The 72,089-nt window shown below is 39.4% G+C and overlaps 1 long non-coding RNA gene across 1 annotated transcript; it reads left to right on the plus strand.

The window, feature by feature from the left end:
- The first annotated feature begins 51,844 nt into the window (after positions 1-51,844).
- LOC126082276 (uncharacterized) lies at positions 51,845-59,764 on the plus strand. The gene is made up of 4 exons (XR_007518523.1): positions 51,845-52,138; positions 52,718-52,973; positions 54,286-54,828; positions 59,689-59,764. It is a non-coding gene; the product is annotated as an uncharacterized LOC126082276 (long non-coding RNA).
- Positions 59,765-72,089: the final 12,325 nt, after the last annotated feature.

Consider the following 72,089-nt stretch of genomic DNA (forward strand, 5'->3'; position numbering starts at 1 on the left):
TGAACCACCTTTTATCTTACAAGAGATAAAAGGAAAGGGAAGCAAGCAGAGAGTTGGGGACCTCATACCACCAAGAAAGCAGTGCTGGCAGCAGAGCACGTCCTTTGGACCCCGGGTTCCTGAGCAGAGAAGCTCCTAGTCTGGGGAAAGTTTGATAAGAAGGCTGACAGAGAGAGAAAGCCTTCTCTGGAGCTGACACCATGAATTTGGACTTTTAGTCTACTTTACTGTGAGGAAATAAACTTCTCTTTGTTGAAGCCATCCACTTGTGGTATTTCTGTTATAGCAGCACTAGATGACTAAGACAATAGAAGTAGGAATAGAAGGAAAATTTCTCAACATAATGAAGGGCATCTATATGAAAACAACAGCCAACATCATTCTCAACAGAGACAGGCTGAAAACATTCCCCCTGAGAACAGGAACAAGACAAGGATCCCCTTTATCACCACTCCTATTTAACATTGTCCTGAGAGTCTTACCTAGAGCAATAGCACAAGAAAAGGAAATAAACAGAATCCCAATTGGTAATGAAGAAGTAAAACTATCCGTATTCTCAGATGATATGATACTATACATAGAGAGCCCAAAAGACTCCACAAGAAAACTACTGGAACTAATAGAAAGATTCAGCAGAGCAGCAGGATAGAAGATAAACATACAAAAATCAGCTGGATTCCTATACACCAGTAAAGAGAGCTATTAAAAGGAAATCAGTAAAGCAATACCATTTATAATAGCCCCTAAAAAAATAAAATGCTTAGGAATAAATCTATCCAGGAATGTAAAAGTCATATACAAAGAAAACTACAAAACACTACTGCAAGAAACCAAAAGAGGCCTACATAAATGGAAAAACATACCATGCTCATGGATAGGTAGGCTCAACATAGTGAAAATGCCGATTCTACCCAAAGTAAGCTGTGAATACAATGCAATCCCAATCCAGATACCAATAGCATTCTTTAACTAGATGGAAAAACTAATCATTAACTATATATGAAAAGGGGAAAGACCCTGGATAATTAAAGCACTATTGAAGAAGAAGAATGTAGGAGGACTCGCACTACCTGATCTCAGAACCTACTATCCAGCTATGGTAGTCAAAACACCCTGATACTGGTATAACGACAGAAACATTGACCAATGGAACAGAATTCAGGACCTGGATATAAATCCATGCACCTACAGTCACCTGATCTTTGACAAAGGCTAAAAGCTTATTAAATGGGGAAAAGATAGACTTTTTAACAAATGGTGCTGGCAAAACTGGATGTCCATCTGGAAAACAAAATGAAACAGAATCCATACCTTATACCATACACAAAAACCAATTTGAAATGGATCAAAGACCTAAATATAAAACTAAAAACTATAAAGATCATAGAAGAAAAACTAAGGTCAATGCTAGAGGCCCTAATACATGGCATAAATAGGATACAAACCATAACTAACAATTCAAAAACACCAGGCTAGCTAGATAAGTGGGATTTTTTCAAAATTAAACACTTATGGTCATCAAAAGACTTCACCAAAAGAGTAAAAAGATAACCTACCAATGGGGAAAAAAGTTTTGGCTATGACATATCCAACAAAGATCTAATCTCTCATATTTATAGGAGCATCCAACACCTCTACAACTAAAAACAAATAAGCCAATTAAAAAACGGGCAAACCATATGAATAGACACTTCACCAAAGAAGATATTTGGGTGGCTAACAGACACATGAGGAAATGCTCGCAATCACTGACCATTCAAAAAAAAAAAAAAATAAATAACCAAAAAAAAAGAAATGCAAATCAAAACTACAATGAGATACCATCCCACCCCGACATTAATAGCACAAATCATTAAACTGGAAACAACAAATGATGGAGAGGCTGCGGGGAGATAGGAACTCTCATGCACTGCTGGTGGGAATGTAAAATTGTACAACCATTTTGGAAAATGATACGGCGCTTCCTTAAAAAGTAGAAATAGAAATATGATTCAGCAATCCCACTCCTAGGATATATCCTTCAGAAATAAGAGCCGTCAAGCAAATAGACATACTCACACCCATGTTCATTGTAGCATTATTCACAATAGCAAAAAGATAGAAACAACCTAAATGCCCATCAACAAATGAGTGCATAAACAAACTATAGTACATACACACAATGGAATACTATGCAACAGTAAAGAACAATGAGGAACCTGCAAAGCATCTCACAACATGTATGAGTCTGGAGGGCATTATGCTGAGTGAAATAAGTCAATCACAGAAGGACAAATACTGTATAAGACCACTATTATAAAAACTCATGAAAACACTATTATAAAAACTTACACACAGAAAGAAACAATCTTTGATGGTTACTAGGGAGAGGAGGAATGAGGAAGGAAAAACACTAAATAGTCAATAGATAAGCGGTAACTTTGGCGAAGGTAACACAGTACACAATACTGGGGAAGTCAGCACAACTTGACCAAGGCAAAGTCATAGAAGCTTCATAGATACATTCAAACTCCCTGAGGGCTCAAATTACTAGGTTTAGAGTTGGGGACCGTGGTCTTGGGGAGCATCTATCTCAACTGACATAACATAGTTTATAAAGAAAATGTTTTATGTACTACTTTGGTGAGTAGCGTCTGGGGTCTTAAAAGCCTGTGAGCAACCATCTAAGATATTCCAGTGGTCTCACCCCTTTGGAAGCAAGAGAGAATGAAGAAATCCAAAGACACAAGTGAAAGATTAGCCCAAAGGACTAATGGACCACAACTACCACAGCCTCCCCTAGACTGATTCCAGCGCAACTGGATGGTGCCCAGCTACCACCACTGACTGCTCTGACAGGGATCACAATAGAGGGTCCTGGACAGAGCTGGAGAAAAATGTAGAACAAAATTCAAACTCACAAAAAACATCAAGACTACTGGTCTGATAGAGACTGGAGAAACCGGAGAGTATGGCCACCGGACACCCTTTTAACTCAGTACTGAGGTCACTCCTGAGGTTCACCCTTCAGTCAAAGACTAGACAGGCCCATAAAACAAACAATAATACATGTAGCTCAACCATGTATACAAGACTAAATGGACACATCAGCCCAGGGGCAAGGACAGGAAGGTAAGAGGGGACAGTAGAACTGGACGGATGGAAACGGGGAACCTAAGGCAGAGAAGGGGAGAGTGTTGACACATCACGGGGTGGCAACCAATGTCACAAAATGATATGTGTATTCATTGTTTAATGAGAAACTAATTTGTCTGTAAACCTTCATCTAAAGCCCAAGTAAATAAAAACCATAATGAGATACCATCTTACCCCAACAATACTGGCACTAATCAAAAACACAGAAAATAACAAATGTTGAAGAGGTTGCAGGGAGATTGGAACTCTTATGCACTGCCAGTGGGAATGTAAAATGGTACAACCACTATGGAAAACAATATGATGTTTCCTTAAAAAGCTAGAAATAAAAATAACATATGATCCAGCATTCCCACCCCTAGAAATATATCCTAAGAAATTAGAGCTGTCACATGAATAGACATATGCACACACATGTTCATTGCAGCACTACTCACAATAGCAAAAAGATGGAAACAAGGTAAGTGCCTATCAACAGATGAATAGATAAATTATGGTACCTACATACAATGAAATACTACCCAAGGATAAATAATGAATCTGAGAAACATCTCACAACATGGATGATTTTGGAGGGCATTATGCTGAGTGAAATGTCAATCGCAAAAGGAAAAATACTGTAGGAGATCACTATTATAAAAACTCAAGAAAAGGTTTACCCACTGAAAAAAACATTTAATGGTTGTGAGGGTAGAGAGGGATGGGGAGAGGAAATCACTAACTAGATAGTAGACAGAGGTAACTTTGGTAAAGGAAGGACAACACACAATATAGGGGAAGTCAGCACTACTTGACCAAGGCAAAGTCTAGAAGTTTCCTAGACACAGCCAAATACCTTGAAGGACAGAGTTGCTGGGGCTGAGGGCTGGGGACCATTGTCTCAGGGGAAATCTAGTTCAGTTGGCATAACATAGTTCATAAAGAAAATGTTCTACATTTTACTTTTGTGAGTAGCATCTGGAGTCTTAAAAGCTTGTGAGCAGCCATCTAAGATACATCTGTTAGTCCCACCCCATCCCAACGAAATGAGAATGAAGAAAACCAAAGACACAAGGGAAATATTAGCCTAGTGGACTAGAAGACCACATGAACCACAACCTCCTCCAGGCTGATCCCAGACCTAGAGGGTACCCAGCTACTACCATGGACTACTCTCACAGGGATCACAATAGAGAGTTTGAGAAAGAGTGGGAGAAAGATGTACAACAAAATTCAAATGCAAAAAAAAGACCAGACTTACAGGTATCACAGAGACTGGAGGAACCCTTGAGACTATGGTCCTTGAACACTCTGCTAACTTGGAAGTGAAACCACTCCTGAAGCCCACTTTTCAGACAAAGGTTGGACAGGTCTATGAAACAAAAAATAACACACGTGAGGAACTTGCTTCTTAGTTCAATCAAATGTACGAGACCAAATGGGCAACTCCTGCCCAAAAGAGGGCAGGAAGGGACAGGGAAGCTTATAAAAATGGACACAGGGAACCTGGGGTGTAAAGGGGGAGAGTGCTATCACATTGTGGGGATTGCAACCAATGTCACAAAACTGTATAAGTATAAATTTTTGAATGAGAAATTAACTTGACCTGAAAACTTTCATCTAAAGCACAATGAAATTTAAAAAATAAAATAAAAGTAAAAAAAAAAAAGAAATACAAGAACTGTTTTATGCATAATAATAGTTTCGTTTTGTCGTTGTTGTTGTTGTTAGGCGCTGTTGAGTTGGTTCTGACTTATAGAGACCCTATGTACAAGAGAGGTAAACAGTACCTGGTCCTGCACCATGCTCACAATTGTTATTATGCTGGAGCCCATTGTTGCAACCACTGTTTCACTCCATCTCGTTTGAGGGTCTTCCTCTTTTCTGCTGACCCTGTACTCTACCAAGCATGATGTCCTTCTCCAGGGACTGATTCCTCCTGACAACATGTCTGAAGTATGTAAGATGCAGTCTCACCATCCTTTTTTCTAAAGAGCATTCTGGTTGTACTTCTTCCAATACAGATTTGTTTATTCTTTTGGCAGTCCATGGTGTATTCAATATTCTTCACCAACACCACAATTCAAAGGCATCAGTTCTTCTTCTGTCTTCCTTATTCATTGTCCAGCTTTTGCATTCATATGATGTGATTGAGAATACCATGGCTTGGGTCAAGTGCACCTTAGCCTTCAAGGTGACATCTTTGCTTTTCAACACTTTAAAGAGGTCTTTTACAGCAGATTTGCCCAGTGGAATGCATCTTTTAGTTTCTTGACTGCTGCTTCCATGGGTGTTGATTGTGGATCCAAGTAAAATGAAATGCTTGACAACTTCAATCTTTTCTCCGTTTATCATGATGCTGCTTATTGGTCCAGTTGTGAGGATTTTTGTTTTCTTTACATTGAGGTGCAATCCATACTGAAGGCTGTGGTCTTTGATCTTCATCAGTAAGTGCTTCAAGTCCTCTTCACTTTCAGCAAGCAAAGTTGTGTCATCTGCATAATGCAGGTTGTTAATGAGTCTTCCTCCAATCCTGATGCCCTGTTCTTCTTCATATAGTCCAGCTTCTTGAATTAGTTGTTCAGCATACAGATTGAATAAGTATGGTGAAAGGATATGACCCTGACACACACCATTCCTGACTTTAAACCATGCAGTATTTCCTTGTTCTGTCTGAACAACTGCCTCTTGGTCTATGTAGAAGTTCCTCATGAGCACAATTAAGTGTTCTGGAATTCACATTCTTTGCAATGTCATCCATAATTTGTTATGATCCACACAGTTGGCTGCACTTGCATAGTCAATAAAACACAGGTAAATATCCTTCTGGTATTCTCTGGTTTCAGCCAGGATCCATCTGACACCAGCAATGATATCCCTAGTTCCATGCCTTCTTCTGAAACCAGCCTGAATTTCTGGCAGTTCCCTGTTGATGTACTGCTGCAGTCACTTTTGAATGATCTGCAGCAAAGTTTTGTTTGTGTGTGATATTAATGATATGCTCAATAATTTCTGCATTTGGTTGGATCATCTTTTGTTTTAACCTTGTGGAATTTGAGAATCTTTTGGTACATTCAGAAGATGTCAGTTAAATAAGTGTTATCATCATTTAAACGGAAGTTGAAACTGTGAGTATAAATGTATTTCTTTGGAGAGGGTATATAGAGTGAAGGAAAGGAGATCATGGAGTATGGATGTCTGGGGAACACCCACTTTTAAGGGGTGAAATGAGGAAATAGATATGGTAGAGCAGAAAGATAAAGAATAGCCGTATAAGCAGGAGGAACACCAGGAAGAGTTGTGTCACATATGCCATGAGCAGAGAGTGTCTAGGAAGTAGTGATCACTGGGATCAAATATCATAGGTATCAGATAATGGTTGCTATATGTCTCTATTACTTAGGTGGGCTTTTTGCTAGCAAAGATCATGTTCAATCATGTTTTCTCAAGCAATAGCTTATCTTAAGTACACACTTAGAAAAGGAAGTAGACGGGAACCCTAGTCATGTGACACGGTGTCAGGAGAACAGGAACCATGGAAAATCCTGGCCTCACAGAGATTGGAGTACCGTTCAAAAAATAGAAGTTGACTCAGGATACAACACAACTCCTATTATCAGGACACCTTGTTGCTCTCAGTAAAAGGTGCTCCCAGGTCTCTATTCAGGCAGCCTGCCTGCAAGCTAACTCTTTGTTTCTCTATGGAGGTTTGCATTCTTTGATCCACTACTATATTACTATCTCTAAAATGAGAGACTCTAATTGGAATAGTTCATCCTCATGATTCTAATTAGGCAGGTCACCTCATAGTCTATAGTTTTGTAGACCTTGGATCACTTTTATTCCCCCACCCCTATGGTCCAGTCAGCTGTAACCAAGAGGCAACGTAATACGGTACTGTCTTAGTTATCTAGTGCTGCTATAACAGAAATAACACAGGTGGGTGGCTTTAATAAACAGAAACTTATTTTCTCACAGTTTAGGAGGCCAGAAGTCCAAATTCAAGGCACTGCCTCAGGGGAAGGCTTTCTCTGTGTATTGGCTTTGGGGGATGGTCCTTGTCCCTTGATTCCAAGGTGATCTTCATGTGGCTTGCATCTATCTTTCCCATCTCTGCTTTCTTAATCTTCTCCTTTATTATCTCAAAAGAAGTTGACTCAAGACACACGCTGCACTAATACAGTGCCATTAATATAACAAAGAAAACCCATTCTCAAATGTGATTATAACCACAGGTATGAACCCAAACCAGTCCCATTGCCTTTGAATGGGTTCTGACTCATGGCGACCCTATATGACAGAGTAGAACTGCCCCATAGGGTTTCAAAGGAGAGACTGGTGGATTTGTACTGCCAACCTTTTTGTTAGTGGCTGGACTCTTAACCGCTGTGCCAGCAGGGCTCCAACCACAGGTATAGGGGTTGGGATTTACAACACATATCTTGGGGGGACACAATTCAATCCATAACAGGTATTCAAAACATGACTTTGTTGTCATTGTTGTTAGTTGCTATAGAGTTGATTCTGAGTAATGGCAATCCCAAGTGTGCAGAATAGAACCACACTCTGTAGGGTTTTCAAGGCTGTGACCTTTTGGAAGCAGATCACCAGGCCTTACTTCTGAGTTACCTCTAGGTGGGTTTGATCTGCTAACCTTTCAGTTAGTAGTCCAGTGCTTAACCATTTGTGCCAACCAGGGACTTCAGAACATGACTACTTCTTCATAAAGAACCACCAAGGACTGCTTTCCTCAACAAGGGCTTCCTGTTTTTCTTTAGTAAAATACAATATGGCAATATGGAAGTGTGATGTGGATTGAGAGTAGTTTCAATGGAATAGTGGAGATGAAAGCCAGATTTTAGTGGATTAACAAGTAAAATGGGAAATGAGTTGGTGGAGATAGGGACCATCAACAACTCTTTGCGGGAAGAAAGGTAGGAGGTAGTAGTACTATAGCTAATAGGATAAATGCTTGCAAGACAAGATTTTCTTTTAAGATAGAAGGTACTTCAGCATATTTACATAGTAATATAAAAGATAGTGTAGAGGGAAAGAAAGAGTGCATATGTAAGGGAGAAGATGGTCAATAGACCGTGGCCCCTAGGAGCTGGAAGAGAGCCTGGCCGAGCATCACTGTTCACCTTATCCCTATTTATACTCAGCAGTGGACCCACCTATCTAAGGCAGCCTGATATTGTTGAATGTAGAAAAATGTTAAGAGAGTTATGGAGAAGGACAAAAGTAAAAGTGGTAAAGGAATGGAAAAATTCTGAGGAAGTGGGCGCTAGAAAGACAAATGGGTCTAAGAAAAAAGGAAGAGCAGGAAGGTCAGAGAAAGTTAAGAATCAGTAGGCAGGATTTGACGAAATGATCCTGAGGCATGGGTTATGATCTTCTCAGATGCTTTGTTGACTCTAAGCATTGTGTTTATTTCTCTGGCTACAAGGAGAAAGCCAAAAGCAGGCCTTGGTTGTGATTTCTCGTAACTCATGACCCCCAGACATTCTAGAGCTTCTTATTGTGCATCAATAAACATTTGCTGCTGTTGTATCACATTCGTGATGATTTTTACCATATATCCTGTCTGAATTTCTGGAACGACCCTTTTTAAAGATTTTAGTACTAGAAATAATCCCAGTGGATAAGTCAATTAGGTCTTAAAAATAGATCCTTTGTTACAAAGCTATTCCAATTTCTGTTCTGGTGTTGGGCTCTGTCACTGACAAATTGCCCCCAGGCTCCTCTCTTAACTGCTTAGGTTAAGACTGTCTCTACTACATACATATACCAGAAGCATTGGAAGCTTTTCATCTGAAAACAGATCCAAAAGCAAACATATTTCAAGTGGATTTCCTACTATGGGGATTTCAAAAACTAACACTGGTGAATAAAGGTAGAAACTAGTTTTACGTTTATACTCAGCAAAAGAAATTTCTACTCCTGTAGTTTTCCATTTCACGTATGCAACTCTACTAAACTGCTTCCTTCAAATATGAGTTGGAACGGGCAGATTTTGTATGCATTGGAGACCTTCATTTTCCACTTCGAGAAGAAAATAGGACTCTTGAAGATGACTCTTTCCGTTTTTCTCGCCTCTCCTCCCTCTCCTTCCTCTTTCTTCGCTTCTCCTCTCCTTTTTCTCCTTCTCCTTGTACTCTTTTTCTTTCTTCTCCGTTCTTTTAAGAGAAAGAGAGAGAAAAAGGAGAGAAAAGGAAAGACACGTTATTTGAAGATGAACTAAGAAGTGATAGTTATATTTAAAATTTCATTTTCTTTGAGTTTCAGATCTGGGGTTCAAAGAAGTATAGACTAAGACGAGGGCCGGGCAGCTGCCCTAATCCTGTGAAATTGCTCTCAAGCCTCTTGGTAAAGTGAAAGCCCATTTGTTTCTTGTTTTATAATCTTGTCACTAAGCAATAGTCTACATTTACCGTGCACCTAAAAAAAAGTTTTTTTTCTCTACTACATGACAAGTACAGAGGATAAAAAAAAAAAAGAAATGAATATACATTGGTCTCTTCCCTAAAAGACCTCACACTGCAGTGGGGATCATTGGGTGAGTAACTGCTTTATCAGTGCAACAATTCAGGTGAAGGAGAAGTTGGGAAAACAGAGAATGACAGTGAGCAGTGGATACAAAATTTCCCCTTCGTCTCATTTAGGCTCTTGACAAGTAGCTAGTGACATCCTTAACTTTATTCTATGCCTAGACAGAGTAAAACAGATTCCTTGCTCAAACAAATATTCCCTAAGGAAAGGGCTTTGCCTATAACCATGAAGCTGATTGATGTTTTTCAAACCCACAGTCTTTTCTAACAGGTCTCCTTGACATTTCAGCGCTGAAAAAAAGGGAAATGTGTGTGTGTGGAGCCCTGGTGATGCAGTGGTTAAGAGCTATGGCTGCTAACCAAAAGGTAGGCAGTTTGAATCCATCAGCTGCTCCTTGGAAACCGTATGGGGCAGTTCTACTCTGTCCTACAGGGTCACTATTAGTCAGAATCAACTTGAGGGCAACGGATTTAACGTGTGTGCGTGTGTGTGTGTGTGTGTGTGTGTGTTGAAGAGGCAAGGACAAAGGAAGGAAGGAAGGAGAGGAGGAGCACCAGGTAAGGATGTGGACGAAGCATTTGTATAGATGAAATATTTTTCTTAATTTTTATCCTAAAATAATGCCTGTAGGCGAGGCAGGAAGTAGGCAATACAGAGAACCCACGTGATATAATCTGGTGTGTATCAGTTGGGTAATGCTAGCTGCTATAGCATACAACTCCCACATCCCAAATAATAATCTGTTCCTTACCCTGTCACAGTCCCTTATCACCCTGGGGAGAGGGCATCACATCATATAGTCCTTCAGGAACCCAGGCTCCTTATCTCTTGTAATGCCACCGTCTTCAATATGTGGTCCCAAGGTTACTGATGTTAGTGATTGTGTGTGGGGGGGGAGGGCAGTGAGGAGGTTGTGGAAGTGGCATACAAAACTCTTGGACACATTCCTTGTACAAAATTCAGACTCATGGCCCAAGCATAAGGCTAAAGGAAAACTAAGGCCAAAAACCAACTACAAAGGTAACTGGGAAATGTAGTCTTCCTATATGCCCAGAAGGAAAATAAATTGTGTTTGGTGAACATATGGCATTGTCTGTGACATGTGGTATTACTTTCGTCAAGTTAAAATTGACAGTAATAAGAGTCCTAAAAAACATGTAAGTAAGATCTTCCCCTTGTTGAAACACTGACTGTTTTGCTTTCTGCATTCATTTAAAAGAGTTTGAATCTATATAGCTATTATTTGTATCTCTCTATGCTTCAGTGGAAAGTATTTTTAGGGTTTCAAATTTTCTGAGGAAATCTAACTTGAAGTGCATGGCATAGGTAAGATATCTCTTTCTTTTTGGCGTATTAGATATATTCACTGTATCAATAACATGTAAAAAAGAAAAAAAGAAAAACCTGACTCAAAAAAAAAAAAAAAAAACAACCAAAATTATTGTGGTAAAATATATATATATATATACCAAACCAAAAAACCAAACCTGTTGCTGTCAAGTCAATTCCAACTCATAGCAAGCTTATAGAACAGTGTAGAACTGTCCCATAGTATTTCCAAGGAGCAGCTGGTGGATTTGAACTACCAGCCTTTTGGTTAGCAGCCGAACTCTTAACTACTGCTCCACCAGGGCTTAAATGTATGTGTGTATAAACAAGAAATGGTTATTTAGCTATTTTTAAGTATACAATTCAGTGACGTTAATTACATTCACCATATTGTGCAATGATCACCACTATCCATTTCTAAATGTTTTCATTACCCTAAACAGAAACTTAATACCCCATAAGCAATAACTTCCCATTTCCCCCTCCCTCACCCCTGGTAACAACTAATAAACTTTTGTCTCTATGCATTTGCATATTCTAGATATTTCATATAAGTGGTAGCATACAATGTTTATGTTTTTGTGTCTGACTTTTTTACTGAGCAAAGTGTTTTCAGGTTTTATCCATATCATAGCATATTTCAGAACTTCATTGCTCTTTATGGCTGATACTATTCCATTGTATGAATATACCACATTTTATTTATCCATTCATCTGTTAATAGATACCTGGGTTGTTGCCACCTTTTGACTCTTGTGAATAATAGTGCAATGAACATTGGTGTACAAGTATCTTCTTGAGCCCTTGCTTTTAGGTCTTTTGGGTATATCCCTAGGAATGGAATTGCTGGTTCATTCTATGTTTAACTTTGTTGAGGAACAAAGCCTGACTTCTTTAAAATACTAACGCTCCATAGAAGTCAGGGAGACTGTAGGGTGAGTCTGATGTAGGTTCGCTTTGAAGGAGATGCCTCCTCCCAGTTGTGATTGTCAAAGTTGCCTCAGCTCCTTCAGTAGGTTAGGCAGGTGCCCCAGACTCCCTTATATGCAATCCTTACCCAAGCTGCCTACTGGTCAAAACATACAACCTTCCCCGTTAGAGGAGGCCTGTTCTTGGATCAAGGTTATGTAGGTACTTTCATTCCCAGGTGGAACCTCTGAAAGGCTACCATGGCATAGGAACCTACCCTTCAATTTTAGCAGCACTGTAGGATATAACTGAATGACTATATTAGGAAAAGTAAAGAGAAATAAATCGCCCAAATGTTTCAACATTATGTATAATTTTTTTCTTAATGTTTATTTTATTAAGTGTCTGAAGAAAATATTTTTAAGAAAAAGACTTAAGCTGAAAATGTAAAACCATAATAGAAAAATCAAACACTATATTTTGAAATCCTCAGGTTGCACAGCTAGTTTTCTCTTCAACTTTTAAATGGTAGTTTGGGAAGCATATCATCAAGGATTAATTTTAGCAAAAATAACAGCTGGCTTTGAAATTAATTTGAAAATGAATATAATCTATAACAGGTACATATACATGAGGTGAAGTAATTCCTGGCATCCTTCAACTGATATAGTATCTTAAAGTTTAGGGCAAAGGATTTAGTGTTCAGGAAAATTACACATAAGATTGTATTTTATGATTTTTTTTTTTTCCCTGGGAGTGTATGGACAAGCGTTGCAAACATGCTATACACCTGTAAGACTTAGCATTATGGTAAGTGACTAGGGAATATTCACTACTTTAGAAAGGAATCTGCACAACAAATCAGGCAGAGCACAGCTGGTGGAGAAATCAGATGGAGAGTCAGTAATTGTGGAAGGTATTTGAATTCGCTATAAACATTTTGCAAGCATTGGGTGAAGAAGCTAGACCTCTGGGCCTCACAACCAAAGCCTGGACTGGCTACAGGCTAGGGAAATGGTTTTCACAAAGTACACAGTTCAAGATAAAGAATTACCCGTTAAACAGTATTTGAGGAATGTTGGTCATTGTGACACTGGGGTCGTTTTTAAAATCACTCACAAGGCGTCAGTCTTCATAATAATTGGCTCTGGGTGCCTTGAGAGTTTGGCCTCTTGGGTGCCCTGTGTTTCCACTGTTAGCAGCAAGTGCACAGCTAGAGAAAGAAAGGATATGTCCTCTTCATTATTAAGTAAGTGCTGAGTAGGAAAGAGCCTTCACCTACCCCACAAGGCACAAAAGAACACTGTGGTGAGTGACTGGAAACCCTGGTGGCGTAGTGCTAAAGTGCTGTGGCTGCTAACCAAAAGGTCTGTAGTTCAGATCCACTGCGCGCTCCTTGGAAACTCTGTGGGGCAGTTCTACTCTGTCCTATAGGGTAGCTATGAGTTGAAATCAACTCCACAGGTTGGTTTTTTGGTTTTTGGTGAGTGACTGAGCGCTTGGTCAAGAAAATACCTACTTTGGAAAACTGGAATACAAGTTTGTCTTCCCATCTCTACAAATCCACTAGATATTTCTACCTTATTTTTCTTTTGGCACTTTTTAGTTCAAATTTTTGTGTCATGTGTAGCTTAAAAAGCAACAACAAATAGGAAAAAAAAAAACCTGAAAAACGAAACAAACAAACAAAACCCCAAACAACCAGATAAATTAAAAGGAATTCCCTTCCAACAAACAAAGGAGGAAGCTCAGTAAGTGTGTTGTTGTTGTTGTAGGCTGCAGTAAAAAGAAGTGGGGCGGGAAAGAGAAGCACAGGAAAGGTAAACACAAAAACACAGGTTCTGAAGCAAATTCAGGGAGCCCAGTCAAATGAAAACCCACAAGTGCAAATGGCAAAGGATGAAAGGTGATGGGGTGCGTGGGCGGAAGAGGCTGCCTGCTTGGAGCTATTCCACGCAGAGACATTCCATTAGCATCAGGCACCTGCTGCTTTCAGATGAGAACCTCAGAAAACAGGAGAGCAGCCTTCTGTGGAGCTGGAGGGAAGGAACAGCCAAGAGGCTGCACGGGTTAGAAGCAAGTGACAAACTGAGCTGCCCACATTTAGAGGCACAAGTGTTGTTTCTCTGCTTACCAGTTTCAGTCTGATTCTGATTTGGAGCCCCCAGGCCACTGTATAATCAACTGACACGTTAAAAGCTCTTAATTCCAATGAAAGGTTAGGGGGTGGAACCTTAGATCTGTTACCGAGAGGATCATTCCTCCTCAGCGGTGTGTCCAGGCCTGCAGTTTTGGGCCTGATGCTCTCCTCATCTCCCTGGTTAAGAGATTTAATTTGCAACTCTTTTGCCCTCTCTCAGGGACGTTTTTACCATCCAGTTCTCCTTCGGGCCTAAGCAAGGCTGACAAGAGGGAAAATGCCACAAGTACTTCAACTTCAGAGTCCCTGAGTGGCTCAAATGGTTAAGTGCTAGCCTTCTAACTGAAAGGTCAGCAGTTCAAACCCCCCAAAGAAACCTTGGATGTAATGTCTCGTGATCTGTTTCCAAAAGCTCACAACCTTGAAAAGCCTATGGAGTAGTTCTACTTTGCACACATGGTGTCACCATGAGTTGGAAGGCACTTGATGACAACGAACAGCAACTATAACTTCAACTTCACAAGAGCGACAACAATAAAATTTCTTGTGCCGTGGAGAACATCCAACCACAAAGGGGCACACTTGTTCTCTTGTGGACTGGCAGGCAGTGTTGCATGGGTACTGCTTACACACACGTTGCCCATTCTGTCACAGACTGGCAGCCGGGTCTTGAAAACCAACTCTGTCCTCTAGCCTTAAGCTGCACAATGACTTGGTCAAATTGCCACTTCGAAGTTCATGCTTGGCTCCCCATGTGGAATGTGCCCTCTGTCTACTCGCATCTCTTTGGAGCTTCAATCCAAACATTGCCTGTTCTGTTAAGACTCTGAAATAAAACTAAAGCAGTCTTTGGAGTATGAGAGAGCAGACAAATAAAAGTAGCCAGCAAGAATAGCTGGTAAGCACAATTTTATTTGGTTTGCAGAAGTGAATTTGTTTGTCAATTCATGAGCACTTTTAAACCTCAAGAAGCTAGATGAGTCTTGCCATAAAATGAGGGTGCCCCAGGATTTCTAAACTCCCAGGACATCATCACCCTCTTTATGACTCCTTGTTGGGGATCAAGCAGTGGATTGAGTGGGGGTACTGTAGAACCAGATGGCGTTTAGTTCCTGGTCTGAGACTCCATGGTGGACACCAGCATTTAGTATTGTTAAAAAAAAAAAAAAAAAACATGTAAAAGACCTTACCTCTCTCTCCAATAGCTGTACAGCTAAGGCGGAATGAAGAGGATAGGTGGAATGAAGAAAGGTGCCTGGAAAGTAAATATATCAGATATCCCTCCTATTACTCTTATTTTTGAAACTATGTCTGACTCATTAGATGGCAGGGGGGCGGGGGAAGGGGAAGCAACCCCAGGAATACAAGGTTGAATGGGAAAAAAAAAAAAAGATGCAAAAATATTTGATAGAATATTACTCAACCATAAAGACAAATGAAGTTGTTACATGCTACAACATGGATGAACCTTGCAAACATTATGCTGAGTGAAATAAATCAGCTACCTAAAGACAAATATTGTATATGATATATCTAGAATAGGCAAATGCATAATGACAGAAAGTAGATTAGAGGTTACTAGGGGCTAGGGGGAGAGGAGATAGAGTAATTAATTGCTCAATGGTTGCAGAGCTTCTGAAAAGGTTTTGGAAATAGATACCGGTGATTGTCACACAACATTGCACTAATGCACACTTAATTGTACACTTAAAATGGTTAAAATGGCAAAAACATAAGAAGAAAAAAGGACATGATACCAAAATTAAATATTTACGTTAACTTTTGAAGACTTCTACAACAGTGCTATGTATTGTTATAGGCATATTTTTATATAAACAAAATACATGGGAAGGATATACATCAGTATAATAATAATGGTAACCACCAGCACTACCACTGCCACCGCCACCGTAGTACCTAACTTTTATTAAGAACTTACCTCCTGCCAGACACTGTTCTATTAACCCACTAAGACCTCTGGAGTGAAAGGAGAGGAAAGAGATTGGGGCGGAGGGGACATGACTTTAGTTGTATTTGAAATGAAGACAGCAAAACGTTAAAAATCTTGGTGGAGTGTCAGTGATTTTCTGTATTGAGTATATTTATTCTCAATTTCCAATGATGGAGCATCTCCTGCCCCAGACCCTGAAATGCTGCAGGGCCTCATGGTTCAGTCCTCTTCCCTTTTCCCTACGTCCACTCCCCAGATGACGCCATCTGGTACTGAGACTTTTGGACAATCACGATTCTGAAGCCTTGTTAAGGATTGAATTGTGTCCTCAAAAAATATGTGTTATAAATGCTAACCCCTGTACTGGTTAGAATCCCATTGGAAATGAGCTTTCTTTGTTATGTTAATGAGACAGTATTGGTGTAGGGGATGTCTGAAATCAATCTCTTTTAAGATGTAAAAGATTAAACAAGCAAGCTGGCAGAGATAGGGGAAGATGGATGCCATGCCATATGAAGATCACCAAGGAGCCAATGAACAGTAGCTGAGAAGAGACAAGGACCTTCCCCACAGCCAGCAGAGAGAGAAAGCCTTCCCCTAAAACTAGCGCCCTGAATTTGAACTCCTAGACTGTGAGAGAATAAATTTCACTTTATACTTGTGGTATTTCTGTTATAGCAGCACTAGATCACTGAGACACATGGCTTCTTTAAAACCTAAATTCCTCTGCCCAGAACCTTCCCAAGGCTTCCCTGGCCTCAGGGCTAATTGGAAGATCCTTCTGGTGGTCCTCAGAGTGCTCATAGTATCCCTCTAATGCTTGTCCTTTCCCTGATCCCTCCGTGACAGTCACAGTGGCCTTCTTGCCATTATTCAACTGAGCGCCTGGTTTTTCCTCTTGCTCTCCCCTCTGTCTGGAATCCTTTCTATGCACATATTTTTATAGCTCTCTCTTTTCATCTCTTCATTTCTGTCTGCGCTCAAAGCTTCACTGTTCAGAGAGGGTTTCCTGACCACCCTACTTAAAATAGCAGCTCTGTCTCTTTCTTTTTTCTTGTCCCAATTCATTTTCCTAGTATAATGCCTAGCACATAAAAAAAAAAAAAAGGTGTTTAACTCACATTGTTTGAATTAAAGAATTAATAACAGTTACTGAGAGCCAGCTGAATGCAGGGGTTCAAACATGAATTCATTTATTTACTGCCCACAACAACCTGCTAAGGAAGAAAATGTTATCCTAACCGTACAGACAACTGGAGCACAGATAGTTTTCACAGACTCTCACTGGTATAGTTTTGGCAACTGGAACCCATTTAATTCTGATCTTTCTTCTATACCATGCTGTATCTCTCAAACAAGGAGATCAAGGGAAGGTAACATTCAGCGCTCTACTGTATGCTGCCAGGGATTGTGCTAGTCACATGCATGCAATTACTTTGATCTTCATAAATGCTCTGAGGAGGAAACCTTATTCCCATTTTAGAGAAAACAAAAACTTCTAAGAGGTTGAATGTTTAGCTCAAAGTTACCAAGTCTAATAGGTGTTAGAAGCTTAGCCCTGCCTCTTGTCATAGCCTGTACTTTCTTACCTACATCCACCCTGCCTGCCTCAAAGTTGCACTTGTGATTTCCGTAAAAGGACTCCTTCCCTGAAGGCTGGCAACAGCATAGACTAACCCAATCTTTGCTGTCTAGTGAGTGGTTCCAACTCTGCCTTCTCCCCTCTCCTCACTCCCTCCCTCTGCTGCTGGGACCTTTCCCCAGAACTTTCACCTTCTCCTCATTGCTTATGCCGGCTGGAGTCTCCGAGGAGCAATAGTTTTTGTTGGCCACCCAGAAGTTGGACGTAAGAAAACAGGTTAGGTCGAAGAGAGCGAGTGGGAGAACAGCCAGTGCTGGAAAACGGACGGTGCCCAACTTACAAATGGGTTTGTTTGCTAGAATTATTTCTGAAGGACTGTCCTCAGAAACTTGAAACACATTTTCCCATAGAAACAATACGATCAGTGATGGATAGGGTCTCGGTTGTCCATGAAGCCCTGTACAATATCAACGTCTGGCCACGATACTACTAGATAATGGTAGAGTTATTAAACCTCCTTAGCAAGTCAGCATCAGTCACACGGATTCTCTTGGAAAATGCAAGTTTGAGTTCCAACGGGAGACACCAAGAACACATCTCCTGTTCACATTATCCGCCTCTAGCTCCTATCTATGTGGGATTCTCCTCATTCCTTATCCCCTCCCCATCCCCAACCTGAATTCAACCAGGTCCCTTGTAGGCCTCAAGGGCAGCAAAGGTACTGGGAATTTTAAGGAGGGAGGACGAAAGGGTCTGACTCTGGCAGGTGAAGCAAAGGGGGCTTCCGGGGTTCCCGGAGCTCCCAGAGAAGGGCCCTCTGATAGGGCAATAGCTAGTGCTTACTGCATGTGTCCTGTAGTGACTCTGGTTTCAGGAGAAGGGTGCCTGTTGGGAGTCTGCCGTGGTGTGCTACTGTCACACAAGCAGGTAAAATGGTGAGAGAATCTGAGTCACCAATAGAAGGGACTGCATTTGCAGATGTGTGGCTGTCTCGGTGTGCATCCTGATATCTTCAGAAAGCACTGATGAAATAGGTGGCAGTACAGAGTTGTGGGAAGTACCCAGTAGAGGAATCAGCTAGCCCTAGTCCTTGCTCTACTCCTCCATTTGATAGGGACTACAGGCAACACACAGCCTCTCAGAACCTTAATTTCCTGTTATGTTAAATGGGGATGATGATAATTACAGAGCTATTGTGAGCATTCAATGTGATATGATTGTGAAAATACATTGTATGCCATTCAATGCTATATTAGGATTATATTTTCCATTGTGTAAAACTCTTATGTAATAGGCCACATATTCACCAAAAGTTAATAAGTGCTCTAGCACCCACAGAACTGCTAAGAAAGAAACAGCTACAAACTTCTATCTATCCAGTATATATTTTGGTACTCCTAGCAAAAGAAAACTATCTAAAGAGAAAAATTTCAGCCCAAACCAATCCTCTGTCCTAGGCCTTCTTCATTTTGGGTTCTTCAAATTTCTTGTGCCCTGTGTCTGCATACTGCCATCCCCTTAGACTGCTCTATAAAGCCCTCTGCTTTGGCCCATAGTCCGCTGACAATACTGCATGTTAGCGAAACCCTCCCTCTACAAAAATTTACTTTTGTGTTGATTCCACTTTCATGAAATATCCAGAGTAGGCAAATCCATTGAAACAAAAGAAGATTAGTGGTTACCAGGGGCTGAGGGGAGAGGGCAATGGGAGTTAAAATAAATAAATAAATAAAGTCTAGTTATATCATGTTAACAGGGGGATACCCTCTCAGGAGGTATTTGTATTTGGAGGAAGGAGCTTTAGCAGACAACTGAAGACAAAGAGGTACGTAGATAGGTAAAGAGAAAGAATAATGTCTTTGTCTTGAGCAAACCCCAAGGGGGGGAGAGGTTAGTTTTCTAGCGGTTCCTTATTCCACTGGAGAAGTATCTAATAAATAATCATTATTATTATTATTATTTTTAACCTCTTAATAGTAAATAGATTGCATTCTAGTTGCAATCTTGAAGGAAAAAAAAAACAAAAAACTTTAAACTCCACATATAAGAATCTCAGATGGGTTGTAGCTCCAAGACCCTGTATATAACAAGAAACATTAACAACCTGAGGCCCCCCCACCCCCCACCATTTGCAAAGTATTTTGTTTCTACCTGCTGAATTATTTCTCCCCAGTTTGTAATGTAAGCTACATGGAAATTAAACACTTATGTGACTGACTCCTTGAAATGGCTGTAGGAGAACCCACTACCGTCTAGTCTATTCCGACTCATAGCGACCCCATAAGGTTTCCAAGGCTGTAAATCTATACAGAAACAGACTGCCACATCTTTTTCTCTTGAGGCCATGGGTAGTTTCAAACCTCCAACCTTTCGGTTAGCACTTGATCGCTTTAACCAGTAGGAGAAGGCAGCCTTTTTAGTATTTTGCCATCTCAACATGTGTTCAGACACTTATTAATTTGCCAGATTCCCTGTTTTTAGAGCTCCTGATCGTGTTGTATCTTTTGAAAATTCAAGTCATGGACACATACTATTTCCATGTTGGGAGGGACATTTACGATAATTAGGTTGTGCAGTATTTCTCTAGAACCTTTGCTTCCAGGATCTTGGCACTTGGTACACCATTAATGCATAATCACATGGTTTGGCATCAGGTGCTGCAAATTACCCTCTATTTGTCTCTAGATGGAATGAGTTTGTAAGATATCTGTTTCTAAAACATCCCAGCTGGGCAGTGGTGAAAGCGCTATTTAGAACTCTGAGTTCTCTTCTCCCACAGCCAATTCAAATACTTTTGTACAAGAGGTACACTTGGTGGAGGACTGTGGCAAATACCAGACTCATTCCAGTTCAGTTAAGCAGGACTCCACCCTTTGTTATTGTTCGAAAAAAATCAATGGAATCATGACAAATTATTTCCAGTATTGTTTTCATATGAAATGCACAGGGTTGCCTACTGTGGATGCCAAGACTCTAAGAGCTCAACTGTCAGTTCCCTAAGGCTGGTGAGTTTGCCTTAGTAATCTCAAATTCAAAAATTTCAGCATCTACTTTGTGCTTTCTGGGAAAGGTGGAGTATTATAAGGAATTTAATAAAACCTAGATTACTAGGTATATCATCATAGGTAAGAAGGGAGAAGCATGGACTGGATAGTAGTATAGTCGGACTGACTTGGGATTATTGGGTCGTGATAACTGTGTGATAACTTGTGATAACTGTGTTGATTATTGGGCTGGAGGTAGATGGTCATGAGGGTTTTCCAATGATATATCCTTGGTCCTCACTGTTTACATTTTTATCAGTTACTTAAACTGCATAGGTCACTCATGTGCATCAGATACAAAACTAACAGGGTTAATGAATTTGCACCAGAAATGTTCAGAAGTCGGCTGCTGGTAAATTTTTGAAAGTAGTTCTCCAGTCCTTTTTTCTGAGGTGCCTCTCAGTAGACTTGAACCATCAAACTTTCAGGTAGTAGCTGAGCACTTGACCATTAGTGCCACCCAGGGACTCCCTGGTGATCCACTTTATGGGCATATTATAGGAATCAGGATACAAAACATTTTCAACTAGCTGGAGCAATGAACCACACTAACCAGAATCTATTTTTTTATTTTCAATTTTCTTTGATCTAATATTTATTATTTCCTTCCTTCTTCTTGTCTTATTATTCCTGTTTTTTTCTAGTTTATTGAAGTAGGAAATGTGATTGTTGATTTGAGACCTTTCATCTTTTCTAATGTAAACATTTACTGCTATAAATTTCCCTTACAGCACTGCTTTAACTGTGTCCCACTTTTTTGATATGTTGTATTTTCAATTTCATTCACTTCTATGTAACTTTTTTTTTTTCCCTTTGAGGCTTTCTCTTTGACCCATTATTTAGAAATAGGTTATTTAATTTACAAGTGTTAGGAGATTTTCCTTTTGTCTTTCTAATACTGATTTCTACTTTAACTCCATTCGGGTCAGAGAACAGTGAACATTACTCTGTATGATTTTGTTGTGGCTACCCTTCCTGGTAGACCTCCACCCAAAATTTGGTATAGGTGTTGATACTTACGATGCCAAACACACATCAAGAACGCATGAAAATACTTATTATTCACATAATGAGATTTTTTCAAGGAGAACAGGATAGTCTCCAAGCAGGTCCAAAAGTGGTAAATTAAACTGCCTCCCTTCAGAAAGAGTTTTCTGTGCACAGATTTTAGACTAGATCCTAAAAAGATCCTAAGCATGAGTTAATTCACTGCTGGTCATCCCGAGACCTACACTCAATTCCCACATTCCCCTCAGACACGGCAGTGTTTATTACAATAAGAAGAATGAAAAGAATTAACAATCCTCAATTGCTTAATAATTCCCTAGTCCTGTGTTATGTATTTGTTTTTCCATTTTATCCTCAAAACTAATCTATGAAGTCAGTACTGTTATCACCCTCATATTACAAATGAGTACAGTGAGACTGAAAATGGTGAGACAATTTACCTAATTTGGCATGGACTGATAAACAATATTTTGATAAATGGAGGAAAAAAAGAAGTTGTAAGCAATTTCATTCTATTTGGAGCAACAATCAAAGTCCATGGAAGCAGCAATCAAGAAATAAAATGACATATAAAATTGAACAGATCTGCTTCAAAAGACCTCTTTAAAGTTTCAGAAACCAAAAATGTCACTTTGATGACTAAGGTGTGCCTGACTAAAGCCATGATCTTTTCAATCTCCTTGTATGCATGCAAACCTGGACAATGAAAAAGTTAGGAGAATTGATGCATTCGAATTGTGGTGTTGGCGGAGAATATTCAATAGACGGTTGACTCCCAAAAGAATGAACAAATCAGTCTTAGAAGATTCAGAACAAGAATGTTCCTTACAAGTACAGATGGAGAGACTTTGGCTTGCTTACTTTGGACACAGCATCAGGAAAGACCAAATGGTAGAAAAGGACATAATGTTTGGCAGAGTAGAGGGCCAGCAAAAATGAGGGAAACCCTCATAAGATGGATTGACCTGATAAGCACAACAATGGACTCGAACATACTAATGATCACGAAGATGGCACAGGACCAGACAACATTTGGTTTTGTTGGATGTAAGGTAACCCGAGTTGGAGCCGACTCAGTGGCCACTAACGACAAGGGTGTGGCATTAATTTTCCAAATTAGTAATTAAAAAATAAAACAAAAAAACTTATGAAGTGCTTATTCAAATTTGGGTAACGAGCCTTACTCCCAAAGATTATAATTTAGTATGTATAAGATCAGGCCCAACAATATGCATTTTAAAAAACTTCATTGTTGTTGTTAAGAATAGACACAGCAAAACACACCAATTCAACAGTTCCTACATGTACAATTTAATGACATTGATTACACTCTTCGAGTTGTGCAACTATTCTTACCCTCCTTTTCTGAGTTGTTCCCTCCACCATTAACATAAACTCACCACCCCCTAAGGCTCCTATCTAATCTTTCAAGTTGTTGTTGTCTATTTAATCCCATATAGACAGTTCTTAAAAGAGCATAATACTCAAGACAGACTTTTTTTTACTAGTTAAGCTAAACAATTGTTTGGTTTTAAGAAGACTTCAGGGAATACTTTTGGTTTAAGGTTCAAAGATTGTCTCAGGGTAATAGTTTCAGGGATTCATCCATTCTCCAAGGCTCCAGAAAGTCCGGAGCCAATGAGAATTTGACATTCTGTTCTACAATTTCCCCCTTTTGATCAGGATTCTTCTATGCAATCTTAGGAATATGAGTTTTTAACTTGGTAAGCTAAGACACTCTGAGGTAGGAAGCATTTTTTTCACATTTTGATAAACACCTAAGGCACTGAGGCATCTATCTTTCTTTCAGTAAGCTGGCTCTCACCACTGAAGGATGAAGAAAACAAAGGAAACCTCTTATCTTTAACTAAAATAAGAATATTGGAATGTTGCCCTCCTCTGAGTTTTACCCAAGAGGATGATCAGAACTTTAGAAAAAATCTCTGTGGGGTTCACTGCACATTCACCATCAACCACTGGGCTGGGCAACTTGGACTTACTCCAGTGTGGCCCTTAAATGTTTCTTGAATTTTCTGTTTCATAGAAAACAAAATCGTGGCTGTCCTTAAAATATATATAATGTATTTGGATGTTTTTGACATTATAACAGCTCTTTTTTTGATAGGTCAACTACAAAATCTTTTATAGTGTACAAAAAGAGTTACTTTCCTCACATGAGCTGTTTTATACTTTCCCATTTTGTTTGTTTTTTTGCTATGGGAGAAATTCATGCATTTATTCAACAAATATTGTTTGAGAAAGCTACTATGTACCAGGCATTGTCGAAGATGCTAGAGACAGATCACTGAATACCAAACCAAAAACCAAACCCACTGCTGTCGAGTCAATTCTGATTCATAGCGACCCTATAGGACAGTGTAGAACTGCCCCAGAGGGTTTCCAAGCATCTGGTAAATTTAAACTGCTGACCTTTTGGTTAGCAGCCAAGAATAATGAATAGAACAGACAAAAATTCCTCCTCACCTGGAACTTGTAATCCAAAAGGGTGAGGGAAGGTAATGACATGGCTTCAAAAGCATTCAATTATGACACTACAGACTCTCCCCTGTTCTTATTACTTCATGTAATTTTAAGGTACAAAATTTTTTAGAGAACATTTAATCCATGGAGGACTCAAAACTATTATTGTAATAAATACTTAGAATTTTTTCTTTCACACAATTCAAAATGTCATGTGGAAGCCTTCTAATTAGAGTATTTCTTATTTATTTTTGGTGGGGACACAGATGACAAATTATCCCTGTATCATTGTTCATCAAGAGGTTTCTTACCCTTGGTAATCTACAAATCATTAACTGGGACCAGATCTTCTTGGTATCATAGACCTTAAGGGCTTAAAGACCTAAGAACAGCAACATTTTAAATTGGGCTCTCATTGATTTGGGGAATGTATCGTTACTGAAACGGAGAACATCTAAGTTGAAATTTATCATTGTGCTATTTCTGTTTTAAAAATTCCTGAGCAAATTATTGGCTTAATTATGATTACACAGGAAATGTTTAAACTACTCCTCAGAATAACCACACTCCAGCACAGAACAAGTACCCTTTGTAGGTAAAGAACTGATTCAATAATTATAATCCACTTGTAAGTATTATTAAAGTAAGTTTACTTAAGAGTTTACATGGCATTTCTCGCCTAGTTTCACTTATTTATAAGAAATGATATGTTTCATATTTTTCACTCCCTTAAACTGGATGTTCCTCAGTTAGACAGAATTAATGAAGTTCCAATGTGGAAAGACTGTCTTCCCACTGAGTGCGGACTGATGATATCCTAACCCACTGGGCCAACTCTATCCTTAGCAGAAGAAGAGAACTGGGTTTGTATTCCTGGAAATTATGCAAAGGACTCCTTGGGGAGAGAGAATATTACTTGTGCATTTAATTAATAAATAATAAATAAATGGCCACCTTCAAATTTACAATGAAACTGTGAAAATAAAAAACACTTTAGATTTTCAGTAGTAATTAATTCTTTTCACCTTGTGTGATGAATACTTTTAAATAATTCACAAGATACTGAGAAAGAATAACCACAGAATTAAGGTATGAGAGAGCTGGTATGGTATTTTGTAAACACCAGTCTAAATGGCTAATACGGAGAATTTGAAAAAGGGAAGAAATAAGAGGAAAACATTCGTACGCTGCAACAGACAAGTATTATTATTTTTATGTGAAATTCACAACATCCACTAGCAAAGAGAATCATGAGAAACACGGTAAAATTGATGTGCAATTGTAAAAATTATAACCTTATGTAAATAAAAACCAAGACTTACGTTTTTCAAAAAGAAAAAAAAAAAAAAAACTTTATCCTTCCAAGAAGAAATAATAAACTTTAAAAATGTTTGACAGGATTTTCCTTAGCTACAAAAAAAAAAAAAGGAAGTTTTTTCTTTTTTACTTGATATGTTTCTTAGAATCCTCCATATTATTTCTATAATAAAAAATAAACTTCTAAGCATGTTAAGGTACAGTTTGCTTATCATTGTACTAAATCCAGGTAATAAAACCATTCTTTGTGTGAGTAGTAAAAAATTATCATTTATTGCCTTGTTTATTTATGAAAATATGGCGGGGGGGAGCCTGGTGGCACAGTGGTTAAGAACTCAGGCTGCTAACCAAAAGGTCGGCAGTTCGAATCCACCAACTGCTCCTTGGAAACGCTTTGGGGTAGTTCTACTCTGTCCTATAGGGTCGCTATGAGTCGGAATTGACTTGATGGCAATGGGTTTGGTTTTTTTTTTAATTCGTTCATTTACAGAGCATCTCAATTTACTAGCTTCCAGGCATATAGTGCTAACAAATTAGGGATGGTTCTTGCCCTTATGGAGCTTAAAAATTCTCCTGAACACTCATTTTCACCCAACCCATAAAATTAATTTCTACATTCAAACACTCGACACATGTTGGAGGCAGGGCAACAGATTACACAGAGCCTGTAGCCCATTGTCTTGTCAAGAGTGAAAGAGGATCCCTTAGCAGAGTTTTGAACAGAGGAGTGACATGACCTGACTTATGTTTTTAAAGGATGACTCTAGCTGCCATGTTGAGAATAGACTTCAGGGAAGGTTATGGGCAGGGAGACATGGTAGGAAGCTATGGCAGTAATCCAGGCAAGAGATGATGGCAGCTAGGAGCAGCCTGGTTGTAAAAACTGGTTGGATTATGGAAGGTAGAGCTGATAGGATTTACTGATGAATTGGATGTGGAGTGTGAGAGAAGGAGAAGAGTAAAGGATAACTCCATTTTAGAACCTGGTGCAAAATATATTAGTTTGCAAGCCTTAACCTCCCTTTACTTCTATATTTCACATTTCTAGTAGCCTTGTTTCCTGATCTACGAATATGGTAGCACTTTTTTCTAATCCTTTCAGCAATTATGTATTGAACATTAACTATGTGGTAGGTACTATACGAGATGAGCAAAACATTAATTTTGGTCTCAAAAAGATCACAAGAGATAATACAATTAGAGAGTGAAATGTACCAAAGAGGAGAAACAGATCAAATGCTACAGGAATTCAAAGAAGGACTTCAGAGATGTTCCTTTGGACTGTGGGAAAAAAGGAAAGGCTCAATGTCAGGTTAGCCTTGAAGAGAGTTTTTAAAAATACTGTTGGCTTGAGGATCACCGACCTGGGATGGCATTCTAGGTTGACACATGGACTGGCACAGCATCAGGCCCAGGAGAGGGTGAATGCAGTTTGGCTGGAGGGGAACAGCTAGGGAAAAAAGATTGGACTAGTATGTTGTCCTCAGATTGCAGAGTGCTTTAAAGCAAGGAGGTGTCAGAGAAGATCAGAAGCATGGGTATGTATGAGAGACATTTCAGAGATAGGACTGCTAGGACTAGCAAGGTGTCTAAGATAAGGCTGGGGATTAGGGTGAAGTTATTGAAATAGGGGCATAGAGCTAAAGGACTTTTTTCCAAAAGCCCAGGCAAAGTGAGAAAGAAAACTGAGGCAAACTTTGCTGCAAAAATGCATTAACACATGCACATTTTTCTAACAGCAGGTTTGGGGCCTACTCTTCTTGATCCTCTAGTTGCATGGGCTATGATTGTGATTTGTGTGATTTAGAGACTCTTGGAAAAGAGAAGAAGATGGTAAATATAAGGCTGATTCCTTCAAGATAGAGGTTGAAAAAACTAAAAGAAATTTACTAAATTACAAAAGCCCTTCAAAGGTTCACAGAAGAACCTTTCAGAGTTCATTTGACGTAAGAGCCACAAATAACCACCTGCTCCAGCTCCATTCAGTTCCCCCTCTCAAAACTGAATGGAAATGCAGTCTGGCTTCTCTGACTGGAAACTTCTTCCAGTATTTTCCTTAATGGAGCACAGAGGCAGAGGAGGTGAGGCGAAGGTCACTACTTTGAAGGTCTATGAAGCTTAAAATGTTCTGGCTACAGACTTCAGCTGAACCAATTTTGTTCTCCATGGTGAAGTCTAACCAAACAAAATCTTGGGACTCTGTCCAATGAACTTGTATTGAATATTCAAATTTTAGAAGGCAAATAAGAGGAAGAATTGATTATTCTGGCAAAGAGCACATTGTCAGCAAGGTGTTTCTTCATCCTTCCTAGAGCTTTCAGAAGTGTAGAAAATAATGAATTGCAAACACAAGTGGTGGAAAGAAGGTTTCAGGAGAGATATTCTTTCAGCTCAATATTTTTCAGAGACCTCAGCTGAAAGTTTGGGTAGCACACTTTGAGGGGATGCAGTATGTTTGCTAATGAATATGAATAGCATTTCCTTGTGGGCCATATATTTTTTGCAGTAAGAAACAGATAATCTATTATGACATTTCAATGGGTTGGAAGAAGATAGGTAAATCAAATACATATTGCTTTACTTCTTTTGCAAATGAAAGGTTAATGGATTAACTAACTAACCAACTGATGCATTGCTGTTGAGTTTGTTCCAACCATAGCAACCCTATATGACAGAGTAGAGCTGCCCTATAGGGTTTCCAAGACTGTAAAACTTTATAGAAGCAGACTGCCACATCTTTCTCCCTTGGAGCAGCTGATGGTTTCAAACCACAGACCTTTCAGTTAGCAGCTGAGCACTTAACCACTGTGCCACCAGGGCTCCTTCTTAATGGATTAGTAGTCATGAAACATATAAGTATTTATAATACAGAACGGTTTTATAACACCATCTTCCAAAGAATGGTATTCATTCATCCACAGATATGAGAACAGATTTCCTTCCACGTTATGCAGGGAGGAAATACAGCCTAGTGTTAACGAGCATCTACTTTGTGTTTAGCCAGCCTAAGTTCTAATGAGGAAACCTGGTGGCATCGTGGTTAAGAGTTCAGCTGCTCACCAAAAGGTTGACAGTTTGAATCCACCAAGTGCTCCTTGGAAACCCTATGGGGCAGTTCTACTCTAACCTATAGGATTGCTATGACTTGGAATCGACTCGATGGAATGGGTAAGTTCTAATGAAATTCTTTAATTTACCAGTTGTGCAGTTTTGATAACGGTGCTTAAAATCTCATAGGACTTCACATTACTCATTGATAAGATTATAATAATAATCCTCAAATAAGTTTCGTGTGGAAAACTTTCAGCCAAGTGCCTAACACAGGTAAGTACTCAATAAGTGATAGCTATTAACATCTTCCCACTGGTCAAAATTGTCTACACGCAAGACGAACAGTTTTAACGTATTTGAAACTTCTGGACTGAACACTTCTTAAAAAAGGAATGCCGAGGGACTGGGTTAATGAGTTCCTCCTCTGGTCCAGGTAAATAGGTCTATATATTAAAATTGAGGCATATGATCAGTCTTGATAGATTAGGTTATGCCACAGCAATAGAGAATCCCCAAATATCAGCAGCTTAAAACAACAAAAATGTGTTCCTTTCTCTCACTTCATGCCCATCATTAGCTGGCAGCCCCCAAGCTGGTAGAGCTGTTGCCATTGCACACAATGTCAGTCACCATACCAGAAAGAAAGAAAGACCTAAAGGGTCTTAAACCAACAATTGAGTGTCCTGGCCTGGAGGTGAGATACGTACATAACCCTTCCATTCACAGTTCATTGACCAGTCACACGTAAAGGACCAGGACCTGTAATACTACCATGTTCCTGGAAGGTGGAAATTGGAAATTTGATGAACAACACTGATGATGACCACAGAGCCATAGACATAGACGAAAATATACTCTGACTTTATAGGCCATGGCACTTGAGGGACTGTTATTGAGTTTTAAAAAAATAAGTTAAAATTCATTTCAGCAGCAGTGATATATGGTGCCTCTGAACTCTGGTTGAGACCAGGGGTGACCTATCCAAGTTGATGGTACATACCACATGTTGCCTTCAGTTTCTGGAATGCCTAACTACATAAGCAGTACCATAGATTGAGTTCTTCTGTTAAAGATGTCTAAAGCCAAATTTATTCTCCATGACCTTTTTTCACTGTGTCATGCTGGTTTAAATGGCTTTATCTCTTTTTATCTCACATCTAATGGGTTTAGTGTGTTCTAACTGTATGGCTCCATTTGGCACTTTAGATGCAATGGCTGAGAGGCGCCATATAAAAAATATTGTTATTGTTATGATGATGAGTTCAAGCACTGGAGGGGAAATTGTGAAATAACTTGGTACTGGAGCTATCATTATTTTCAGCAAAATGAAGCTTGGCTTCTTATTACACTAGTAAGCCTTGAAGATTAAATGGTATCTACAGCATGTATCTTAGCAATGGGCCAAAGAAGTCAAAATACAAATGTTTGATATAGCATTTCATGTATTTTAAAGCAGATGTTTGTTTTTAACTATTTTTAGTTTTTAAAAAGATGACACCCGTACCAGAAATTAAAAAAATAAATGAACAAATGAAAAACAAAACCCAAAAAACCCTAGTTTTAACTTTATTCATTTTTATTTCCATTGTCATCTGACTGGCCAGCTGTGTTAATGAATTTAACCCTTAATGCTGATTAGTTGCCAATTAGCTGTGAGGTTGAGCAATAGGTCATTTCATAGCTCTACAGATGCATCATCAAGCCCGGAGGTGCATGAAGTTCTGGAGAAAAGGATTATTTAGGCCCCTTCCCTAGCGATGATGTGGTATTATGTTCCTATTACTTGAATATTCATTATGGTTTCCCACATGTTTTTGGCTACGTCTGCTTCCTGCAACTGTTTACATTATTAAGTTGTTCTGGCTTATAGAAATGTAGCTTGAGCTCTGTAGATAGTTAGAGTTACTTGGGATGTTCTCATAATTGGGTAGATCCCTTTTTCAGCCTAGAGGATCATGGAAGGTTTTTAAAAGGAGGTGAGACAAAATAGGGTTTTGTTACTCAAGGGCCTTAAACCACAGATGGAAAACACTACAGGGCTTGTCTGAGAAATTCTCTGACACACCAGACACTGGGCCCTGGCTACGTGTGCCTTGAACCAGATAATTTTCTACAGAGAGCACAGCAAAGTCTTTGCTCCTTTGAGATGGGTAGAGAGGCTGGCATTAGATAACATTGCCTGGTTCTGAAACATGAGAAATTGAAATGTACTTATGGTACTGTGATTCCAGGACTTTTCCTTCAAAGACATAGGTAGCATATGACAAATTAATTTGAAGAGATGAGGTAGTAATGAATGCATATTGCACAAGAAATCTGGTAGACCTGCAACTTAGAAAGGCAATGAAAACAGACTGCTGACTCATAGCGACCCTACAGACTACTTAAAAGATGAAAATTGAAACTGTCCTTTACACATTTACTTCAGGACTACCGAGTTTAGTTTCATACTTGAACATATTTTTCCTTCTTTTGGTCTCTCTGTTTCACCAAGAACAGCTTCACGCAGTGACTCGGAGTTGGGACTCCAGAGCAACTGTCTGGGTTTGAACCCTGGCTGTGCCCTTAAACTCCCTGTAACCCTGAGCAAGTGACTTTACCACTATTTCTCCCAGTTCTCCATTTGTAAAATAAAGAGGAAATGGCGGTACTTTTTGGTACCGCCCTAAGGACTGAATGAATTAAATCCAAGGATCAATTATATTTAATTTATGTTATATGTAAAGTATGTAGGAGCCCTGGTGGTGCAGTGGTTAAGAGCTCAGCCGCTAAGCAAAAGGTCAGCAGTTTGAATCTCCCAGCCACTCCTTAGAAACTCTATGGGGCAGTTCTACTCTGTCCTATAGGGTCCTGTGAGTCTGAATTGACTCGATGGCAATGGGTTTGGTTTGGTTTCTTTAAGTGTTCATTCAGTAAGTAAAACAAGTCCCATGTTTTCAAAGTGTCTTCTAATATAAAAAATTGAGGTAAAATTCAAGCGAGTATAAAATTAATTTCTGGGATATGTTCTAGTGCTGTTGGAGACACTGAATATGTACGTTTGAAATGTGTGACTTGGGTAGTTATCTTAACCTCCCTTTTATCTGTAGGAAGAGGAGAATGCCTATCTCAGGGTGTTGTAACTGGAAATAAATGAAAAAAATATTTGAAGTGTGGCTGTTATGTATTAGGCACTTAAGAAATGGGTGATTCCTCCCATCCCCCTCTTGTTTTTTTTTTTTTTACTTTAAATAACCTCAGCCTTGGCAGTTAAAGACTTTTTAAAGTTAAGACTTTATTTTTGAAGTTAATTTTGTCTCCAGCTTGCTTTCAAAGATCTAAAATGCAACTAACTTGCCAATGCCCTGGGGACTCTAGGTCAGAATTTAGCAAGTGACTAAAGGTCTACTGGAGGTACCTAGGATTGCTAAGATTACTCTGTAATCAAAGTAATAGACAAGGAAGGATAATAACAGTAGATAACATTTATTACATGCTTACTGTGTACTTGATATATGTTCTAAGGGGTTTGTAAGAAGCGATTTTTTTTTTTAATCCTCGCCACTTTATGTGGTAGGTACAGTTATCATTCCCATTTTATAGATAAGGATACTGAGGCACTGTGGTTAAGTAAATCGTCCAAAGAGATAGTCAATAAACGACAGGACTGGGGTTGAACTTTGACAATCTGGTTTTGGAACCCATGCCCTATCACTTCCCAAGAACAATGGCTATGAAGTCAGCAGATCTGTGTTTGCATCTATTGTATGCTCTTGGACACATCATTTCTTAGCCTATCTGCTATCCTAGCTCTATTTCCTCTTGTGTGATATAGGGATAAAATGCACTTGTAAATGCAAAAAGTTTCTAAGGGTATCGTAAGGATCAAATTCAATGACAAATATAAAGCACCTAGCAGCAGGCCTGGTACACAGTACGCACTCACTAAATAGTAATTTTAAATGCTATCATGTACCTTTTGCGTATTAATGGACCCTAGCTCTCTAATTCTAGGTTCCATGAGGTTTAACAGTTCAGTCTCTCAGGTATGGGCATTTGCATAATTTGAAGGAAAAAGGCGTTGCCACTTTCCTAGAATCTAATAGACTGTCCCTGAGAAGGCCATGGCCAGCTCACACATAGTCCTGATGTAGCAGTAGGTATAAGTTACAAGCTGTGCCATCCCGGTCCCTTCCTAGTGAGAGATGTAAGGAAACTCAGAGCCTTGATACCAATAGCGACCCTATAGGACAGAGTACAACTGTCCCGTATGGTTTCCAAGGAGTGCCTCATGGATTTGAACTGCCGACCTTTTGGTAAGCAGCCGTGACTCTTAACCACTGTGCCCTCAGGGCTTCCATTAGACTAGGTAGACTCCTCGTTATGAACAACACTTAAAGAGTTTCAGGTCTGGCATTAGTTTATGGGCTGAACATGATAGTGGTGTGCATTGTTTCAGGATTTTTCAGTTTGATTGTCTTTATTAAGGCAGAGGAAAAGCGCCATCTTAGTTTATCCCTAAATGGTTATAACTCAGTATAGGAGAACTCTGAATTGCTCTCTACCTTCTTTTGGGGGGGTACAAGGTCCACAGTTCTTTCAAAACTAAGGTGGCCGTACTTTCTACCCTCAAGTCAAAGGAGGTTTGTTTAAGGTTCAGAATATGAGATCTCTCTTTTTATTTTTTAATTTTTTATTGTTTTTTCTTTTAGAAGGAATAATTTTGAAATTCTTAAGCTGAGAAATCCTTGTATGATTTAGCTTTTTTATACCAAGCTATAATATTTGTGTTCCTAGGAATCCTGTAAAGCACCTGTCCGCCCACCCCCCAAGGCCTTATAGGATTACTGGAAAATTCCCAGTTATATCAATCATAGTTCTAGAAGAATTATCTTATTAAATTACAGCAGGCTAAGATATAGTGCGTACAATTGCCTGCAATTTTTTTTTTAATGTCTTTTTGGTGGCAATATACACAACCAAGCATACATTTATTCTCATTTTCTATATGTGTAGCTCAATGACATTGATCCCATACTTAATAGTGTGTCACTATTTTCACGATCTCTAGCATATTGTTACATCGCCAGTAATTTAGACTGCACCTTAAAGTTCTCATCTGTACTTTAGGTTGACTGTTGTCAGTTGGACCTTATCCAGATAATCTTTTATAAGAGCACAATGCTCAAGACAAACATTCTTTATTGATCAAGCTAAACTGTTGTTTAGTTTAACAATGGCTTCATGGGATAATTTTGGTTCAAGGTTTAAAGATTATTTCCAGGCATGGGATCTCTTTTTTTAAAAACGCATTTGTTTCCAAAATGATGATCTTTCACTTAATTTTCTTCCTGTGGACACAAAACACTCTTGATGTAATAGACTTTGAAATAGGCCTTAGGTAGTAGAGTAAAGCCTGCATGCACAACTTATTTAAAGACAGCATCAAGGATGTTAGAATAAATACACTTACCTTGGAAATACATTGTTTTGAAATGATGGCATTTATCTGGTAAATTACTTCTAAATTTATATATTGCTGCCAAAACTATTCTGTGAATTTCGGATTTACATAGATAAAGACTCCCCTTGGATGTCTCATTGTTGTTGCTTTTGTTAGTTGCCACTGAATCATCTCTGACTTGTGGTGACCTCCTGTACAACAGAACAAAATGTTGTCAAATCTGCACCACCTTCACGATTTTTGGTATGCTTGAGCCCATTGTGTGACGACTGTGTATTTTGAGTGCTCCAACATAGGGGACTCATCTTCTAGCACTATATCAGACAATATTCTGTTATGATGCATAGGGTTTTCATTGGCTGATTTTTGGAAGTAGATCACTAGGCCTTTCTTCCTAGTCTGTCTTAATCTGGAAGCTTCACTGAAACCTGTCCACCATAGGTAACCCTGCTGGTATTTGAAATACTAGTGGAATATCTTCCATCATCATAGCAACACCCAAGTCACCAAAGTACGATAAACTGACAGATGGGTGGTTGACCTCAAATTTAGCTTACCAAAAAAACATTCTTGACTTCTGCTCACACTCCAACTCTTCTGTGCAATCCATTTCACCTTCCCCATCTGGCAAATGGCCCCACCAGTTGTTCAATCCAGAAACACAGGATTATCCTTTCATGTCTCCCTTTCCCTTTAGGACTATCTTGCCCCGTGTAATCCATCAGCAAGCATGCTCATTCTGTCACCAGAATGCCTCTCAAACATTCCACCTTTCCCAATCTCTACAGAAACCATTATAGACTAGGCCACCATCTTCTCTCCTGATCTAACCACAAAAGCCTCCAAACTGGTCTCATTGCACTCTCTACCTAGCAACAAGAGTATTCTCTTTGATGTGTCCTGTCACTTTCCTGCTTAAAGCCCCAGTGGCTTCCCCCTGAACTCAGAATAAGGCCCAACCTCAGCACTGTAGCCTGTAAATCCCTGTGTCTTCTCTTTCCTGTTTCTCCCTCCAACTTCATCTAGTATCTCTCTTCTCCTACCAAATGTTGTCGTAGCCACATTGGATCTTTTCTTCAGTTCCTTGAACCTCAAGGCTGTTGATGCTGCCGGAAATCTTCTTCTCCCTACTCTTTGTATTGATAGCTCCTTATACTCTTAGGCTCAGCTTAAGATTCATCTGGTCAGTTTGGCCTTTTCTACATATCCTGTTTAGAACAGCTCTTTACTTCCACCTCACCTCATCCTCACTCTGCATCTGTTACTATCCTCTTTTCAGCAAGATTTTTAAAACTTTTTAATTTTTATCAAATTTTATTTTTTAATATAATTTTAAATTTTGATTACATTTTAAAAATTTAAATATCTTATTTGTTTATTGTCTATCTCCCCAATCAATCAAAACTTAGGTTCCGTAAGAGTAGGGTTTTGTTTTGCTTGCTAAAATATATCCAGGTCACATACCCAGAGCCTGGCATAGGGATAGACGCTCAAAAGTTATATAGAGAATATATTTATGGATAAATAAACTAATTAAGATGATAGAAACACTATTTATTGAAGTATCTTTGATAACTAGCAATTATCAGTTCAAGAAATTCTTGTTGAATGACACTGTAGTGTGCCATGAAGTCCAACAGGTAGAAATTCTTGTCCTGGTTCTATCGGTTATTAGTTGGGTAGCCTTAGCCCTTTAAGCCTCAGTTTTCTAATCTGAAAAAGGGGAGTAGTAATAGTCTCTATCTTATATAATTAAATTACAAAAACCAATGAAATAATGCAAATAAAAGGCACGGTCCACAATCACCATAGGTATTTAAGAAAGAATGTGTGCCATTTTTATCTTCATTTTGTAGGGACCATTACAGGCATTAAGGACCCATTAGCAAGCATAATTGACATTTTTACTTCCCCTATAGGCAATCTAGACATCTAAAGAGACAATTTTACTACACTAAAATTAGTACTATTGTGAGGGTGCGTGAGATAATATGTGCTCTTCAAAAGAATGTTCTTGGCATCAAGCTCAAATAAATTTTCTTTGGTTATATTCCATCAATTACTTAATATCTTGCCACATTGTAATTTGCTTCATATTTGGATCTTGAATTACTTATGTAAATTTTGTTGTTTTTTAGAGTTTCTAATTCTTTTTTTCTTCCTTACACAATGTAACTTTATCTCGTTATTACATTTTCCAACCTTTCAGTTATACTACCCATTGCTGTTGAGTTGATTCTGGCTCATAGCAACATTTACAGGGCAGAAGAGAACTCCCCCATAGAGTTTCCAAGGCTGTGATCTTTACAGGAGCAGACTGCCACATCCTTCTACCTGCGTTTGGCTGGTGGATTCAAACTGCCAACCTTTCAGTTAGCAGTTGAGCACTTAACCACTGTGCCAACAGGGGTCCTTTTCAGTTATACTAGTCATGTAGTTAAGGCCTTTTCCCTTTCTTAGGTTGGCTTTCTGAAGGGCTCTGTCCTCCTCCAATCTTCTTCATTGGCTCTCCAGGTCCAAGCTATCATCCTGGGACCTTCCTTCCCTGCCCTTCTGCATTGGTTTTTACTGTGTAGCAGCATTTTCTTCTTTTTTCATTTACTCCTGTGTTTTACTAGAATTCATCCTCAAGCAACTTAGTAGTTTGACTAGTCTTTTTTTCTTTCCTTTTTTTAGTCGTACTTCAGACGAAGGTTTATAGAACAAACTAGTTTCTCATTAAACACTACACATATTGTTTTATGACTCTGGCTAACAACACCACAACATGTCAACACTCTCCCTTCTCAACCTTAGGTTCCCTATTACCAGCTTTCCTGTCCCCTCCTGCCTTCTAGTACTTGCCCCAGGGCTGGTGTGCCCTTTTAGTCTCATTTTGTTTTGTAGGCCTGTCCAATCTTTGGCTTAAACCTCAGAAGTGACTTCATTAGTGAGCTGAAAGGGCGTCCAGGGGCCATACTCTCAGGGTTTCTACAGTCTCTGTGTGGCCAGTAAGTCTGGTCTTTCTTTGTGAGTTAGAATTTTGTTCTGCATTTTTCTCCGGCCCTGTCCAGGACCCTCTACTGTGATTCCTGTCAGAGTAGTCGGTGGTGGTAGCCAGGCATCATCTAGTTGTACTGGACTCAGTTTGGTGGAGGCCATGGTAGATGTGGCTGGACTAGTCTTTAAAGGTTTAAAAAGTCTTCACATTTGATTAGGGTATTCGCTTGCCTGTATATATAATTCTAGGTTCAACATCATTTCCCCTTAGAAATTTGAAAGCAATTCCCACTTTCCTCCAGTGTTCAGTATTATTGAGAATTCTGGTGCAATCTGATTTTATTCTTTTATAGATTTCTTGTTTCCACCTCCCCACCCACTTTTTGCCCCCTGACTTGTTCACCCTTCCTCTATGCCTGGGAAAATTTTCATACCATTTTAGCCTTGGTATTTTAGATGTAAATCCTTTTTTGTTTTTTCATTTGTTGTGTTGGAGGCTCAGTCGACTCTCAGTCTGAACACATGCTTTCTTTTTCATTCCTCAGGCTATTTGTTTGGACATTTCTCATTCATTTCTTTGCTTCAGTGTTTTGGGACTCTTGTCTGCTTTATGAGAACTCTTAGCTTCCTTCTCACATTTATTTTTTGACTATATTTTTCTCCTTACATTCTTGAAACTTTTACTTTATTTTCTAGCTTTTGTATTGAATTATTAATTTTAACAATCGTATTTTAAAATGTTAAGTGCTGAATTTTATTTCACTTCTTTTGAATAGCATCCTGTTCTTAGTCTCGTCTTTACTGAGTTATTTTTATTTTTTCCATTTTTTTTTTCTTTCTTTGAAGGTTCTTGTATGCCTGGTGTCCTGGGTTCATGATTCCTTGATTCTTATATAGAAAAAAAAGACTGGGTGGTCGCCATTGATTTTCTTATTGTTGAGAATGTTCTTTTTGGACCTTGTAGTATCTTGAGTAGGAATTCTCTGAAGGGTGGATCAAGGTAGTTTGACTGACAGGCCTAACTTTAGGAGGAGTGATTGTGGCTTGGGCAGGGACCCAAAAACAAACTATGGGCCCATGAAATGCAGGAGTGCACTGATGTGTGTGCACTGGGACACCTATATCCATAATAAAATTTTCTGTGCACCTTACTTTATTTATTTATTTTTTTTAAGAGCCAGTTGAAGTTTTGTTTGTGATTAAACATTGGCTGCTTGAGCTCTACTTTGAGGAAGATTGCTCAAAGTTTATGGGGGATCCAAACTGGTTTAGTTATTCTAGATTTAGACATTCAATACTACTGCTTTGAGTCCTACATCTATTCTCAGTTCTATGTTTCTCATAACCACTATTTTAAGCTCAGAGATTCTTTGGGGATAAAATATGCCAATTGGCATCCACCTTGTTTCAGTCTTCTTGGATGCCAGTTGGCAATATTCTGGGCTTCAGCTTTCTCTACTTCTTTCACCCATCTACATGATCCCATCCATGTTATTCTTAACTTTGTTGAAATTTTTTATTCACTAGTAATGCTCCCTCCCATTCTTTTCGTTCATATCAAGGGTTTTTTTGAACTTTTATCTCAGTAATATTTCAGGAAGCAGTGAAGACAATAAATATCTTCAGAGTCCAAAATATCACTTGAAAGTACTATACAGTTTTTCATCATACAGATGCACTTTAATTTGTTTAGACAGTGCCCAAGTTTCGTACTTCTTTTTCAAATTGTGTTCAATATTATAAATATTTGACCTCTTTGTCTGGAAGGGAGAGGTTGGGGGGAGGCTAATGGAGGAAAGGACATGAGGAAATGAGGAACTAAAGAACTAGCCCTAACAGAGATAACCATTGATAGTAATGAGCCGGTAGAAAATTCAAGTCAAAAGAAGTACAGAATCCCAAAGAAACCTCATAGGCCTTAGGGTAGAAAGCCATGTGGGAAAGAAGGAGCTGTTAAGAGTATTAAGCAGATCTAGAAATTTGCATACATCCTTGCTTGTAATATTTGTCAATATTTCTGATTATTTCAAAAGTGGAATTTTTCCATTTGAGTGTATGAGCACTTTTAAAGCTCTTGATATTTAGCTGAGAAATTTCCCTCAAGAAAGATGGCATCAATAGACATTCCTACCAATAACATGTCACCAAACTCTTACAAACCAACAAAAACACTCGCACATTTGCTAATTTTATAAGAAAAAAAATTATTTTTATTTTCATGTGAATTCCTCTGCTTATGATTGATATTGAGTATTCATCCATATTATATTACACAGTGCTCATATCAACCTCATTTTAGAAATGAGGTATTGTCAACCTGATTTTGGAAATGTGTAGACTGAGGCTCAGAGATCTTAGGAATTATTAAGGTCACACATCTTGCAAGTGTTTTAAAGCATGTGAGAGCATGATGTTACTTTGCCAAGAAATAATTTAAGAATACATGACTTATTTTCTCAGTTAAATAACCTTTTTTTTTTTTTATGAGTGTTCTGGTTATTCATTCTTTCTGGATGTTAACCAAAACCAAAACCAAATGCACTGCTGTCGAGTCGATTCTGACTCATAGCGACCCTATAGGGCAGAGTAGAACTGCCCCATAGAGTTTCCAAGGAGCGCCTGGCAGATTCTAACTGCCGACCTCTTGGTTAGCAGCCCTAGCACTTAACCACTGTGCCACCAGGGTTTCCTTCTGGATGTTAGATATAGGTAATTATATCAAACATTTTCTATTTCTTGAAACAAATGTGTTTTATGAAGGCTTTATTCCTCTGTACATAGCCTAAAATTGGGAGAGAATACATAGAATTGCACAGGTTTGCAAGAATAGGAGATTTCAAATGGCTCATGGGAACTTAGCTTTCTCTGAAATCTGGACATCTATTTATTTGTCCCGTTGCTATATATATATATATGTATATATACATATTTGCATACATAATTGCATTGGGCAAATCTGCTGAAAAAGACCTCTTTAAAGTGTTAAAAGCAAAGATGTCACCTTGAAGACTAAGGTGCATCGGACCCAAGCCATTGGTATTTTCAGTTGCATCATATGCATGTGAAAGCTGGACAATAAGGAAGACAGAAGAATAATTAATGCCTTTGAATTGTGGTGTTGGCGAAGAATTGAATATACCATGGACTGCCAAAAGATGGAACAAATCTGTCTTGGAGAAAGTACACCCAGAATGCTCCTTAGAAGCGAGGATAGTGAGACTACATCTTACATACTTTGGGTATATTGTCAGGAGAGATCAGTCTCTGGAGAAAGACATCATGCTTGGTAAAGTACAGAGTCAATGAAAAAGAGGAAGACCCTCAATGAGATGGGTTGACACAGTGGCTGCAACAATGGGTTCAAGCATAACAACGATTGTGGACATGGCACAGGACAGGGCAATGTTTCATTCTGTTGTACATAGGGTTGCTATGAGTCAGAACCAACTCAATGGCAACAACAACATACGTAATTACAGATTATGTATGCATACATATATGTAGATAGATAGATATAGATAGATAGATAGATAGATAGATAGATAGATAGATAGATAGATAGATAGATAGATAGATAGATAGATAGATAGATAGATAGATGGATGATAGATAGATAGATAGATATGTCTTTATTCTAGGAAGTCTAAAAAATTAACCAGTAATACCATTCTACCAACCTAAATTCTTTGTTATTTTTCTGCAAAGTGTTAAATACTTTCTGTTCTAAGCTAGTAGCATAGTCTTCACTGTAGATCTGAAATGTACCAATAGAGAATGGTGTATTGTGGAAGTAATACAAGCTGAACTGCCCTTTAGTATGGCTCAACCTGAAGAGTTCCCTCATATGATCACTGCACAGGGATTGAGTCCAGTTTCCTGAACCCAAGAGACCTGAAATTGGATCCTAACTCTATCACTTCATAGCTGTGTGGCGTTGGGCAAGTTTTAATTTCCTAACTTTAACCCTAATTCTAATCCTTTCACCTTAAACCTCCTTCACCTTCAATGTGCTAATATGGAACTAAAGATTAATAACAGTCTACCTACCGTATGGGGACAATGGTAGTTCAGTGGTAGAATCCTTGCCTTCTGTGAGAGAGAGCCAGGTTTGATTCTTTGCCAATGAATCCATGTGTCAGTGGAGGCTTTCATGTTGCTATGATGCAGTGCAGGCTTCAGCAGAGCTTCCAGACTGAAATCAACTATGAGGAAAGGCCTGGTGATCTGGTTCTGAAAATCAGCCACTGAATACCTTATGGATCAAGTTCTATCTGCAACTGATCATGGGGATGACACGGGACATGGTGGCACATGTTCCATTGTGCATGGGGTCACCATGAGTCAGAGGCCAACTCTATGGCAACTAACAACAACAACAATCCACATACAGGATTGTTGTGAGCGCTGTATGAAATGCTGCGCATAAAGGCCTCGCCACAGCGGCTGGCATATCATAAACCAAACCAAACAAACAAAAACAGCCGTTGCGGATGAGTTGTTTCCAACTCCTGGTGATGCCACGTGTTACAGAGTAGAACTGCTCCGTAGGGTTATCTTGGCTGTAGTCCTAATGGAAGCAGATGGCCAGGCCTTTTACTGGGTGGGCTTGAATGACCAATCTTTAGGCTAGTAGACGAGCACAAACTGTTGCACCAACCAGGAACCTTGGCACATCGTAAGATCTTAGGAAATAGCAATTATCACTACCACTGCTATTATAATTATTACTAATACGAGTAGGAGGGAAAGAAGGAGGGGTACCTGTATTCTGCCCCAGATTCCTGTTATAGTCAAGTGGCTATTTTCTACTTGGTATTCTCTCTTCATGTATTTCAGTTAAAAAAAAAGCCTAACTTGTATTCCTTTAGTGGAGTCCTTCTTTTTAAAGTCAATTTTTAGATTAAAATTATTTTTAATGAGTGTAAAATTGGAACAGAGTCTGGAGAAGCAATAGGAAAGGATCAACTCTCCAAATTCAGCATTCTCGGGAGAGAGTAGGCCTTGTGTACCTATTTGTGTGTTCCTTTACATGTCTGAAAGGGGGCTAACCCTTGGAAAAACATTCATATATTGGAGCATTTAAAAAGTTAATGTGAGAAGAAAAAATTAATTGCACTGAGCTTCAGAAAAGGGAAAACTTTGAATACCTGCCGGAGGAAGTTGCCATTCATCTGTAGCAAATGGTATGTGGCACACAAAGGTGCAGTTTGATGGTTTTAGGAGATTTTTGTCCTCTGTTTCTATCAATGATGGCATGTAAAATGGTACTTTTTGTTAATGGAATTCCCTAAAGAGCTCAGAGCACATTTGCTGCTTCAGTGAATGGCATTCAGCTACCCACACATGCTTTGGGATTATTTGTTCTTCTTACAGGCTACCCAAATCAAGAGTAGGCTGGAAAAAATTTTTCCAAGATAAAAATGTACTTTTTCTGGTATGTTCTTGTTGCAACTGCTATCTAATTTGCTCTCCTGAAGGCTAATCAAAGGAGATGTAAAGGATAGCCAACAAAAATATCATTTACTAAATGAAGAAACAAAGGCAAATTTTGTGGGAGCAATACGTTCCTCAATGTCCAGCTTGTCAGTGGAGGAGTAAGAAGTAAGAAGAGGTAGCCAATGTCACGGGAAGTGCACAGCCTTTAATATGAGACAATTCAGATGGACATGGATTTGGATCATGGCTCTATTAATTATTAGCCATGTGGCCTTGAGCAAACTCTTAGCGTTTTTGTATTTCAGTGTCTTATGTTCAGAATGGGGATAATAAAATCCATTTCCACAGGTTGTTGAAAATATCTCTTGAGTTACATGTTTAGAGAGCAGCTTGGTGCTCAGCACATAACAGGCAATAAATGTCCTTTTCCCCTTACACTGCAAGCTTCAAGAGAGATGCTGGGGTAGTTACACCAATGCTTTGTAATCATAGCAGCCAGCATGTTTTACTCATTATTATGGGTTAGTTAATGCTTACTCTAAGCTTTCTGTCCATTAGCTCATGTAAATCCTCATATCAGTTCTGTGTGGTAAACATTATCAGTTTACAATTATAGAACATGAAGCTAAAAGAAGGTAAGTAATTTGCCCAAGATTGCTCTTCCAAAAAGTATGAGAGCTGAGATCCAAAACCCTATCTCCTTGACAATGAAGCTTGCACACATAGCCTCTTACTTACTTCCAAAGGCTTCAACCATGGTCTGGCTGAGGTTTAGTTGATTTGCAGACTGTAGAACTAAATCTTGGAATTAGTAACCAGTTGCCATTGAGTTGACTCCAACTCATGGTGAACCTATGTGTGTCAGAGTAGAACTGTGTCCCACAGGGTTTTCAATGGCTGATTTTTTGGAATTAAATTGTCAGGGCTTTTTTCCAAGGTGCCTCTGGTTGGACTTGAACCAGTAACCTTTCAGCAAGCAGCCTAGTACGTTAACTGTTTGTACCACCCAAGGACTGTTACACAGTAGACACTAAATAGTAAACTTCGGTGTTGCCTTCATCTAGAGTCGGATTTCCAACTCCAAAAGAGACATCATGTGTCTGCAGTTATTGTTCTCTTGGACCCAGAGAGTCAACTCAGTTGAATGGCTTTCCCCTGAGAGTCTTCTTGAGAAGACCAACAGATTCTGAACAAGTCTGGCCCACTCTAGCCTCATCCATGCAGCCTCCTGCATTATGCTGGGATGTGTCCCATGACAAACGCACAGTTGGGTGAACCTGAATCAAGAAAAGCCACATATGGAAACACTTTTCTTCTCAAAATGAGGGTGCATCTGCAAGGGTGTAGCTAGCAGTGATATTCTTGGCATTTATTGAAAACACCCTAGGCTGCTTGGGTAATTAATTTCCTAGGGTTATTCATTAACAGACTTCCTACCTTCCTCCTTTTTGACAGCCCCAGCTGTGAGATACAGCAAGTTCAAGGTGTCAGCGACCAGGCCACCTCCCCTGCTTGGGCAGCACACAGTGCACATCCTGAAGGAAACCCTCCTATACGATGACAGCACCTTCAGGGAACTACTCAGCACTGGAGTGGTGACCCAACACGAAGCCAAGTGACAAAGGAAAAACGCTCTTGCCCTCCAAACCACAATCTGAATGTACTTTGCTGGCAATGAAAATGCTTTTTCTGGATCCTTCTCCCCAGTTCTGGTGCCACTGGAAAGAAAGCCTTGAGTAACTCCAGATTTCCTGCCTGGCATCTCCAGAATGGTTCTGGTATTAATGAATCGAGTGCTTTTTAAATGGACCCCACCATTTATTCTATCATTTTTTTTCCAGATAATGATTTAATTGTGGATTTATGGAATTTTTTTTTTTTTTTTTTGGTAATGATTTAATTTTTCTCTGGCCAAATACACTCTTCATTGTAATTATGTTAATAGCCTAAAAGTTTGCCCCTCAAGCCCACACAGGCCTGAGAGAGAACAGATCTCTTGACATTGTCTACTTGCACATTAAGTCCTCATTTAAACCTTTGTTAGGAAGTCAAAGCAATAAGCAGAGTGACAGTTTCTGTGATTAATTTTAAACAGAATAACTTAATTTTGAGCTCATGAACCTTTTGTTAATCTGTAATTTAAACCATGGACTTTGTTGATGTCCATTGTAAAACTGAACTGCATTCTCCCTCGTGGGAGTAAATATTTGCTTTATGTTGTATTTCTCTAGTGATTTCATGGTATGTGGCAAAAAATCAATTCCCACTCATTTGGGGGTGAAGGTGTCTATCTGTCAGGGGAATGAAGAGTGGTTATTCAATCAGTGCCTTATTTTAAGCCAAGTGTAAATGCAACAGGTTTTTAAATGAATGTCACATGCTGAAACCAAAAAAAAAGAAACCCATTGCCATTGAGTCGATTCCGACTTATAGTGACCCTGTAGGACGGAGTAGAACTGCTCCTTAGGGTTTCCAAGGCTGCAATATTTACAGAAGCAGACTGCCACTTCTTTCTCCCATGGAATGGCTGGTGAGTACAACCTCTCAGTTAGCAGCTAAGCGCTTAACCACTGTGCCATCAGGGCTCCCGTTGTCACATGCTACCCAGGTATTAAATCACCTATAATTAATGACAAATGGGAGAATGAAAGGAAAGCAGGTCTTTGTAATCTGGGCTTTCACTGCAAAAGAATATATCATGCCTTAATATTAAGTTTATTTTATTTATTTATTTATTATTATTTTTTTAAATATTAAGTACTCTATGGGGTTCTGGGTTTGGGGCAGTACTACTCTGTCCTATAGGGTTTCTATGAGTCAGAATTGACTCAACGGCACTGGGTTTGGTTTTTTTGGTTTTTAGTATTAAGTATTTCAATTCGTTATTGAATTTGAAATAACATAAAACATTGCTCTGTCCAGGAGGTGAGAACTGATCTGCACGTGTGTTTCGGGATAGATTGTCCCTCAGTCTGCTGATTACCCAAGGCCAGGTACAGACCAGGGAGACAGATGACCCCATGATCAGTATCCTGATATGACCTCAATTCATGGCTGTTAGCATAACTATTTTAAAGCAATGTTACTACATACCAAATGGTAATTGAAAGTTAAATTACAGATGTTCATCTTTCAAACTGTGATTTAGAACTCCTTTTCTTTTTTATTGGAATGAACTGAGCCATTTCTCTATGCTGTAGGCCCAATATGTTCCTAGAATCAAGGATTCCAAATAAATAGGAAATTCATCTTCTCACAAGGCCTCCTGGGACTTTTTAGAAGAATGCCTACTAATTTTCGAAACAGTTATTATCCTCCCTGTTTTGCTTTTTGTGGACATCTTATTCTGAAGAACTCCTGCTGTTATTCCACTAGTTAGAATTTCATCATACAAGGGTAATTGGATGCCTTCTGCAGTGTTTTTCCCCCAGTGGCTAATTCATGGATCTGTATTTGAAGACATTCATGTCAGACCAGGCATCTAAATGAAATTCCTCCATGTATATACAGTTAGCATGGGAAATGGTAAAAGTTTGGATGACGGAGACTAGGCAAAACCATATACCTTGAATAACAGAAGCACCATTTCTCCTACTGAATTCAAACTTCTGACCCACACAGCTATCTTAAAATATAAGTTGCTTGGTTACTGAGCAGTAACTCTAAATACCTAGGTGGCCATATGTATAGGAGGACATTGATCATCCACAGAGGGCCAGAAAATACCTCTAAAACCTTCATATCAACAAAAAACGCCGCCTTCATACATAGTAGATCCACCATTGAAACAAAGACTATTTACCCAGTATAATGATGGATTTAGCTATCCATTTCCAGCTATAGAACTCAAAGTGATCCAGGAAAGCTTTGAACCTGTGGGTCACCAAAAACAAAGTGTTAGCACTACGGATTTAGTGAAAGAATTAATTCAGGGCATATTTCAAGCTCAGATAATTAGTCCTGAAAGAAACATTGCTGCATGCTAAAATTTCTAGCAATATGCCCCAGATCAAGTTATGCTTATAAACAAATGTGCTGCTTTAATTATCAGGGTCTATTTTTTATTATCTTACACATTTCCAAAACTGAACATACTACTAAGATACCATGTGCTCATGTTCAGCTTGTGTCAAGGCCTGCCTTCTGGCAGGTTTGTGACTGAGGTTGGCCCAGAATTTTCCTTAAACTTAGTGGGTTAATTATTATGGAACTGAGGGTGTGTCCACAAGCTTTCTTCCCTTGCTTTTTTTTTTTTTTTTCTTAACTTTTTGCTGTCATGACTTTTTGGCTAATCAAGCATCATTATTTCCCAGCATACAGTCTGATATATTGAATGTTTCTCTAACAGAAGAGAAGTGAATATTGACCAACTTTGTGGGACTACCCCAGTTACTAGGTGTTATCTTGATCCATTGACTAGGGGTTAGAAGTACAATCATGATTTAAAAAACAAAAAAGGTCTTACAAAGGCTGTTTCATACTAGGTCAATAGGATACTAAACGTGGATAGCACAAAACCGAAGCAAACCCATTGCTGTGGATTTGATTCTGACTCATATCAACCCTACAGAACAAAGTAGAACTGCCCCATAGGGTTCCCAAGGAGTGCCTGGTGGATTCAAACTGCCAACCTTTTGGTGTACCATCAGGGCTCCTAGATAGCACAAGTGGGGCCTTTATCATGAAGACTCATTCCTGCTGTCAGCCTTCTTCAGGGAAATTCACAACCAATATTATTCCCCTAAATTTAATATTTCATCACTGCTTCTTTTGTCTTGTGGCTTTAGCATGTTCCTCATTCTTCAAACTTTGTAGATGTGAGCCAATCTTTTGGTTAGCAGTCAATCACTTTAACACTAGTATGGCTAAATGTTTTGTAAATCACTACACTCATAAGATTCTTGAGCAGCTTCTCTATACAGACATGCTGAGCTATTTTCCAAGCATGAACTTTTAAACAAAACTAGCCATATGCAGGACAGTTTTATGTAGTGGGATTAGAGGGGTATAAGCAACTCTAATAGACATGTTTTCCCCAATACCCATTCAAAAAAATGTCTTCCAGTGTCATTTTAGGAGGTTAAAGTATTATAGACAAACGTTAAGAAGCTATCTGGCATTGCTCAGTATTAATGGATGCAAATACTTCGCACTGTTGCATTTATGCCACACATGAGGGAAAGTAAAAACAAAAGAGAAGAGACAGCCTTGAAGGAATGAGGCTTGGAATAGGTAAATCCGACTAGTGGGGAAGAGGAAGCTAAAGCTGCCCAGGACAGTAGCCCCAGGAGTATATTTGCTCTGGAGGCTCTTGGGATCCAGTGGGCAGAGAGAACACAGCTGGCATGAAAGTGGCATGAGGGAGGAACAGGCATTGCAAGGAGCTCAGACACCACCCAGAAAACAGATTTCACCCACCTCATGATTTTTCTTGATAAATAACTCTTTTTTCTCCAGCTCCTTAAAATCTTAAGTGTAAAGGGATTGCCCAGCCTCCTGCTCCTCTGCAACATTCTTAATAAGGAGCTATGGCAGGTAAAATAATGGCTCCCCAAAGGCACCCATGTCCTAGTGCCCAGAACCCGTGAATAAGTTACATGGTGACATGGGCTGCCATGATGAAGTACCAGAAGCTGGGTAGCTTAAAACATCAGAAAGGTACTGTCTCACAGTTCTGGAAGCTGGAAGTCCACAATTTGGAGGGGAATCTGTCCCATGCCTCTCTCCTAGGTCCTGGTGGCTTCTGGCAACCCTCTTCACTTTCACCATCATATGATTGTCTTCTCTCTGTGTTTCTTCTTTTTTCTAAGGACCACTTATATTGACATAGGACCAACTTTACTCCAGTATGACCTCGTGTTAATTAACTGATAACATTTTCCAAGACCCTATTTCCAGACAAGTTCAGATTCACAGGCACCGAAGATTAAGACTTCGACATATTTTTGGGGGACAATTTAATTCACAATATATGGCAAGGGGAAAGTAAGGCTATAGACAGAATTAAGGTTGCTAATCAGCTGATCTTAAAATAAGATTACCTTGGGTTATCTAGGTGGATCCAATGTAAATACAGGGGTTCTTTAATGTGGAAGAAGGAGGCAGAAGAGTCAGTGTCAGAGTGTTGTGATGTGAGAAAAACTCTACCAGCCATTGCTGGCTTTGATGATGGAGGGCGACTACAAGCCAAGGAATGAGGGAAGCCTCTAGGAGCTGGAAAAGGCGAGAAAATACGTTCTTCTCTAGCGCTTCCAGAAAGGAATGCAGCCCCGCTGACACTCCTTTTAGGCCAGTGAGACTCAATTTGGACTTCTAACCTCTATAACTGTAAAATAATACATTTATATTGTTTTAAGCCACTACATTTGTGGTATTATATTCCAGCAGCAATAGCAAACTAATACAGAGGCTGTTTTGCTTAAAAATTGGGAAACTCACCGCTTTACAAAGAAACCAATTGCAACCCTCTTCTAATTTCTTTTTTTTTTTTTCTTTATACTTTGTTCTTTACCTTTCTTTCTTTTTTTTTCTTTCTATTCTTTGAGACTTCTTTCCTCCCTCCTCCCCTCTGTGGCAATAATTTTTGTTCTTCCTCTCCTTTTCCTTCCTCCTTATCTATTCTCTTCCTCCTCTACATCCTCTTTTTCTTTATCTCCTTTTCTATACACACACGTGCATACACACATACACAGAGTTATGTATCCATGTTCTACAAACATGGACACTGAACCTGTGCCTGACCTTCAGAAAATAGGACTTGCTCAGTAATTTGAAAGATAACTAGTGGTAATTCTGGCCATGACTTCACCTCCACAAGGATTCTTGGATTAATCTCTGGGTGTGGTGGTTCTTTAATAACAGCCTGCTACATCTTCTCCTTTGAAACTAGGGAAAAAATGGAGGAGGGTTCCAAATGCAACTCTGGCCTGTGACAGAACCCTCAAGCTTACTACCTCTCTTTTACTTACCTTTAGTTCCAAGAAAAACAAAACTATAACATACAAAATAAAACATAGAGCAGAGTCTAGACTCTTTGGCCCGGTCAGACACCCAGAGGTAATCATCCTGGGTCTTGCTGCTCTGGTTACCTAGAGTTCATGAAAGAAGAGGGAAGAGAGAGGTGTGATTGTTGGAGTTTTGACTCCAGCACTGGGCCTTGGCATTGAAATTTTTTTCTTTCTTAAAGAAGAAAGGCTTACTAAATGATCTACCCCATGCCCCCCTCCCCCCAAAAAGTTGCTGTCAAGTACATTCCAACTCATGGTAACCCCCTGTGTGTCCGAGTAGAACTGTGCTCCACAGGGTTCTCAATCACCGATTTTTCAGAAGTAGATTACCAGGCTTTTCTTCTGAGGTTCCTATGGGTGGACTCGAACCTCCAGCTTTTGGTTAGAAGCTGAGTGTTAACCATTTGCACCACTTAGGGATTCACTGGACCTATATATTTTTTTTTTATAAAACCAAAAAACCAAACCTGTTGCCATCGAGTCGATTCCGATTCATAGCAACACTATGGGACTGAGTAGAACTGCCCCCACAGAGTTTCCAAGGAGCACCTGATGGATTCGAACTGTCAGCCTTTTTGTTAGCAGCTGTAGCCCTTAACAAGTATGTCACCAGGGTTTCCACTTGACCTACAGGTAGTGATTAATAGCTTACTCCTGCCATTTCAGTTAAATGGCCTCCAGAAAGATTGTGCCTTCTCCTTACCTTGGTGTTACCATCTGTTAAATAGGGTGATTGGATTCTAGTGACACTCTTTGTTTTCTTCTTCCAATAGGATGAAAAACGCTTAGACATATGCTCCCACCCCCCTTTTCTTCCCACTTTCTTTCTTTGTCTTTACAAAAGACCCACATGACAGTCTATTCAACTCAAGTTGGTTTCTTTGGCTCCTGACACATATATTGGAGAAATAATGTTTTGTTGGTCCTCACCCTGTCGCCTGTACCCTTTCTTCTTGCTCACAACTTTTGTGCTGGTGCTCAGTATGAAGCGAGGCACTCAGCTTCAGAACACATACCCAAGATGTTGAGGAGAAAGAAATTTAATGTAAAACTGCCACAGGAAAATAGCTTTCATTCTGCCCCTTTACCTCTATGTGGATGCTAAAGAAAAATTTGTATGTCCAAAGCATCTATTGGCATGAGATGTAGCAACACGTGTAACATACATTTACCCTGACTGTCTCAAATTTATGGTTTTAGATTTTATGAAGAACTTCTTGGCTGTTCTTGGTGGAAGCTTTTAAATATACTACTAATTGGCATTATTGTGATTACTTCCTTAGAGAGGTTCAAGGAAATTGTATTTCCTTATTTTGGGGGGACTGTTAGAGGATCATTGGAGTCCCTGAGTCGTATAAATGGTTAAGGTACTTGGCTGCTAATTGTAAGTTTGGAGGTTCGATTCCACCCTGGGTGCCTAAGAAGAAAGCCCTAGGAATCGACTTCTGAAAAACAGCCATTAAAAACCCTATGGAGTGCAGTTCTACTCTGACATACACGGGGTTGCCATGAGTTTGAGTCAACTCCATTGGCAACAGGTTAAAGGATCAATATTTCTGGAGGTAGAGGAATAAACTGTATTTCCCTTCTAGGGAAGATTTCCTATAAATCTAACCAAAAGCTTAGAGTGACATTGACTGAGATAGAAGGGCAGGACATAAATGCAATGACCCATATGTCCACTTCTAAAAACACTGCTCTGTGACTTGGCACTCTGAGAGTCTTTTAAGTCTGCTTTGTTGAACCTTGTAATGGGAAAGGTCTGAGTCAACAGAAAACTGAAGTGTCCCAGTCTTAAAAACACAGCAGAGATGGAAATATCCAGTCATTTGGGCTTCTACCTCTGGGCCCATGTTTTCCATTTTATGAATCTTAAACATTTCATCTAGTTCTCCAGCTCTACTTTCTATTGTCTGGGAAAATCCAAGTGAAAGGATGTAAATCCAATATGCAGGCCAGAGGTGGTGCTAAAGGCTTGTTAAGTAAGTCAGTTAACAGAACTCACTGACAAAACCATGAAGAGAAGACAGTGATAAAAACTCAATGCTTTATGCAGCTACTTTCCCACGACCCAGGTGACATGAAGTAGAATGAGTAGTTTGGTGGGTCTCTGTGTGGGTGCATTTCTGGGGGAAGATTTGTGAACTCGACAGATAGAATTCAGATCTCAAATAGGTCCAATTGGGGGTGGAAAAGGATTCTGCCAGTAGTCAGAATTATTACCTTTAATTTCCTGCACAAAATGGAAGTAGATTTAATCTACTCATCTCTGTGAAATAAGAACTCCTATTATATTTTTCCTTTCTCCTGAAATAAAAAATAGATAAAATACATCAGTGTTGGGAGATCTTTTCATAAGTTCTGCAATCGATATTAAATTTGGTGCTAAACAATAATAGTAACAATAATAACTAGCTTATGTTAAGTTCTTATGTGCAAGGCAGTATTCTAAGTAATTTTCATTAAGTAACTTAATAAATGTGCCTCAGAAGTCCTGATGGATGCTGTGCCTGAAAGTAGACCTCTGGTATACCATATTCAATGGTGCTAAGTGATCCCTGCCATTATGGCCATGAACTGCTACTTTCAGCCTGTGTTCCTAAAACTCATGGACTCTAGGAATTTTGTGATCTCATCAAAGGGGAAAAGGGCAAGATAAGTCAGGGACAGAAAGGCTCTGAATCAATCATTTCAACCTTTGCACATGCTTTAGAAAGAACAGAGTTCCCAAGAAGATTGACTTGGTTCAGGCACCATTGGCAAACTTCTCAAGAAAGTCTTCTTAGCCTGCCCCTCAGGTAAGGATTACACGTTTTCATCATTCTAACCGTATGTCAGTTATTTCTCATCGTTAGATGAAGGTGAGGACACTTATGATCATAAATTGTCATGTTTCTGATCTGGGGAGGGTTTAAACTTAAGAAGAACTTAACTTACTGAGTTGTTCCTTAGGAAGAGTTTAATTTACTGAGTAGGTACCCTCTAAGACGGCCCCCAACAATTTCTTGCCCCTGATAGTCACACCTTTGTGTTGTCCCTTTTCAGTTTGTACAGGGTTGGTCTATATGACATGACAGCATGTTACTTATGAGATTAACTAGCTGCCATTAAGCAAATTCTGATACAAATGGCAAACCTATGTGTATCAGAGTAGAACTGTGCTCCACAGGGTTTTCAATGACCGATTTTTCACAACTAGATCACCAAGCCTTCCTCCTGAGGTGCCTCTGAGGGGACATGACCCTCCAACCTTGGCTGAAAGCCAAATGCTTAACCATTTGCACCAACCAGGAACTTTATGTATGAGATTATGGTATGTAAAACCACAGCTTCTGTTTTGTTTTTTTGCTCTTTCTCTCTCTCATCACTTGCTCTAGGGCAAGCCAGCTACTATGTTGCGTGAAGCTTTATGGAAATGTTGACATGAGAAGGAACTAAAGCCTCTGGCCAATATCCATAGAGGAATTGAGACCTGCCCAAAACCCCATAAATGAGCTTGAAAGCACATTCTCAAGCCCTGGGCCAGCCTTGAGACGATTGTAGCCCCAGCTGACAACGTACTGCAACCTCAGAACCACCCAGCTAAGCCACTCCCAGATTCCTGACCATCAGAAACAGCATGAAATAATAAAGGTTTGTTGTTTTAACTTTAGTTTTAGTTTAGTTAACTTTACTTTTAGGGCAATCTGTTACACAGCAATAGATTGCTAATATGGTGTTCCATTATGGTATGGCAAAAAGTCATTTCAACAGACAACTTTCAGTTTCAACCTCCAACATTGCATTCTCCTTTAATTATCTCCACTCTTTGTTGAGTGTGGTATACCTGTCCAGTCACACTTGGAAGGGTTATGAAGAAAACATGACATGGCAGTGTTGCTGGCTGTACATTAACCTCTTTGTGGGAGCCCAGGTTAGAAATGACAGTAGTAATGGTGGAATTGTGGGGATGTGAAACACAAAGTGCTATGGAGCAACTTCTGAAGGGATCCCTCAGAATAACCTCTATGTTTATAGTGTGTTCTTGACCAGTGGTCTTCAATGGGGTGTGGAGCGTGGTTTTTGCCCTCCAGGGGACATTGACAATGTCTAGAGACATTTTTAGTTGTCAAAACTGGACAGGTGGTGTTGCTACTGGAATCTAGTTAGTAGTGGACAGAGTGGCTGCTAAACATTCCATAATGTACAAGAGAGTCCCCACAACAAAGAATCATTCATTTCCAAATGCCAATAGTGCTGAGGTCGACAGACTGTGTTCCAGAGGAAGCTGGTCCTTGAGACAAAAGAGTAGGTGCCTGACTGATCAACTTTATGTCTTTTGTTTTTTTCTTTACATTATATGAGAGAGGTATAATATTATCCCCTTATAAATCTACACATGTTTTTTAAAAATTTTTAGTAAATGTAAATCATTGCTGAGACTTCTTGCAATGAGCATGTTTCTAAAGTGGAGGGGAAGAAAAAATTCTAGTTAATGGAAGGTCCTCATTAGTTGTTATTCACGGTGTGGTTATATAAAGGGAATAAATCAGATTGCAGGAAATCCTAGTCCTTAGTATAATCTGAGAGTTGCAACATGCAGTTAGACACATCCAACAGTGGCTACATTCCCCTTCTGTACTGTAGTTTCCTTTCTGTCTTTGACTAGATAATTTCTGAGATACTTATTTTTAGTTCTTATATTCTATGATTCTTTCATTTAGAGTTATACTCTGGATGCACAGAGAATGACATAAGTATAAACAGAAGTGATAGACAGTTTCAACAATGCTGTTTAAAGGAGAGAGACACTTGTTAAATGAGGACTGATGGTTCCCCTGTGGGATATCTGGTGATACAGAACTGTAGAGTGTTAGAATGTTTAAGGAGTTAACAAACATAAAAAGGGATAATCCATACATTCCTTGGCACATCTTCCTATCTCTGTGATGTGTTCACTCTGCAGATGTCTGCTCCGGAGAAGAGCTGAGGTGTGATTGAAGATGAAGCTGAAGTGTTAAGCCTGAAAGGAGTCTAAGGTCAGGGCTAGTTGATGGGGCTTCGACTGCAGCCTCAGCAGAACCCAGCTGACCTCTTGATCAGCACATGCCAAGTAATGCTCCCTACGCCCCCGAAAACCTGCAGGTCTGGAAGTCCTAGGCCCTTCTTTACAACATGGAGCTTTTGAGAGGGACCTGAGGACATGGATAAAAGGACAAATATATGTGAAGAACATTGATCTTTTCTTTCTGTCCAATTGTTCTGACAAGGTTAGAGTGAGGATCAAGAAGCTCACCAACAAGCTTCCTGTTGGAAAAAATTATATCACCAAAGGAAATGATATTTCAAAGAATTGAATGGAAGAAGAACATTTAAAGGTCAGAAGATAGAATTTAAGCGTTGATGATGACTTTTTCTTGGCCCTAATCCTCAACTCTATAGACATCAGCAAGTCACACCTAGAAGATATGCAAAGGGAAGGGCATCTGGCAACCAGACTTCTGCACAGGTTTGTTGATTTTACTCCAGTATCAGGGCTTGGCCAGGCTCCTGGGTCCACCCATGCCTTTCCATGTCCACAGCCCCATTTAACCCATGTGCTTCTTGCTTCCCCTCCTTGCCCTACTGCCATTCCTTTCCTTCCTGCTAAACTCAGTTTAAAAAAATCACTTGTCTATTAAGCCTTTTTTAAATTCATTCCTATCCATCCTGATTTTAATGGATTAGTCCATTATTCTGTTTAACACTTATGCTTGACTTTTATTTTACCATCCACAGCATTGTTGAAGAGCTTGTGTTTGTCAGGCTTTAGCATAAAGAAAGCATTGAGACAAGGTGCTTAACATCAAAGAACTTGAAGCTGAGATGAGGGGGGGCAAGATATTTATGTAAACTTGATGCATAATAACTCACTTTACTAAGAAATGCCATTGGATTTCACAGGAAGGAACAATACTTGTAATCTGCTATGTTTAGGAAAGTAGCTATGTAGGAAATTAGCTTTCATCTTCAAAGAAGAATGAGATTTATCTACATGGAGACAGGAAGTGTATTACATGCAGAGGTGAGCAAGCTGAGAAGGCAGGAGAGCCATTGGCATGTATAGAAATAGAGATCTTGATTAAACAGAGTTAGCTAAAGGAACCATTTTAATAGTGAGGAGGAATATTATATTGGGAATAGATCGGGAACCTGGAGGGGGCAGATGTTACAGGGTAGTTTAAAGCCTTGAAAAACAAGAGAGTATTAGTTTTTCTGTAGGTACTGGGATGCTATCACAGATTACAGATTACTATTACTGAAATGCTATTGCCAACAGGGAAATGATGTACCCAATGTTGTGCTTTGGGAATATGGTCCTGGAAGTTGTATATAAAGTAGACTGGAAGGAGAAGAAGTGGAGCCAAAGGGACCACTAACTGTCATAATCTGGTTGTGTGACAGTAAGGGCTTAGACTAGGGACAGTAGATTTATATGTCGCTTCATACATTTGTTCCATACATTTATGTTATGTTTATAAATGCCTGGTAAGTCAGGGCCATTTTATTTCCCTTGCTTTCATAGCACACCCTCTCTTGAGTATACAGTGTTCGGAACTAAATGTCTGTGGTGAGTAAACGTTTTCATTATTATCACTATGTACATTTTGATCAGGCTTAGCTGCTCCAAATAGGTTTTAAACACACAAGATTGGTAAGGACAATCATGTAAAAATTTGTCATGTGTGATATACTTTCTATGCAATATACCCTCTAGAGCTGAGTGTGCAGTGTCACTTAGATTAGATCAATCATGTTAGAGCTGTGAATCCTGAGGGGTGTTTTGGAAGATAGAGCAGGGAGAGGCCCAAGAACCACTGTCATACTTTTAGAGCTCTAGAAATGTACTACCTCATCAGGCTTCAAGACTCATCCTTCTCCAGAAGAATATGCATTTCACTACAAGGTCATGGTAGTGTTTACAGTTAACAGATGGGAGAAATTGATGCTAAATTTGAAAAACTCTGAGGCCATCTGTCTGCCTACTCCATGGAAAGTATCAGTCCCTATTACAGATTTAGGCTGAGTTTACATGCCAATCTAGGAGTCCCGTTGTGATGCAAACAGTAAACATGCTCAGCTGCTGACAGAAAGGTTAGAAGTTCAAGTCCACCCAGAGATCCCTCAGAAGAAAGCCTGGCAATCTACTTGTGAAAAATCTATCATTGAAAACCCTACTCTGACACACATGGGATCATCATGAGTCAGAGTCAACTCGGTGGCAACTGGCTTTTTGTTTTATACAAGATTCTTCCTTGTTAGTCTAAACCAAAAAAACCAAACCCATTGCCATGAAGTCAATTACAACTTATAATGACCCTATAGGACAGAGTAGAACTGCCCCATAGGGTTTCCAAGGAGCAGCTGGTGGATTCAAACTGCTGGCCTTTTAGTTAGTGGCCAACCTCTTAACCACTGTGCCACCAGGGCTCCTTGTCCGTCTAGTCATGGCCAAATAAGATGACTGTAGCAGTTTCCTTGGGCCTTGAATTCTAGTTTGCCTTGTTCTACTGTTTAACACTTTACCATTCACGTGTTTTATTTTCCCAGCTAGAATGGAATTTTCATAAAGGTATAGCTTGTTTCTTAAACTTACTTTGTGTTCTACTTAGCACCTGGCACAAAATGGGGGAAAAAAAGTTAGTAAATTGTTGTTGAATTGGACCGTTGAGAAAGCTCACTCTTTTAGAAATCTGGAAGACCAGTTATTAGGTCAAACTCATTCTTCAGTGGCCAAGATTAACTCCTGATTTTAGTTTGAAAGGCTTCAGGACATATTAGAAGTAGTTCTGTGTTGCTTAAAGCTTAAAAAGTAGCAGACAGAAAGACTGCAAATGAAACAGCACCCTGTTGCTCAGTTCCACCCATATCATTGATGAAATCATATCTTGCACCAATTCCTGTACCTGATCGTTTTACCTTCCTCTTCCCAGTACAGGTGGGGCTTCAGAATTCTTCTTAAATACTTTAAGCAGGATTAAATTGTAGGACAACTGTACTTTAAGCAGCCACTAGAAATAAATCTTGAAGTGCCACACACACAAAAAAAATCTATTTCAAGTGATAAAAATAAAATTGCTATTTCAAGACATTTGCGGCAATAGCCAGTTGTATCTTTGGAAAAAAAAAAAAAAAGACTTTAAGACTATAATATAATGTCCGCAATAAAAAAGAGCAAACCTTTACTGGGTATTTAAATGACCTTCCCATGTATTTAGTACTTACCGTCCAAAGATAAGTCTCAGCCAGTCACGATGATCCTATTCTCCTTGTGACTCAATTCTGGCTAATGGCATGAGAGAAAGAGTCTACTGGAGAGCTTCTTGAAAATTTTACTGAAAATGAGTAAGAAATAATGTGATCCTAGTTATCATGGCTTCTTGGACTATATGAAGAAGAATGGGGCATCAGGATTGGAGGAAGACTCATTAACAGCCTGCATTATGCAGATGACACAACCTTGCTTGCTGAAAGTGAAGAGGATTTGAAGCACTTACTGAAGAAGATCAAAGACCACAGCCTTCAGTATGGATGACACCTCAGTGTTAAGAAAACAAAAATCTTCACAACTGGGCCAATAAGCAACATCATGATAAATGGAGAGGAGATTGAAGTTGTCAAGGATTAATTTTGCTTGGATCCACAATAAACACCCATGGAAATAGTCAAGAAATCAAAAGACACATTGCATTGGGCGAATGGACTACAAAAGACCTCTTTAAACTATTGAAAAGCAAGGATGTCACCTTGAGGACTAAGGTGTGCCTGACCCAGGCCATGGTGTTTTCAATCGCCTCATATGCACGCAAATGCTGGACAACGAATAAGAAAGACAGAAGAAGAATTGACACCTTTGAACTTTGGTGTTGGCGAAGAATGTTGACTATACCACGGACTGCCAAAAGAATGAACACATCTGTCTTAGAAGAAGTACAACCAGAATGCTCCTTAGAAGCAAGGATGGCAAGACTACATCTCACTTTGAACATGTTATCAGAAGGCATTAATCCCCAGAGAAGGACATTATGTTAGGTAAAGTAGAGGGTCAATGAAAAGGAGGAGTGTCTTCAACAAGATGGATTGACACAGTGGCTGGAACAATGGGCTCAAGCATAGCAACAATTGCGAGGATGGTGCAGGACCAGACAGTGTTTTGTTCTCTTGTTCATAGGGTTGCTATGAAGTTGAACTGATTCAATGGCATCTACCAATAAGTCGCCATGGGCAGGCATCTTGTGACTAGGTGAGGAAGCAATTTGGGTTGAAGTGAATGCTGATAACGTATGAGAAAGGGAAAGGACCTGGGTCTTTGAACACCACTGAGTTTTCAATCATTTTGTGCTGAAAGCCTACTCTTCTGGAGTCCAGGTTGTGGGATACATACATTTACTTATTGTTTTAACCACTTGGAGTTGCTGTTTTTTGTCGCTTGCAGTCACAATACTTTACGTTGGGTTGGGGCATATCCTAACTTTACAGAGATTATCTTAATTAATTCTCATAGTAACCCTATCAGGCTGACACTGTCTTCATCCTCATTTCTCAGGTGAGCAAACTGAGAATTAGATTGTGTAAGGTCATAGAGCACATACATGCTGAAAGTGTCATTTTTCCTCAGGAAGTCTGACTCCAGAACCAACACTCTTAAACATCATGTTACAGTCAAGCTGTCTGCAAAATTTATTTCATCAAAATCACCAAAGAATAATACTAGGAAATGTACAGGCTGGGCATGTTGAAGTTTCTTGAAAGTCTTTGTGACACATTAAAGGAAAGGGGATTACGTGTCTGTACCAAGTCAGAGACTTGAATCAAAGGGTTAATGCCACCCTGACTGAGAAGTCTATGCATGATAGTGTTTGATTTGGCTTCTTTTCTTCTAGCCAGAGGGAGCTCTATTTTAGGAGGAAGGAGAGCTTCTCTACCATGAATCAGAAGTGCCTCACTAAACTCCACAGAGGTTGTCTTAGTCCCACGGAAGGTGGGGTTGGTACATGGAGATGGTAAAGCATTTTGGAGTAGGTTAGCTAATCATCACGCTGAATAAATCTTTGTGTGTGTGTGCATCCCTCCCAGGGCTGCTACGTTTGACAAATGCTTCTCAGTGCAACAGTTCCCACTTTTAACAGACACTGCCTCCGTGACTGCTGCTCCTGGAGAGGCCATGGGGCCTGGAGCCATTTCAGAAGTCCACATTGTCAGTGTTCTAATTTCCCCTGGGATCATCGTTTCTTTTTTTTCCTTTGACAGTGCCCTCTCCCAGAATTCATAAAAGGCTTTTCTTTCCTCAATACATACATGGATTTTTTTTTTCTTCTTTTTTCCTTAGATCCTGGATGAAGATCAAAAACACTTAAAGTTGAGGTCTATGTACCTGTTTTTGAAGGAAAGCCTTTCTTTTGTGTATTGATCACACTTTAACCTGCTTGAAGCTTCCCTTGGTCAAAGGATGTACTCAGATGAAGAAAATTTCTCTTGAACTATGGCTTGCAATCAAAACTTTAAATGGTCTTTATATAAAGGGTAAAAAAAAAAATTAGCAAGCGCATCCTAAAAATATCTTTCATGTTATACTCGAATGTATTTCTGTGTATTTACTATAAATCACATGCGATTTCAAGGTTCATAATTGGATATTCTCCCCCAAATCATTACCAAATGTGTTCTAAACACTTTGATAAGCATTTTTTAGATGTTGCTTTTGTGAGAGTAATTTCCACATATCTTATGGATTTTCAATAATGTATTGCAGGGTACTAATGTGTCACTGTCAAATCGATTTGATTCTGACTCATAGCTAGTGGCCCTATAGGGAATAGTAGAACTGCCCCACAGGGTTTCCAAGGAGCAGATCTGAACTCCTGACCTTTTGGTTAGTAGCCGAGTCTGAGCCCTCGTGGTGCAGTGGTTAAGAACTATGGCTGCTAACCAAAATGCTGGCAATTTGAATCTACCAGCTGCTCCTTGGAAACCGGATGAGGCAGTTCTGCTCTGTCCTATGGGGTTACTATGAGTCAGAATCGGTTTGACCGCAGCGGTTGGTTGGTTGGAATGATAGTGTACTTGGCGAGGAGGGGGTGAGTAAAATTTTTTCAACATGTAAACTTGTTCTTTTTTCTGAAAACCACATAGTCCAAACTTTCAATTTTATGGAAACCAAAATGATGAGAACTTCTCTAGGGAACGTACTTCACTGTGAGAGAACGTGCTGACAACCAGTATAGAGAGTAACTTAGAGAGACTCCGTCCTAGAGATAAAAAGCCTGTCTCTGTTATTAAGTACTTGAGGATTTACTTCTTATGATGCTAGATCTTCTTTGGTTTTACACTTCTAAAATATGCTCATCACATTAAATTGTTTCTGCATGTGCGTGTGTGTATCATATATTCTGAAAATACATGGTGACAAAACCAGACATGATGAAAACAGAAAAGACCTAAACAAAGCTCTGATGTTCCACTGTTTCCATTACACCATCGGCTAGTCCACCAGCCTCCTATCCAGTGGTTTATTTTCCCTCTTCATGAACCCCTGATACTTCCTACTCCCTTCCAGTGGTGCAAAGTGTCCTATTTGTCCTTCCTCTATGGCGGGGATTTCTACATTGTATCTTCATTCTTTTTTTTGAGGAGATGGGGCGTGGGAGTTGGGGTTAATTTTGATTTTTGATAGATTTTTCTTTACCTCTGATACCTCCTTTTTCATAGAATCCTGTGTTTGTTTAATGGCTGTCCTCTTGAATCAAATCTCTCTGAGTCTGTTAATTGAAAATTTTTTCTTTTAAAAATGCTATTCTCTGTTTATAAATTATTTCTGTTTTCTTGGAGTCGGTTTTCCTCTGTCATGCTGGAGGTTTTCTTCACTTGTATGGCAATCCTTAGTAGCCCATTCACATGCAAGAATGAAGCAATAGTGACTAATTTGGCATTCCTCTGTGGGGCAAGGCTGATGGTAGGCTTCACTTTAGGTGAGCATGAGAGGAACTGAGCGTTAAGCTGGGAGGCCCTCAATGCCAGATTTTGGAGTGCTTTGCACTTGTCTTTTTTTCCACGTTAGCTGCCCCAGTTTTCCCCAGACAGTTGTTGTTTTATTTTGTTTAAAGAACAAGAAAACTTTCTATTTTTCACCTGAAATGTAAACACTTAGGCATTTTCCAAGTTGCAGCTGGTGGATTTGAACTGGCGACCTTTTGGTTAGCAGCCAGATTGCTTAACTGCTGTGCCACCAGGGCTCCTATAAACACTCTACGGGGGATCGTTCTGTGTATAGAATGTGTGGATCAGTGAATGCAGTAAAGTCAACTGTTGCAACTGTCGCTTTCATAGACTTACACTTAAGCCCCTTGCTGTCATCTCCGAGCCTACATTCTTCCATTTGTTATTGAGACCTGGTGTTTTTAACGTCAACCATTCCCTGTGTCCTACTGCATAGATGAACCCCCTTTTCAAGGATTAAACACCACCCTCTCTCTCTCTCTCTCACACACACACACACACACACACACACATACTTGAGAATGAGACTTTTTCAACCTTACTAAATTACTACTGGTCCAACCACTTCACAAATATAAGAAATTTCTGAACTTTTTTGTCATTTGATGACTCCCCTAGTGTTCTTTCTGACATTGTTTGTTTGTGAATGTCTTTTTTTATTTGTGTGCTTTGATTTTAAAATTATATATTTGGGAAAAAAATATAAATATACATAAAGTTAGAGGTAATAGTATAATTAACCTGTACACACTCATCACCCAGGTTCAGCAATTATTAACATCTTGTGAACATTTTATTCTCTTACTCTTTTTTGGAAAATTCAAAGGCAAATCCAGACATCACGACATTTGATACATAACTGCCTCAGTACACATCTCTAGCTGAGAAATCTATACATAAGTATAACCATCCATACATCTAACAAAATTAATAATAACTTCTTAACGTCACATAATATACAAACATAATCCAATTTTCTCAAAAGTGATATTTCATGGTGTGGACTGTTTAAATTGAAATCCAATTGTGGTTCACAGGATGCCTCCAATGGTTACCTTTTATAAGCCTCTCTTATTCTATAATGCTCTTTTAAGTGTTTTTTTTTTTTTTTAATTAAAGTTGCTAGCTTTGGAGTTGTAAAAAATGATTCCAAATTTCAGTGGCTACAACAAAAACAACAACAAACACAATTAAACTGTTTTATTTCTGGTTCACATTGCATGCTCTCTGCAGTTTGGCAGTGACTCAGCCTCATTCTGTGTATCTTCTTATTCTGGGACCCTATTTGTGTCAGGACATTCTTGTGGCAGAAAGAAAAGGGCAAGAAATCTGGCAGTGACATGTGACGACTGGCAAGACTTTGCTTGAACGTGGCATATGCCTCATCTACTCATTTGCTATTGGCCAAAAAAAGTCATGTGCCCCAACCTAATGCCAATGGTGGATGGATGTTCCACAAGGAGAATGGCTAGCCAAAGGGCAGTAGGCAGGAATGCATAATCCTCTTACAGGAAGGGGGAGTGAATATTTGGGCAATAATAATAATTTACCACACATGCCTTTGATCTATTAGAGAAACTGGGTCATTTGTTCTGTAGACTGTCCCGCATCCTGAAATTGGCTGATTGCTTCCTTATGGTATTGTTTAATTTATATTTTATGTCCCATCCTTCCTGAAGGCTGATATTTAGATCTAGAAGATTGATTGGATTTGGGTTCAATTTTTTTTTTTTTAGGCAAGACTACTTCATAGGTCATAAGATGTACTTTCTGCTGTACATCAGGAGGTACCATACAGCTGATTAACTCACTTTTAGCATGCTTAGTTTCACCAGTGGGTTCAGTTTGTATTAGCCTGATGCATTCATTATGAAGTTCCTCATCAACCTTTCCTCTTTTGGTTTCAGCATCCATTGGTAATTATTGCTTAGGTCCATTGTTTCATGAGGGATTGCAAAATGGTGGTTTTTCTATTTCTACCAACATGTCTTTATTAATTAGGTAAGAGTGGTAAAAAGTTACAATCAGACTCCATTATTGAATCAGACTACTGTATCCAATTTATGTTTGGGGGACTGAGCAAAACTGAATAATAACAAAAATTATTAAAATTAGTTCAAGAATCTTCAGAGTAGATGATATCCTGGGCCCCTCCAAGCCTGTCAGCTCTAGAGTTTTATGATTCAGTAAGCTGTGCTGAACCAACATTTTATGACAAGCAGAAGAAGTAAAGAAAATAGAAGTTCTGTGATGAGTGTACAAAGGTAGCAGGGAGATTTTCCCTCTGACCTAAAGGAGCCTGGACTATGGTGAAGCCATAAAAGATTCCCTTGAGCAACAGCCCTTTATAAGGTGCAGAGGAAATGACCATCAAGTCTTCAGCCTTTGAAAGTCATGTAGAAAAATTATCGTGCCAGCTTGTGCAATCATATGTACTTCACACCAAGGTAGGATATACAACTGGGATTATAAAACATAACAAAACATAGCCTCTACCCTTCTCTCCACGTGCAGCCCCCATTATGAAAGTTTCAACTTCCTCTAAAGTGCCCTGTGACTATTCCCAGGGGATTTTAGGGACAGCATCTTGTGTTCTCTGAAACATGGAGGTATTCATCATTAACTTCTTCTCATGACCATCACCTCAAGCCTCTGCTGCTATGAAATTATAACCTGCCACTGCTGAAGTGCACAGCCTTACTGTGTTCTCTATACTTCCTGTTGTACTGAAACTGCTGAGGTCATTTGGAAAGGGAAGGATATTTCTCCTCCATAGTTTGATCCATTTAATTACATGAAGAGCAAAGCAATTCTCTCTTGAGCATCCAGAGATTTTGGTGAAACAACCCTCTCAGGCTGAACCTACTGCCTCCTCTTTTAAGACTCAGGCATATGTTTTGGGGGCATGGGAAAATGGATCATCTGAATGTCAACCAGGTTAGTGCATATGAAAGTGTTCCTTTTCTTCACTGAAAGATGTAGGCAACTTCACATCCAGAAATAAAAGAGGACATTGCTGAGCTCTTTTGTAACGTGGTAGGTGCAATGACACTAGTTGCGCCAAATAAAGCAGCAAGCTGGGAGATAACACCAACTCACTTTTCCAAAGCTTGTGTGCAGCAGCATCCTTCCTCATATGGAAGATGACACTGGCTTCTACCAAATACAGTGGTCTTGGGGACAGTCAATATGGATCTTTATTAGTAAAAGGATGAGTTTACTCCAAGGTCCTTACTTCTACTCAGGGAAAGCAGATTGCAGAAGAAGCAGCAGGACGAACCAAATAGGATGCCTTGGGAAATGGCATAACCTAAGACATTTCCCAAAGCATCCCATTTGGTTTGCCCTGCTGATCCTTCTGCAATCTCTTTAATCTAATGGCACAATCTAAGTCAGTCTGTCGTACTGTAGGGGCTTTCGTGTTGCTGTGATGCTAGAAGCTATGCCACCAGTATTCGGATATCAGCAGAGTCACCCATGGTGGACAGATTTTAGGTGAGCTTCCAGGCTAAGACAGACTAAGAAGAATGACCCAGCAATCTACTTCCGAAAAGAATTAGCCAGCGAAAACTTTATGAATAGCAGCAGAGCATTGTCTGATATAGTGCCAGAAGATGAGTCCCCCAGGTTGAAAGGCACTCAAAAGGCAACTGGGGAAGAGCTGTCTATTCAAAGTAGAGTAGACCTTAACAACGCAGATGGAGTCAAGCTTTCAGGACCTTTATTTGCTCATGTGGCATGACTCAAAATGAGAAGAAAGAGCTGCAACATCCATTAATAATCAGAACTTGGAATGTTTGAAGTGTGAGTCTAGGAAAATTGGAAATCATCAAAAATGAAATAGAATGCATAAACACTGATATTCTAGGCATTAGTGAACTGAAATGGACTGGTATTGGTTGGCCATTTTGAATCAGTCTACTATGCCAGGAATAACAACTTGAAGAGGAATGGCATTGCATTCATCCTCAAAAAGAACATTTCAAGATCTATCCTGAAGTATAACACTGTCAGTGATAGGCTTGTATCCATATGCCTACAAGAAAGACCAGTTAATACGCCTGTTATTCAAATTTATACACCAATCACTAAGCCCAAAGATGAAGAAATTGAAGATTTTTACCAACTTCTGCAGTCTGAAATTGATTGAACATGCAATCAGGATGCATTGATAATTACTGGTGATTGGAATGGGAAAGTTGGAAACAAAGAAGGATCAGTAGTTGGAAAATATGGCTTTGGTGATAGAAATGATGGCAGAGATCACATGATAGAATTTTGCAAGACCAACGACTTCTTCTTAACAAATACCTTTGTTCATCAACAGAAACAGTGACTATACAAGTGTACCTCACCAGAGGGAATACACAGAAATCAGATTGGCTACATCTGTGGAAAGAGATGATGGAGAAGCTCAATCTCATCAGTCAGAACAAGGCCAGGAGCCAAATGCAGAACAGATCACCAACTGTTCATATGCAAGTTCAAGTTGAAACTGAAGAAAATTAAAAGAAGCCTATGAGAGCCAGAGTACAACCTTGAGTATATCCTACCTGAATTTAGAGACCTTCTCAAGAGTAGATTTGATGCTTTGAACATTAATGACCAAACACTAGATGAGTTGTGGAATGACATCAAGGACATCATACATGAAGAAAGCAAGAGCTCATTCAAGAGACAGGAAAGAAAAGACCAAAATGAATGTCAGAAGAGACTCTGAAATTTGCTCTTGAATGTCGAGTAGCTAAAGCAAAAGGAAGAAATATGAAGTAAAAGAGCTGAACAGAAGATTTCAAAGAGCAGCTCAAGAAGACAAAGTAAAGTATTATAATGACATGTGCAAAGACCTGGAGATAGAAAACCAAAAGGGAGGAACACTCTTGGTTCTTCTCAAGCTGAAAGAACTGAAGAAAAAATTCAAGCTTCGAGTTGCAATATTAAAGGATTTTAAGGGGAAAATATTAAACAATGCAGAAAGCATCAAAAGGAGATGGAAGGAATACACAGAATCACTATACCAAAAATATTGGTCGGCTGACATTCAACCATTTCAGGAGGTGGCATATGACCAACGGTACTAAGGAAGAAGTCCAAACTGCACTGAAGGCATTGGTGAAAAACAAGGCTCCAGAAACTGATGGAATATCAATTTGAGATGTTTCAGCAAACAGATGCAATGCTGAAGGTACTCACTGGTCTATGCCAAGAAATTTGGAAGACAGCTACCTTGTCAACCAACTGAAAGAAATCCATATTTATGCCTGTTCCCAAGAAAGGTGATCCAACAGAATGTGGAAATTATTGAACAATATCATTAATATCACACACAAGTAAAATTTTGCTGAAGATCATTCAAAACAGGCTGCAGCAGTATATCGACAGGGAACTGCCAGAAACTCAAGCTGGACTCCAAAGAGGATGTGAAAGAGGGATATCGTTGCCGATGTTAGATGGATCCTGGCTGAAAACAGAGACTACCAGAAAGATGTTTACCTGTGTTTTATTGACTATGCAAAGGCATTCGACTGTGTAGATCATAACAAATTATGGATAGCATTAGGGAGAATGGGAATTCCAAAACACTTAATTTTGCTCATGGGGAACCTGTACATAGATCAAGAGGCAGTTGTTTGGACAGAACAAGGGGATACTGTGTGGAATAAAGTCAGGAGAGGTGTGCGTTAGGGTTGTCTCCTTTCACCATACCTATTCAATCTGTATGCTGAGCAAATAATTCAAGAAGCTGGACTATATGAAGAAGAATGGGACATCAGGATTGGAAGAAGGCTCATTAACAACCTGCGTTATGCAGATGACACACCTTGCTCGCTGAAAATGAAGAGGACTTGAAGCATTTAATGATAAAGATCAAAGACCATAGCCTTCAGTATGAATTACACCTCAACATAAAAAAAAAAAAAAGTCCCCACAACTGGACCAATAAACAGCATCATAACAAATGGAGAAAATATTGAAGTTGTAAAGGATTTCATTTTACTTGGATCCACAATCAACACTCATGGAAGCAGCAGTCAGGAAATCAAAAGAAGCATTGCATCGGGCAAATCTGCACAAAAGTCCTGCTTAAAGTGTTGAAAAGCAAAGATGTCACCTTGAGGACTACGGTACACCTGACCCAAGCCATGATGTTTTCAATCAACCCCTATGCATGTGAAAGCTGGACGATGAATAACGAAGCCCAAAGAAGAATTGACACCTTTGAACTGTGGTATTGGAGGAGAATATTGAATGTACCATGTACCGCCAAAAGAAAGAACAAATCTGTCTTGGAGGAAGTACAACCAGAATGCTCCTTAGCAGCAAGAATGGCGAGACTACATCTCACAGACTTTGGACATGTTATCAGGAGGGTTCAATCCCTGGAGAAATCATTCTTAGTAAAGTAGAGGGTCAGTGAAAAAGAAGAAGACCCTCGACGAGATGGATTGACATAGTGGCTGCAACAATGGGCTCAAACATAACAAGGATTGTGAAGATGGTGCAGGACCAGGCAGTGTTTCATTCTTTTGTGCATGGGGTTGCTATGAGTCAGAATCGACTCGATGGCACCTAACAACAACCACAAGACAACATTGAGGACTGGTGTTGAAAAAAATGTACATATAAAAGCTATCACAGAGGGATAGAGTCATCTGATTTTTTTTAAAAAATCAATACTGGTTCCAATTGTTGTCTCAATCTCTGAAAAGAGATCTTGCACACCCTTACTTGCTTCCAAGTTTCCTTTGAAACAAAGTCTAGGAAGCTATGAAGTATCCTTATTTAGATGCAAGCAAGTCACTAGATTTGCCACAGACAGAAGGTCTCTGTATCAGTCAGGGTTCATCAGAGAAGCAGAACCAATAAGATATATGCATATATAGAAAGAAAGACTTATTTTAAGGAATTGGCTCACACAGTTGTGGGGGCTGGCAAATGTGAAATTCGTAGGGCAGCCTGGAAACACAAGAGAAAGTTGAAGTTGTCCTGAAATCCATGGGGCAAGCGACAGGCTGGAAACTCAGGCAGGATTTCTCTGTTACAGTCTTGAGGCAGAATTCCTTCTTCTCCTGGAAACCTCGGTTTTTCCTCTTAAAATATTCATCAGATTGGATGAAGCCCACACCCATTATCCAGGGTAACCTCCTTTATTTAAAGTCAACTTACTGTAAATGTCAATCACATCTACAAAAGTGCCTTCATAGCAACATCTAGACTAGTGTTTGACCAAACAAGTGTGGTTGGACACCATAGCCTAGCCAAGTGGACACATGAAAGTAATCATCATAGTCTCTATTTACTCTCTAGGCATAAAAAAATGATCCATCAGGCTGAAAATTATGGAGGAAAATTTATTACTTTATGAAAGTTTTGAAATATCAGACACTGACATTGAAGTTCTTGAAGCCTGGACAGTGTAACCAATTTTTCATAAAGCTCTGTTTGCTTCTATTCAGAGGCAGTTCTGAAGATCTACAAAATTTCCACTCAGTTGTTCTTAAATTAATGAATACTAAAGGTGGCATATAAAAATAGTCAACGATGTGGTTTCTGATGCAGTGGACTCAATCTCACGTGCTAATCCACATCTCACTCTTCTGGGAGGTACATTTAATCCCTTGTCAGCTCAGGGATCCTGACTTGAGTTTCCAAAAAGAATTTGAGAGATTTTTAAAAAGGCCATGAACTTAATGATGTTATCATCCTCTACCTCTGAGACCACTCCCAGGTGCTTCTGTGCCACATAATTTATGAAATTTCATTCTTTGGCAGGGCTAATCTAGGCCAAGACTGAAGCACCAGGATGCCCTTATTGCCTGTGTTGGAGATTTTTAATTCGCTCCTCAAGATCCACCCTCTACCCTTCTCTATCTTACTCTGTGCCCACGGAGACTGACCTTTATGGAATACATCAGTTTGTTTGCTCTCCAGCTTCAGGTTAGGCTCAGCCAATGGGAGGCAACACCAAGGAATGAGAAGGTTGGAGGAGCATGACTATTGACCAGGATTCCTTCTGCCACAGGTTGGATGTCTCTCTCCACTTTAAGGTCTCAGCCCCTATCAGGTTGCCCTAAAGCACTTCTGTCTCTGGTTTCCAGTTTGTTACTTCAGGTTTAGGGATTGTACTTCACCTTCCACTACTGATTTCCCTTAACTTGCCCGCACCCTTGCCAAAAGTCCCTTCATGTTTCCTATTTGAATGAATCATCTCTTTCCTGCCAGGACCCTGACTTACACACACCCTCTCCCTTTCTCTTAGTCTTGGCCTCTGGTAAGTCATGCCCTAAAGAAAGTCTTTGACCATTCTTCCTAAAATCACTATAGACAGAACAGTAGGCTTGTTTTGAATCCACAACTGCCAGGCTTAATTCTGTACCCTTCAAAATAACCTAGTGTTCTGAAGGAGTTTGGGCCCTGGCTTCTGTCATCTATTGATTGGATATTTTTTATGGCCTGGTACGGTGCTGTAGATGACTTTTGTGTGGTCTTTCTAGCCATGATCCTGTAACTCCCACCCAAGTAATTGGAAGGGACTATGTGATAGGATAATTGTAACCCACCAAAGAGATTTGTTGTTATTGTCATTCCGATGGGTTTGAAATGAGCCACCCTAGAGGCTGGAAAAAGGATACAACCACCACCAAGGAAGAACAGCCAGAAGCGGAGAGCGTGTCCTTTAGACTTGGGATCCCTGCACTGGGAAGCTCCTGGAAATAGGAGATGGAGAGAGAGCAAGCTGTAACCCTGAAGACAGTGCGAAGTGGTGTCAGCAGAGACCTGGCAGCAGAAGATAGCATGGTGGGCTTCCCACAGAGTGAGAAAGCTGAGTGCCTTTGGACAGAGAGGCCTAGGGCCCGGGAGAGGCGTGCTGCGTGCATGGCTGGGAAGAGGTTGTCCTCGTGGAAGAACTGTATCTTTAAGTGTTCCTGAGCCTGAATTGTAACCTGTTACTTCCCTAATAAACCCCATAATAGTGAGTATTGTCTGTGAGTTCTGTGTGACCATTGCAATGAATTATTGAACCCAGCAGAGAAGTAGAGAGTGCTGTTGGAGAGATGGTTAGTGTCAGAATTGGTAAAGATGGTAGAGAGAGAAGGCATGTCTGACCTTTGCCTCATAGGAATCAACCTTGGACTGTTGATCTTGATTCCCTTTCCCCCTTGTGAAGTTAGAAGAAGTGAGACGCTGCCCCCATGCCATTCTTACACCTGGTTACTTAGAAGGCCATCTTAGCCACTTCTTCCTGTGAGATTGTATCTCCCTTTTTCCTATGGAAGACAATACTCAATGACCTCTGTAGAATTTACAATCCTTAAGAATCAAAGGTGTGCATGCATGTGCATATGTATGTTTGTGTGTGTGTGTGTCTGCATGTCTCAGTGAGAGGACTAAACCAGCTCTCCAGCTCTCCAAATGCCTACCTTGCCATTAATAGAATAAATGCATAGATGTGTACACTTAAAACACAGTAAGCATTTTAGATTGATGTTCACACTAAGTGCATATGAAATCTGCTTCCCACTGAATTAAGGTTAGAGTTGACTTAAAAATAATAAAGATGCTATTGGTGAACATATTCCTTTTTGAAATATTATATAAATCTAGTTGATTAAAAAGAATAATAGTCATCCAGCTCATTTCCTGATGCAATTTTAAAGTAAAAGAGAGAAAAAAGAGAAATCAGAATTGGTGTTTCCAACAGGCAAAACCAGATTCATATTGTTTCTTTTCTTTCAGAATCAGCAATATGTCCTCGGTTGCTTCTTAGAATAATCCCCTATGAGTCTTGGGGCTTAAACATTGCAGCCACTTCCATCTGTCCTTTTATCTATTCTTGAAAACCTTTTTACTCCCGCAGCCTGCTTTCCCTCTTCTTCTTCATAGAGTTCTTCCCCTGCCCTAGCTCTTGGTAAACCTTTGGCTCTGATAGTAGTGTTTCCAGTGCTTTATAGCAACTGTCTTCACAACTCACTCTCTGATTCTCCCCTTTTTGTCTTAGTTGTCCTATCTTACTGAAAGCAAGCATGAAAATCAGAACTCGGTGTTCCTGGTTTAGGTTTGGGTGATCACCATGCTCTCTTTTTAATAACGCAAGCTTGTTAGTTAGGTCTAGCTCATGAGCTGCAAAAGGTGAAGTCCTTTCCCATGTTTTTAGAATGAAAAGCGTCATGCCTTTTGTGGTTTGGGATGTTGGCCCCAATAACTCAGCTGCTATTTACTCCTATAGTGAACCTCTATGTACAACTTTGAGGGCCTTAAGGGCCAGAAAAAGGGGGAAGCAGCGATTCAATTGGGGCTCCTTGGGTTTCTTTTATTTGATCCGTAGGTAGCATTCCACGGAAGTTAATAGCATGAATCCTGAAGTCTAACAACCTGAAGTCAAATCTTTGTTCTAACACGTATTTTGTGTGAACTTAGAAGTTTCTGAACTTCTGTGTGTCAGTTTCATCTGTAAATAGGTTTACTTACCTCATAGGATTTGTCATAAAGATTCAGTGAAATAATGCATGTAAAATCCTTAATATAGAATAAGACCTCCTTAAAATTCAGCTGCTATAATTAATAAAAATTGTGCTAAATTGGCCTTGTATAACTTAAGGGTGGGGGTGCCTGGGATGTATTTACCTGTTTCAAAATGCAAATGTTTTGAATTAATTTTTAGTCAAGTGAAGCATGATTTAGCTTCCCATATATTTTACTATAAAAGTACAAGCATTTGATTTTGCTCTACCC

The sequence above is a fragment of the Elephas maximus genome, chromosome 8 (assembly GCF_024166365.1).
Source record: "Elephas maximus indicus isolate mEleMax1 chromosome 8, mEleMax1 primary haplotype, whole genome shotgun sequence".
NCBI classification, from domain to species: domain Eukaryota; kingdom Metazoa; phylum Chordata; class Mammalia; order Proboscidea; family Elephantidae; genus Elephas; species Elephas maximus.